The sequence below is a fragment of the Vigna umbellata genome, chromosome 5 (assembly GCF_029865625.1).
Source record: "Vigna umbellata cultivar VRB3 chromosome 5, Vumbellata_1.0, whole genome shotgun sequence".
NCBI classification, from domain to species: Eukaryota; Viridiplantae; Streptophyta; class Magnoliopsida; order Fabales; family Fabaceae; genus Vigna; species Vigna umbellata.
Window position 1 is genome coordinate 8,871,231 of NC_142169.1, and position 72,089 is coordinate 8,943,319.

Genomic DNA, 72,089 nt, shown 5'->3' on the forward strand with positions numbered 1-72,089 from the left:
ATGCTTTTTCATTGAATGATTGTTAATCTTTAAAATTATGCCAAAGTTAATTGAGGTTAAAATTAGTATATAAAAGTTAAAAATAAGTTATATATATATATATATATATATTACGCAATTAGTAAAAGTTAAACTTACTATATTTTGAAGTTTATCTCCAACACAAGAAAAAGAGAAGGAAAAGAAATTGCAATTGTCCAAGGCGTAGCAGAAAACTAGTGATGCACAATAAAAATAACACTAAGATGACAATAATTGAAAGGTGTGATATAAGTCAACAAACAGCGTGGTTGGAATTTATATACCAGAAAAATTCTTCAATGGAAAAGGTTTGATTATTCTTTGGACATTTTGATGGAACAGAAACATGTCTGATTGATAACTTGACAGACTATAGCGCGTCAATTCCTTGGACATTTCGGAGGTTTCAATTCCTTTCTTGATTGCAATGTTTTATATTCATAACTCTAACTCCTTTCAACAATGGAAAAACATGAGTAGGAATGGATTGAAACAGAATGAAATGAAAGAGTGGAATTAATTTTGTATTGTATAATTGGGATGTTATGATAAAACTCAACTTATTTATTTGATGAAGTAAAATCACTTTTGAAAGTGCAACTGTTATTTTAGTAAATCCTCCACTAAAATCAACTTTATTAATGGAAAAACTTAATATAATCACTCCTTTCAAAGTCAACTTTTATTTCAAATAATGGCAACTAAGATTCTGACAGATGTCATTCTCTCACTGGACAGACAAACAAAATCTTTCTCCTGTCACTCAAATTGGTGGGCACATGTGCCCAGTGTTGAAGTGCATGTGCTTCCGACAAGGTCATCAAGTTGCGATTATCTTAGTAAATAATAAGATTTACCTATTTATTTACTCCATTGTTTCTCATTTTAAAATAAATCCCTTGGCAAAAACAAACCTCTAATTTTTTTTTTTAATATCTACATACTTTCTTAAAACTACAACTTAATTATTAGTCCAACAAAATTTAACAACAGAATTTATTTGGTGTATGTTTTACACATTCATAGACCAAATTTAATTTTTTTTTTTCTGGAAGTGTTCTCACCAGGTATCAAAACCTAACTGCTTATGGGATCTGAACTTACACAAAACTTATACTCCTGTAGTGATTAAAACTTTAAATAAAACCTAACTGTTAATGGGATCTGAACTTACACAAAATTTATACTCCTATTGATTAAAGCTTTAAATAAAGTTAAATTTTTAAATAAAGGTTCAAGGTGTAAAATAATAAGTTTAATTTATTATTAAAATTAAATATATTTTTATTTTTCTAAACTTTGACGTGAAATAAAAGTTTATTCGTATTTTAAATTTTGATATAATTTAATTTTTAGAATTTAAAAATAAATATAGTTCTTCAACTTCAAATTTGTTATGTATCAGTAAAATGAGATAATATTTGAGTTTGTTTATATTATTCTGATAAATTCCAACTCAAGTATTAATCTAAGATATCTTTTAACAAGTTAAAAAAAAATTAACATAATTATGTCTATTATTAAAATTTGAAGAACAAAATATATAAGAGTTTAGGATATAAATAAATTTCAATTTTGCGTCAAAATTTAAAGAATAAAAATAAATTTAATTCTAATTATTGTTATTATTAGGACTGTATTTTCTAATAAGATGGTCGGTGTTACAAACCAGGAAACATCAGAAGAGTCGAGATACAGACAGTTCAGTTTTGTTCCTATAAAAACTACTTTTATAATTTTATCATATCATGCAATTGAAACATTCAACAATATACATGATCCGCTGAGAGTGACAGCATGATCCGCTGATTACTAGACATTGTTTTTCTCAAGGCCTGCAGTAGCAGCGAAGTCTATAATTTGCATTAAAACAATTCTTTAATAAATTGCCAAGAAATAAAGTAAGTATGCTTTGGTTCAATCCCATATGCAGACAAGAAGGATCTATGGACCATGACAACAACATTCAAAACTAAAACCGAGTACTGATCTGGGAAAATAAAGCCTTAAAGTCCTTTGTTGGTGAACCAGCTCCCTCAGGTTTTGATGACAAGTCAAATGCCTTGAATTTGGCCTCCTCATAATTTAGTGCCTGTTAAACCAATTGAATGAAGGGGCATCAAAATCTGAGAATTGACAAGTGATTTAAAAATGGTGGATATTTTATTTTGCACTATGTTTCTATGCAAAGTTAATGATATAATTAATAATATACCTGAATGCAGACTTCAGCAACATCAGCTCTACTTATGGTTCTGGTTTCTGTCTTGAGAAGCTCATCATCCTTCCCTACAAGCAGTTCCCTAAGCCCTCCATCTTTGTCTTGCAAGCCACCAGCCCTGACTCAGTACAGAAAGTGTGAAAAGATTGCAAAGTTAAAAAAGAGAAATAGAAAGATATTGAAGATATTCTCATTAGAAAGGTGAATAGAGAAAACAAGTTCCATCTAAATATCAAAATGATATTGAAGATAAGTAACCTTTATTAGGTTGCATATCCCTGAGACTAAAGAATTATCACATTTTGATACTTGTGTATAATTAGAGTTATAGAGTAACATTAGCATGTAATATATAACTTATATACATCTAATGCTTTGTTTATCGTCCATTAAAAGTATAAGGGTGGCTTATAGTTTCCAAAACATCTATCTTGACTTCATAGATCTTACATGGATCTCTAACTCCTAAGGTGCACTGAGTTGTATTTTTACTTCTCTTTATTCCAATTTTCTTTCCAATTATGTTCTATAGACTTCCATTGGCAAGTTTATACTTGTCTATTTTGATAATATATTGATCTATAGCAAATTTTGAGAAGTGCCTCTTTACCATCGAGAGGTAAGGTAACTTTCATAGGTTGTGTATATCTTGCAAAGGAATTAGCGTAGATCCAACTAAGGTTCGGGCTATTAAACTATGGCCTTCACTCAATTCTCTTCAAGAAGTTCAGGGTTTTCATGGCCAAAATATCTATCTAGCAGCAAAATCATATCAGTGTTTTGGACAGTTATTGCTCCTATAACCAAATGCTTTAAAGGAGAAACATTTAAGGGAACTCAGGCATATAAGTTGCAAATTCTTTAAAAGAGAAAATGATAAAAGCACCCATTAATATTGGACTTCAACAAAGTATTTTAGAACATATCAAGTTGTGAGGCTAAACATTCAGGACTTGGTAATGTTCTTTCTCGGGAAGGAAAATAATTTTCCTACTTTAGCGAGAAATCGGATGTTTCAAAGAGAAACCATTTAATCTATGACAAGGAATTCTGTCAAGTATTGACAAACTAGAGGCGTGATTTAATTTCAAAAGCTGTTCATCTTATTATTTTCAGACCATTAGGCATTAAATATGTATGAATGAACAACATAAGATCAATAAAAGTCTTGAAAAGAGAGTAGAATTCCTTCAAGCCTATTCTTTTTTTATCAACACAAGGTGTTGATAATGCTTAGTTTCATTAGTTACATTAGTGTGGGTAGTAAAAGTCAATTCGATAATGTTTAGTCAACATGGTGTGGTGAGGGTTTTCCTACACTAATATAACTACAGGAACATAAGCCCAGGGGTAAAGGGAAAGGAATATTCTCTTTTGAATCTCTTTTTCATTCTCATAGGTGGCATCAATGTTTCGATTTCAAGTTCACTAAGATAGCATTATTATAGTCAATTACTATATATGAAATATTGTCTGGTTTGGAAATCAGTGGCTCCATCATGATTTTGACCTTGAAAGGTTCATCAGTAGGTTAAATGAGGAAGGTGCATATAAATAGTCCTTGGACTAGACTCCTTAGCAATGTAAAACGTTTGGGCTACCGAAACATGGTATATCCATTAACAACATGAGATCAATAAAATTCATGAAAAGAAGCCAATTCCTTTGTGCTCAACACAAGTTGGATAATCAAAATTAATTTGATCATGACTTGTCAAAATTGGATAGGTGAGGATTGTCTCACGCTAATGTAACTACTTCTGCCATATTATTAGTTGACGAGATCTCTAACACACTCTCACTTAAGGATTAGGCATTTTGAGCACAAAATTTGCAAGACTGAATATCCATTGCCGGTCTTATAATGATAGTAGGTTATAATGACAGCAGGTGGCCTGAGAAATCACTAGAATATGTTCTAATACTATCTTAACATTTGAATTGGAGTGAAGATTTCCCTCTACATACACTACTTTAACCTTAAAATGTATATGTCAAAGTGGAATCTCCAGCAAAGTTCTCATGGAACTCTTGTAGGACGACCTATATTTTTTATGAGATTTGGAATGAATGCTCTAAGAGAACTTCCAAAGATTCCTCTTTACAAAATATGTTCCTTCTCAAAAATAATGGATTGTTTGTTCCACAACGTTCAACATGTGAAACAATAATGTAAACAACACATAATGGAGTTCTTGAGGCTACTTTGAGCTGTTTCTGTTATTCAAGCAAATCTTATTGGCCTAGGATGGATTTTGCTATTATTAGGCACAGAAAGTGATCTCTTACTCGTCACATCCAAAGGTCGTGCTCAAAATACAAATGTATACTTTATACCCACATCTAGTTTCTTTTGCCCTATGGGAAGATGCCAATAATGATTTCATGGTAGGATTGCCAAAAGCTCAAAGCAACCAAAATTCAAATATGCTATGAATTTTAGGATCTATTTTTAGCAAACTCTATGGAAGAAACCACAATTCAGTTCTTTGCATCAGCCACAAACACACAGGCAGAAGAAGATACTTCTATCGTTTGTGATTCATGAACTCTTTAAAAGCAAATGCAAGGTACAGATTGAACACTTCTCAAGAAAAGCTCGAGATCACAATTTGATGACATCGATGTTTACCATTAACACCAAAAATTTGGTGACATGGAGATCACATTTTCTTTCCTTGTCAAAAAAACTAACACCAAAAATTCAGAAGTGTTCTGCCAGACAACCAGGTATGAAGATAACATTATAGTGTTGATTTATAGTGTTTCTGATGCAGTTTGGGTTATGGGGCTAAAGGTATCAACATTTTATTTAAAATACCATTCCAAGGTAACAGTCAAGCAGTCAATAATTTTATAGATTATTCCAACTAAAAGGCACTCATATAAAGAAGAAACCTAGCTGTCATATGTCTCAATAAGGACGAGAAATAGTGTACCTTATAATTGTATATGGGATGCCAGAATCTGCCAGATACTGCTCTGCCTTCCTTTTCCAAACCTGCAATCAATGCAGGAGAAGTAAAAAATGCTATACATTTACCAAACTTGCATTTTGCATTAAGATGAATTGCAAGCTCTAATCATATAAAAGCAAGGCAAGAATGTATGGAAGAAGGTAATTCAGAAGTAAAAGAGAAAATATTACTAACCAATATATTTCCATTACCCAAGCTATTCAAAGGATTGTTAAGGTCTGTTCCACCCATAGACCCTACCAACACAATATGCTTCACTCCAGCATCCTTAGCTGTAAGTTCAATATTGTAAGCATGTAAGTTTATCACAAAACTTCAAAAAATGTTTGCATTACAATCTATGATTAATGGAAAGAACACAGGGGCTCTCACCAGCATCTATTTGATTTTTCTGCCCGATCCAGTCAACCTAACAGGTACAAATCACCAAAATATGAATAAAAAAGGAGATATATTTAAAAGTAATTGAGAGTTAGACAGAAACTGAAACAGTACCTGTTCAGGATATGCACCATCTTCAAAATAGAACTCTGGTCTTTGTCCCCTGGTTGGATCAAACCCAGGTTTGATCAGTGGCACTGCACTTGTGAGGATTATGAGAGCATCTATACTTTCAATTGCAGGAACAATGCTTCCGACATCCCTTATATCCCCAACAAAAACGTCATCTGCTGCACCAATGTTCTGTTTGCTTTCTTCTGTTCTAACCAGACCTCTTGCCACATACTGGTTTGGCCTCTCTTTCAACTTTTTGTAAACTATTTGTCCTGAAAAGTAGCATCAATCCTTAGTTATTGGTAAAAACCACAGTAACTATCCTATTTCGGCTATGCCGACAAATGCATATAGTCTGCAAATACCATAATGTTATGACTGTCCTTGTATTTGGGCTATTGAAAACAGAATTATAGTATGGTCAAAATATAAGTCATAAATTACAACTTTTTAGATACGTAGAGTGATTTCTGTTACAAGCCTAGAAAGTTGAACCTACATATCTCCATAGCGTGTCCAGTCAAGAAAAAATTTGTAATCTTACAAGTAATAACATGCCAGAAAGAATCATATATGATTTACGCAACAGGCCAACATCATCCAAGAATCTTAATCACTTGAGACTAATATAACAAAAAAATTTATATTATGTAATATGTAGATCACACACCATAGTCCATACACTATCCCTATTCAAATCAGAATCGTGCATCAAAATCAAATCCAAATACCGTAATCCTCTTTTATTTTGAAAAGAAAAACCTTTCAAAACCCATTTTAGCATAGTATCAAGTCTGAGTACTGTACACTTTGTCTACAAGGGTTTTACTATATAGTTTTTTCCACATTGTATCCCAATGTTTAATTTAATGAAATGCAGCACGAGACAAATGCCTAATAACAGAACCCATAAAACAAAACCAGCATTTTCTCAGTTAATGACAATTTTGCAACATTAATCCTAAGTAAAAAGATACTCAATCCACCTAAAGCAACGGAACTCATATTCCAGTTTTAGTTCTCTCTCCTGAGCAAGGAAAAGAAAAAGGAATCTGAACAATACAGATGAAAGCATAAAACAGACCGTTAAACTCCACATCTTTCATTTTTCATAACCCAAAAAACAGAAAAAGCAAATCCCGAAACACCATTTTCTGGTCCAAAATCCGAATTCTTTCCACGCCAAGCCAGAAAAACAACAATTCAGAGAAAACCCATCAAAACACAAACCAAAAAGGCCTTACCTGTGCGACCACCAGCTCCAGTGACAAGCACCGTACTCTTGGCACTTTCCGCCATGGCCACAACACGAAACTCTCTCGTCACCCTATTAACACCCTCTTCGTTCCTCTTCTTCGCAAGAGAAAAGAAACCCAAAGAAGAAGAAGAAGAAAGAGAGTGAGCGCGAAGCCTTAATGAGGAGGAAGAAACCGGTAGAGGAAGTGACGGTGGCAGCTCGCAGTATTTATGGCATTGATTAGGGGCGGTGGCAGCGCAGACAAAGGGAACACGTGTTGCCATACCCATCATAGTAGTTGACATAGTTGCATGGTGGCGAAGGTGAAAAGTTTAGAACTTTACAACAGGGAAGGATGATGGATGATGCAATAACGGTCACTGCAGAAACCAAACACTGTTAGGGTGGTTGTCGCGCCTCAGTATTCGTTGAGCTTTAATGTGTGTTACATTTGAAAAGTGTAGTTTCCTTCTGTTACAGATTTTCTTATCCATTTACCTTATCTCCGACTATAACGTCACCTGTGTAATTTCATTTAGCCCCTCTTCTTTTTTATGGAATTTAAGAGAATTTAAAAATAATTTTTTTTATCGTTTATTTAAGTGAATTTGGAGGTAAACGAGATTAAATTTATAAATAAAATCGTGAGAGTTAGTATAGAATTGTATTGACATGACAATTAAAAAAATTTATTTTCAAATTCACTTTCGTCTACCTCCAAATTCACTCAAATAAACAACAAAAAAATTTATCTTCAAATCCATTCCCTCAAATCCACTCAAAAGAACAAGCCTTCGTTTTTTGTACGTGTTAAGTTAAGAATAAATATTTATTTATTTTTATCACTATTCTGTTTAAGGATAACTACTTTCTTCATCTCTAATAAGTATTTAGATATTTTATTTTAATTAAATAAAATAATTAAAATCTTATAATTTCATTAACAGTAAATATGTTTAAGCATACATTCCATTTTTATTAAGTGTGATGTATTTATTAAAGAAAAAATTAACGTTAATATATGATTAATTTTAAAATAGTATTAGTTTTAAATGCATGTCTATCCGATTGGTGTTTGTTTGTTCATTTATAAAAAAGTTTAGAAATTAAAGAAAAAAATAATAAATATTTTTGAATTTATAATTAATTTTTGAATAAATCTTAAAAGTAATTTATAGGTTTAAAAGTCAATATATTTATAGAAATATAAATAATATATTTTATAAAAATACAAAGATAGAATATATGCAAAAATACAATAAATTATCTAAAAAAATATAAAGGATATGTATAAATACACAGAGTTAACATGCTAAAAATATAAATAAGTGTATGAACATACGTACTAATGTATTGTATATTGCGACTCGTCTAATCAATGTTTTGACAAACTTATTCAATATGTGTTGTTAAACTCGTCTAATCAGTATGGATATAACCGTTCAATGAGTATTAATATATTCATCTAATATGTGTATGAACACACTTGTCTAACGTATATTGTTAGACTGGTTTAACAAGTGTATAAACAAACTCGTCTAATGTGTGTTGTAAGACTAGCTTGATGAGTGTGTGGACATACTCATCTAATCAATGTATGGAATTACTTATCTAATATTTTGTGCTATATCCAATCAGTATATGGATAAACTGGTCTAATGTATATTGTTAGACTTGTGTAACATTTTTTTGCTATACTCATGTAATCACCGTATGAACAAACTCATTCAATGTGTATTTCAAGATTAATCTAATAAGTAAATGAACTACTTGTCTAATGTGTATTAATAGACTTGTCTAATTTGTGTAACATATATTGGTAAAGTCGTTTAATCATTATATAAATGACTCGTCTAATATGTATTGTTGTACTCATCTAATTTTTTTACTTTTGCTCATTTAGTCAATGTACTCCTAAACTTATGTAATAATTTATTATACTCATCTAATCAACAAATGAAATGAATTGTAATAATATTTTTTGTTATATTCGTCTAATTATTGTATGGATAGTCTCATGCAAATGTTTTGCTATATTCTTCTTATCAATGTATGGGAAGACTCTTTGATGTGTATTGCTAGACTCTTCTAATCAATATATCAACAAATTCACCTAATATGTATGGTTAGACTTGTTTAATCAATATACAAACACACTCGTATAACATGTATTATTAGACTCGTTTAATTAGTGTATATTTAAATTTGTATATGTGTATTGCAAGACTCGTCTAATTAGTGAGTAGACAAACTCATCTAATGTATATTAATAAACTCGTCTAATTTGTGTATAAACAAACTTGTCTAATGTATACTGCTAGATTTGTCTAATCAATGTATAAACATACTCATCTAGTGTTTGTTGCTAGAGTTTAATTAGTATATGGACATAGCTTTCCAATCAATGTATGTGCATACTCATTTAATGTGTATTGCAAGACTTGTTTAACCAGTGAATGGACAAACTCATCTAATGTGTATTAATAAACTTATATGATTTGCGTATAGACAAACACACTTGTGAAATTTTTATTGCTAGACTTGTCTGTTCATCATATGGACAAACTTGTCTAGTGTTTGTTGCTAGACTTGTTTAATTAATATATGGAAATACTCATCTAATGGATATTTCTAAACTTGTCTAATCAATGTATAAAATGATTCATTTAATGTTATTTTCTATACTTGTCTAGTGATTCTATAAACAAACTTATCTAATGTATTCGATTAAACTTGTCTAATTAGTGCATCTACAAATTCGTTTAATATTTTGTTTATACTCATCTAATCAGTGTATGCTTAGACTCGTCTAATATTTATATGGAATACTTATCTAATGTTTTTGTTATACTAATATAATTAATGTATGGACATACTTCTTTATCATGTATTGCTAGACTCGTCTAATAATTGTTTTTATAATCGTTTAATCAATATATGCACAAACTCATTTAATGTGTATATTGTTAGACTCATAAAATTTTTTGCTATATTTGTCTAATGTATATTGTTAGACTCATAATGTTTTTTGTTATATTTGTCTAATGTATATTGTTAATATATATTTATAGACTCAAGTAATGACAATATAAATACATTTGTGATATATTTTAAAACAATTAGTTTGTTAATTTTTTCTATTCGATTTTACAATAGTTTCAAACTATACATTTTCAAGTTAAATAAAAAGTGAATTCCAAAAATATAAAACAAAATTTATATAATTAAGATGTACGATTTTTTTATTATAAAATATCTAATTTAAACCTTTGAAATCAACTATGTATAATATTTTAATTTATTATATTATAAATATATTTATTTAAAATCTCATGTCGATTTTATGTATATATGATTAATGCCATCTTTTTTTCTTAAATAAATATCAATTTAATTTTTAAATACTAAAAATATGAAAAATATTCAGTGATAAAAATATTTATATTATAAATTAATTTAAAAAAGATAAATGTAATAATTTTAAGACAAATTATTATGTTACAATTTATTTTATATTATAATGTAAATTATTTGTATTAATTTTTAAATAATATTATTTTAAGAAATAAAAGTAAAATATTTTTTTTAATTTTATTTTATTAATGATCAAGTAATTAGAAATCACAAAAGGATAGAATTAAAAATAAAGAAAATAGTAAAAAAAAGAATTAATACTTTAAAATTACGTTATTTTTATCTAATATTTTTTTTGTTATACTCCTTTTGTGTTTATTGTTAGATTCATTTAATTAATATAAAAATAAAATTCAATAAAGTAACATTATATGTAACATCCAATTTAATAGAATAATCTACTAAACAAAATATCATATGTTTTAATATTATATGTTTGAACCTAAAATACAAATGAAGTATCTCATGAAGTTTGTATCTACTCATAAAACATGATTCAATAGTAATTTTAAGGCTCTTGAACTTAATGCATAATTTCGCTAGTTAAGGATTTAAGGAATTGAAACTTAATGAGTTATCATTAGCTCAAAGTCACTATGAATTGTGAACTGATTTTGATATGAAATATGAATTGAGATGATTGTGAATGAATAAGAATGAAGTAGATGAAATATATTATTGACAATTATAAATACTTTGTGTTATTTTTCTGTCATACACCGTCTATTTGATAAAACTATAAAAAGAAGTTTTTTAGGATTGTTGTAAACTTGTTGTTTAAATTGATTATTGAATACAAAGATTGTCATGTATTTTACAAGTTGCTTGAGAAAAACAATATGTTATTTATTACTTACTACATCTAAATTGTGAAAGATACACTTACCATTTAAGAACTTCATTATCTATAAACAAATACTAAAAAATATGCTTAAAAATAATATTAAATATGCTTTTAATAAAATATTGAGTTCTAAAAGTACCAAAATCTTACCAAAAATAATAAAGTTAGTTAATCTTAATCAAACTATCCACCTACTTTACAAAATTTATTTGAATTCTCAAAATATTTATATACCTATCCACTCTCAAAGTATATAAAACTATATCTATCAATCATCAACTAAAACATATTGATAATCTTATGAATGGTCTTTAAATTTTTATTTTATTTTATCATTTATAGTATAAATCACAACAAATCTCAAACAAAAAATTATTTATCTTGTATCCTGTTAGTAACAATTCTTCTCAAGGTCATACTGTTAAGACTCTGAGAATATAGTGATGCAATTTAAGTTTTTGTGAAAAACTGCACATTTATTCAGATAATAAAGATGGCGTTTATAAGCCTTTACAAAAGAAACTGAAAGAAAAGAAACTGACTAACAACCTACGTGAATAGTGGACGAAAGAATAGCACCCCTATACTTATTCTTCCTAAAAATCAGGGTGCAGTTATTTAGCAAATACTTAAAACATAAAATAGTTAACAATCCCTCCCTTAAGCTTTCAGCTTATTTCAGTAGCCTCCAACACTCCAAGCATACGTCTGATCTTTTCAAATTGATCTAACTTGAAAGCTTTTGTCATTATATTAGCCCTGGGCTTTGTTAGGTTTTGGAAAAAATCTAGTAGACCCTGGGCTTGAACCAAGAGATATAGTGTGAGCTTGTGTCTAGGAATGGAACATGACCCATTACTTGTCTAAAACCCTAGTGATAAAAGGATTAATGCTTAGTGAGAAAACCTAGGTTCTTTCACCTAAGGGATTAGGGCTAGAGTGTTTTAGTGGGTTGACATTAGTGTTTGATGGAGAGAAGATGATTTTGTGTGTGTAAGAGAGTGAATTCGGTGAAATCCACCCATAACAATGTCATTTCATACCAATTTTGACCTTTCCCCGCTCCTAAGTGTCTCCAAATGCCAAAGACCATCTTTATTCTTTATGCATTTATTTACTTATATTTTTTGAATCATTCTATAATCTAGATGCGTTACTGTTGTATAATTTTTTAATATTACACGAGTTTTGGAAAAACAACACCTGGTCTTACCATGGTTTTATTACTTGAACGATTTGGTATGCTTGCCAATGAGTTAGCAAGCATGTAACAAACACACACATAGAGTTAACTCCCCATACGTGGTCCGAATTCTCGCACGCTAAAACCCCTCTTGCAACCTCTTCGAGCCTCTCGATCAACCTTCCCTCTATCTTTTTCGCTCGCGATTTCTTTCCTTCCTACGCGTCCTATACTTGCCTTTCTCAGTCTCTATAAGTATCCTCTCCTCCATGGTTGCTTACAAACCCTAAAACTCCCTACAAATTTGGTCCGCTGCTCTCCATAGTTCCTCCTCTTTCACCTTGGAAGTGTAGCATGTAAAACCCCTTTTTTCCATTCTCTACTCACCCTAGGTCTTACAAAGCCACTTTTCACAAAAACATAGAGATTTTCAATGATAAGTCTATATATTTTTAATTTTAGTAATGTTTTCTTCCATGGAGGAGGAAGACCCAACAATAGCACCGAGAGAACTAACAATAGGAGCAACGTTAGGCATTTCTTGACCATCCTTAGAGTCATCAACCGGTACATCTCCTTAGGGAATAAAAACATCTCCACGAAGAATAAATCACATTTTCCTAAGAGCACTTGTGCCAATTTTGTTGGATGCAAGAGTGTGTTAAACTAGTTCTCTAGTAGTCCTCACTCCTTTGTTCGATCATTTCAGAAAGAAACAAATTTTGATCTCCTTTCTAGGTTAGAAACCTATTCTTTAATGGTTGCATACCTAGCTTCTCTTCTAAAAGCTGTGTGACCACTCCTTCTTCTAATAGGAAACTTGCTTTGTGTGGATTGTGCCATGTTTACAAAGGTTTTTTGAAACTAACTATTGTGGGAGAAATAAAGGAGATTAAAGAACAAAATGAAAATTCTTAGATATGAGAAATTAGGGTTTCAAGTGGGGGAAAATCAAAAGATGAGAAATGTTGATACAATAATTGATTTCCAAGGCTTATTTATAAAGTCCAAGCCTCTAATTGTCATATTCTCTCCAATAAATGCAAAACTAGCAGTTGACATGCCCAATTTTCAAATTTTTTTCGTTATGAAACTTACGATAAGAAATTATCATTTTGGGTAATCGATTATTATTTCTTCATAACAAGTGTCAGATTCATGAATATTTAATTATCACTTAAGATAATAAATTATTCCAAAACTAAAATTTAACATTTACAAACTTTTGTGATAATCGATTATCAGCTTTGGATAATTGATTGTTCCACAATTAAACAATTTGTTATGCTGATAATTGATTATCTCAGCAAAAATTTAGATTTTTTTTAAATTTAATAATTCTTTTAATATTTAAGATATTTCTAATATTCCTAAATCCCTTATAAGCTCATAAAATTTGTCTTTAGCTAAGGATTTAGTAAAGATGTCAACTACTTGATTCTTAGTGTGTAGTTAATTATGCAACCTCTTTTTTGGATGTGATTTCTTAGGAAGTGATACCTAATCTCAAGATGCCTAGTTCTAGAACTCATTATTCGATTTTTAGTGAGATTGATAACACTAGTATTGTCACATTTTAGTGGAATATGATTAAGAAAGATATTAAAATCTTTTATTTCTTAATTCATTCATAAAATTTGTGCACAACAATTTCCTACAACAATATTTCAACCTCTGTGGTTGACAAAGTCACACATGCCTGCTTCTATCAATTTTACATCTCTCATAATTAGCATTAGAATAACTTATTAAACCAGGAGAGACATTTGAAGGATATCATAATCCAAAAGAGACAATTCCCTTTAGATATTTAAGAATTCTCTTAACTGCTACAAGTTGTGATTCCTTAGAACCAAACTGATATCTAGCTCATACACACACACACACTTTGCATTATATCAGGTCTACTAGCAGTAAGATATAATAGTGATCCTATTATGCCCCTACACATTGTTTGGTTTATTTTCGTACTCGATTCATCTTTATCAAAGTAGCAAGAGGTTGTCATAGAACTAGTTGCCTCCTTTACTATATTCATTCCAAATTTCTTTAGGATTTTCTTACAATACACATCTTCCTTAATAAATCCATTTAGAAAAACACTCTTAACATCCATTTGATATAATTTAAAATTCATAATTAAAGCATAAGTAAGAAGTAGGAATATACCCTCTAACCTCGCAACATGATTATATGTTTCATCATATTTTATACCTTTTTATTAGCTATATCCTTTTGCAATAAGTCCAAATTTATTCTTGGTTATATTTCCATCTTCATCTAGCTTGTTTCTAAACACCCACTTTGTTTCAATGACTTGAAGTGTTTCTTATCTAGAAATTAGTTCCCAAACTTCATTCATTTCAAATTGGTTCAACTCTTCTTGCATTGTTATGCATCACTTGTCATATTAAAGAACTTCTTTTATGTTTTTCAGCTCTATCTGCGAAACAAAATCTACAATCATACAACAATTAGTTAAATTTTTCCTAGTAGTGACACCCTTTGAGATGTCTCTTATTATGTTGTCAAATGATAATCCTCTTGGTGATTGTCAACTTTTAGCGAGATCTTTAGGTTGAAAAAGAGGATTATCATTAAGATACATCTCATCATGTGCCTCCTTTATATATTCTTCATGACCTGCATTTGACTTATTTAACTCAAGAGGATTTTCCTCAAAATTCACAATTTCATCAAAAGCAACATTTACATATTCTTCAATATTTAAAGTTCTTCGATTGAAAACTGTATAAGCTTCACTTGTAAGATAATATCCCAAAAATATAGCGTCATCGACTTTGGAATAAAAATTTCCCAAATTCTCTTTTCCATTGTGTAGAACAAAACATTTACATCCAAATATTTTTAAATGATAAACATTTGGCTTTTTTTCTTAAAAAATTTCATAAGGAGCAATTTTCAAAATTGGCCTAATAAGCATCCTATTTAAAGCATATCAAGTAGTACTGAAGCATCAGCCCAAAATATTTAGGAACATTAGATTCATTTAACAAAGTTCTAGCAAGTTCTTCTAATGACCTATTTTTCCTTTCTACAACTCCATTTTTTAGGAGTTCTAGGTGCAAAAAAGTTATGAGTAATGACATGTTTTTCACAAAATTTTCAAAAGATTCATTTTGAAATTAACCTCTATGATCACTTCTTAAAATTTTAATTTTTAAATCCTTTTCATTTTGAATTCGTTTAGTGATAAGTGCCTAATTAGGTGAATTTTAAGATAAATTTGGCACTTATCTTGTTTTTTATTTTGTTTAGATTATGCTTGATTCATCCCTATTTAGTTTGTTTTGTAGTTCTTGATATCAATGGAGAGTTAAAGTGAAAAAATGAAGAAAATAGAGGAATTTTTAGCAATTTCTAACAAACTGACTTTGGCGTCGCTTCAACTAAAACTTAAGTCTTGAGCCACATGAAAAAACTCACCTTGAAGGGAAGTCCTCAAGCATTGGATCTGAGGTTGAGCCACGAAGAATCCTTCAAATAGAAGTTACTCAAGAGCTACAACACAAAAGCATGAGGCCTCAACCATAGAGAAAGCCTACCTTGGAAGGAAACTTCTCCAATTGTAGCCACGAAATCATCGTTGATGCCACACCTTGGATAGTTTATAAATACGAACCTCGGGTCCTCATTTTAGGCATTGCGTGGAGGATCAAATTGTAGTAGTAGAGTACGAATTAGTTTGTAAGGCTTGAGAGAGATGCTTTCATTATAAATCTTATTCTAGATGATGTTGGGATTGCATTGCAATATTCTATGAATACCTAAACTTTCTCGTGTCGAGGTTGGACTAATCAATTCTTACTCTCTGTAACACTTACTAACAAATTAATGGTCATCGATGATCTATTGATAAACTCAAATTACTAACGAATTGTGTTTATGGGTAATACATGTTATCTTGTTGTGGATTAACACTTGGAGATGTTATAGATGAAATTATTGAGGCTTAGGCTGAAGATGCGATGGAAGCAAGGGAAACTTATATAGACCATCTTGGTGGAGGTAGCCTTTAAGTAGAACATAGTGATCAACCTAAGACTTGACAGAGCAAATAGTTGGATGAAATTCAAAGTTAATGAAATTCAAATACCTCAACGGCTATCATTCCAAAAACTATATAAATGATGTCGAGATGATAAAAAAAGAAGACAATGAGAACAACAATACTATACATTAAAGTGAAAAGATTTATCAAGGAAATTAGAAGTGAAAATTTGAGCACATAGAGTCAAATTTATAGAGAAAGAGACTTTTAAGATAGAAATGGGTTGTGTGCTTAAACCATTGTAATATTCTTTACTTTGTGATTGTTGTAATGAAGTGTGTTGATTGATTAAACCTCTTAAGTAATATGTTTGATAGAGAACTGAATGTAACCCAAAAGTTACGGGTGAATGAGTGAGAGAGAGAGAGAGAGCTCTTAAGTAGTACACTTGAAGGAGAACTAGATGTAGTCCAAGAGTTAAGAGTGAATAAGTGTGTGGGTGTGAGAGAGAGAAAAGCTTCTTAAAATAAACCAAATTAGTATGATTAAAAAGACACAACAAATTATGGTAATGCATATTGTCTAAACTTGAGCATCCATAACACACTTGGATTAGGGTGAATGTATCAAAATATTTATGTGGAGTTCCATAAAAAAAACATAATAAATTTATGTTTCGTACAAAAACTATATCAAAGTTGAAAATTTGAAAAATTGAATATTACTAGGATGACTTAACCATTTTGAAGTTTAGAACTCTGCCATTACTCTATCTGTACCCAAACAAGGGGTACGAAGGTTGGTGGATGAAAACAAAAGCGATTTATGATATGTGATTTTATGTCCATGATAACAATAATAATTCATAACTACTCATTATGTTTGGTTTGACAATTATTCTAAATATTTCAACGTTCAATATAGCTATATATATATATATATATATATATATATATATATATATATATATATATATAAATAAATAAATAAATAAGTATATAAGATGAACTTCTTTTCTCTTTTATTTCAATCAAACCTAAGATGTAAATACTATAATATAATATATTTGTAATTTTTGTTGTTTCATCATCATAGTGGAAACAAAAATTCTGAAACTTCAAAATGTCACTACCTTTTAACTTAAATAATCTATATCTATCTATATATATCAATTTGGCACTTAAGCACCTCTTAATAAACATTTTTTTTAATTTTATTCAAAAGTTGAGATTGGTTACACTATATATAGTAGACAGGAAGCAATCAGCTGAACTAATTATAAAAAATAATGTATGATGATTTGATAATGTTGTATGCAACTTGCGTATGAACCATCTCTTTTATTGAACTACGTTATGCATTTAAAACTCTAACCTACTTAACTTAGGCATTTGTTTTTATATTAATAGCGTGCCAAGAATGTCAAATATGTTGACAATTTAATTGTCTTCTAATTATGATTGCTACGAATAATTGATAGATATTTAACTAACTGTCAGACAATTCATGTTAATGATTAGCTGTTAATTAATTCTGGGTGATGTCAATCCAAGTGATCTTCAAAAACTTATGACAAATAACTGAAACAAGTTTTATTTCAATGGATAGTTTTTCTAAGTTATGAAGCATCTCATAAGTTAATTCACGATGTCTTGTTGTAGGATGGTATTATTTTTACAACCATCAAATTAAAACCATTCATTTCACAATCCTAAATAATAATATTTTAACTATGTTAGTTTTATTTTTTTAATTTTAAATCTTAATATATATTATTATATCATTAAAGTGGGTGTAATTTTTTTCAAGAGTGTCAAAATATTCTAAGATTAGTATGTTGCCAATGAATATTCATATGATAAATTTGTATGAAATAACTTGAATCATCATTCTTGAAAATAAAATAACCCTTCGCTTTTAAAGGAAGTTTATGTTAAGATTACATCACAGCAAACCATTTCTATATATATTTTTTTCCTTTTTCATTTTGTTTCCTTCCATGTATTGCTGACAAAGCTCTTGAACATTCCACTATTTTTCTTTTCTTCGAGTTATATATGTTGTTTTATACTTAATTACTAGATGACAATTGAGTTTCTATTCACTTTACATTTTTTTCCCTTACACTTTAATGTAAAAGGAATCTTCCTCACTTGATGGAGACGAGGGAAAAAAATAATGATTCCTGATTTTATATTTATAAAATGTACGCGAGGCCCAAAGGGGGAATTTAATATTTCATATCAATTATATTATTATGTTATGAAAGCATCTACGTGAAGTGCAAATATTAATTTATTATAATATGATCAAAGCATCTACATCAGCTACAGTTCCTAGGTTCGAACTTGGGAAATTCACAAAGGGCTTCTCTGTTTTTCTTTTTTTTGGTTTGTGATTACTAAGCAGTCACAGATGTCTCCACAGCAAGGTTTCCTGGGTAAGCAACTTCTGATTTTATGTCATCTTCCCATAGTTCTGGCACAGCCTCTCTAAGGTTGTGGATGCTCTCTAATGCATAATCTGCTCCTTTAATTCTCTGAGATTTTCCAACCTGCAAGTTGTAATCAACAATTAGAGGCTGATATCAGTTTCCCACAGAAATATTCTTTCTTTTATGTTTTGGACCACTAGCATCATAAGATGTGTGATGCTTCCTGCATAAAATTGTTGGATTCCTCTTCATTATTAGTTTGGCAGTGTTCCTACTACTGAACAAAATTGCCAATGACTTACCAGCACAGTGTGAAGACCCACACGTTTTCCAGCTTGTATGTTGCGGACACTGTCCTCAAAGAACAACTGAAAGTGACATATAGGAAAAACCAAAATGTCAGAAAATAGAGTCAGCAAAACTGAGAATCCAAAGTGAAATAGGATGGTTTTTTCTTACAGTTCTTTGGGGGTTAAGGTTGGCTATCTTGAGAGCCAATTCAATGGCATGTTCTGATGGTTTGCAAATAATTGGTGTCTTAGGCAAAACTGTGTTGGGATTGGATTGAGAAAAGTGGGTAATGATGTCAAAGATTTGTGAGGTTCTAGCATCTTTTTTTGTGGTTGGATTGGTTGTGTTTGAACCCCCCACAAACTCAATGTCATCTTCATCATCGGAGACAGTGTTTTTATGGATGCGATTAAGCGTCTCAAAACAAATGATTCCTTCAAAGCAGTCCTCTAATCCAAGCCTGCTGAGTGCTTTAACTGCATGGACTTTGTCTGAGTTTGTGAAGATCTGAAAAGAAAAGACAAAAAGAGTTCTCATCAGATTATTTTCATTTTTTTCTAAGTAGAATCTTGAGCAATTTTTATTTGGGTTAAATTTAAGGAACTTACTAGTTTCCTATAGGGCAGGCTCAGCAAAAGGTTCCTCAGAACTGGGTCTGGTTTCAAGTTCTCATAAGGCAATCTTCCATGAACAAAACTGTAACAGCCAGAGTTCAAAAATCAGTATCACCACTACAAAACACGTACAGAAATCAAATGGGGTAAAAACAATCAGAAAAAAAGGTCATGTACCTGTGATATTCATCATAGTCAAAGTCATATCCAATTGCCTGCATTGACAATGAAACAAAACAAGCATAAGTTATCAAAGACTTCTGAATTCAACAGTCACTTCCAATTATGAGCAAGTAAAAGAAACTTAATCATACCCTTAAACCAGCCATAGTTGTTCCATAGTTCTTGTAGAGGAGGTTGGACAAGTCATCGATTTTGCTTTTCTCTATGCCAAGCTTTTCCACCATATAATCTAGATCAATGGTACCACTCTTTTCAACAACATCCATAAAGAGTAAACACATTACCGAGAACACTATTCGCAAAGAGACTCTCACCTTTAATATTTTGGCCACACGCTTTTGCAATACCAGTGCTTAGTGGATACAAGGTATCATCTAAATCTGCAGCACATAACAAGAGTTATAATCTAAATCAAACCCAAATGAGGTTTCAGAATTTGCAGTTAATCAATGAACTGTCTCACGAGTAAACTCACCAAAAAGAAGGCAATCATATTTTGGTCTCTGGTTCTGTCTGAAGCGGTCCTCGTACTCCATTTCAGGCAGAAAACCTTAAAGAGACAACAAAAGGAAGTGAACACTGTGTTGCATGAAAACATGAACCAACCAAAATTTATATAGGGATTCGCTGTGATTCTCAGCCTACAAATGTTGATGGGTTCTCTTATTTAAAAAAAAAATGCTCTTGTTTACTCGGATTAGCACCGATATAAGCAAAAGCAGCATAAAGGAAGACAATCATAGTGTTGATCCAATCCATTGGAGATAAAGCTTTGCTAAGATTCTGAGTGGACAATCCACAACTAAGGAAATTGGTTAATTTAAAAATAAATGTTGCAACAGTACCCATTTGGGGGCACAGAATTTAAAGAGACACGAGAGGGTTCATAAGCTTCCTTCAATTATTATAACCATAAACTATGAAAAAGAAAGAGGACCCTCAAGAAAAGAGGTCAATCATGAACAGCTCAAAGCCAAAGACCCATTATTATAATCGTTTGAACAGAGTTTCAGACACAGAAAATTTCTTTCCAAAGTGCTTAAACTTTTGGAGTCACACAATCACTCATTCATCAAACTTTCTGGATTCAACACTCAGCAACAACGTATTTTTTGTAAGCCTGGGAATAAAGGGCGAAAAAGAAAGTCAAGACGTGTCCACATATTGACATCACCAAATAAATTGGTGCGTTCAGAAAAACAGAGGTACGGTTCTGAATTCCGAACATTTGTTCATATGACAACGAAATTCGAGAATTCAAAAGGTTAAACCTCAGGCATGCACTCATGGTAATAAAGGGTCTTTGATATAACGATTAAGAAGCCATGGTTTTGAAGGAATATGGGCAATGAGTGAAGAGTGAAACAGAAAAGTTTAGTGTTCTAAGAAAACATGCATAAGAACTACTGAAGGAGTTGCTTACCAGAAAGAGAAGAATGAATAGGGTGTGGGTTAGGAAGAAGGAAAGTTCTAGATAGCAATATTGCAGTATTATGGTAATGAAGGATGCAAGGAGGAGGGGGAGGAAAAAGCAAAGGCAAAGGTCAGTATTTATAGAAGCCAAGTGCAAGGGATCATTGCCTATGGCTGTTATATTTATTCATTATTTATTATTTATGGAGAAACCTATCTAAATTGTATGTCTATTTCTAAATTTAAGTCAAATGTAAGAAATTGAGATTTGGCTTATCTCAAACGAGTGAACTTTACAAAATAAAGTTCAATAATAATAGTTAATTATAAATTTTGTAGTTTAAAACAGTGATGAAATTAATATAATTACTCGCAAATATACAAAATTAATTATTACTTTCTAAATCGTATTTCTTTAAATATTTTCTTAGCTTATCATTTTTAAATTAAACTAAATTATACATGTACTGTAACTAATTAATGAAGTCATGTTTTCTTATTTTAAAATATTTAATATATTACTTCGTTTGATTAAGATGGAATTCAACTTGCAATATCAAATCACTTTTAATATTATTTAAAATTTGTTATACTCGTATATATATAATAATGAATGCTTCAAAAGTGATTCTTTCGTCACCCTGTTTAATTTTTTTTTCTTTTCTTTACCGCCACTGATGTTCATCACACATCAGTACGATTCCTGGTGAAAAATGCTGTTTTATATGCAAAATATATATTTTTTAAATATCACTTTCGAAAACTTTAATTATTTTTATTAGGAAGAGCATGTAATGATTTTTTAATTAATCTCTCGAATAATAATCTACTATACCTATTTTTAACCAGAACCTACTAAGAGGTCTTTGTTCATGAATGTCAGGTCATTGTTTTCAAATATTCTGAACCGAACTTCCAGTTAATCAGAGAGGAAATACATCTATTAAAGACTTTTTTTATGCTTAAATCAATAAGAATGTAAATATTTATATTAGAATGGTTGAAATATTATATTTATAAATTTTTTATATCATGAATAAAAAAATTGGATTATTTGAAGATAATAAAGTATTAAATCTTAAAATATTAAATAGATTTTGAAAATATAATAATAAGTTATTATATTACAAAATATTATCTTTAAATATATTAAAATATTCAATTTAAAGATTAACATAAAATATTTATTAAATATTTTAAATTTTAAATAAAAGATTTTAAAACTTTGTTAATTGATTTTTAATTAATTATTAATTTTGAAAGGACCATGTTGCAAGAAAAACAAAAAACTAATAAGTATCACAAAATATTTTTAAAATAAAAATTGAAATACCTATTTTCGTTTTTTTTGTTTTAATTTTGGCAAATTTATTGATTATTGTACTTTTCTTCTACTTCAATATGTACATACCTGTGTACACTCTCTGGTCTTTATATTTTCTTCATTCAGTATGTACACACCAATTTAATAATATATATATATATATATATATATATATATATACACACATTCATATAAACACGTGTGAATATAAAGAAATCAACGTTGATATTATTAAAGTATTATTTACTATTTTTTCCTATAACCTTTAGGTAATAAAATAATATTAAACGGACAGGGATAGGACACGGAATGAATATGGAAGTGTAGTATATATTTCTCTCTAGATAAATAATTCTTATGTGAGTTTTTTTAATTTTATTTTAAATAATTTATTGTTTTAAAAGTTAAACAATATTGTTTATTCTACTCTGTCGGGTTTTTAATAATGATATCAAGCGAAGGATATTATATAACAAAAGAAAATTTATAATATTTAACAATTTTAAAAAAAGTTAAAGACTTGTTGATCTAATTCCGAAGTTTGTGTTTACATTTTATTTCTTTTATTTTAATAAAAGAAAATATTATATATTGATTTCATGTATGAAAAAATTATAAAAAATAAAAATAAACATATATAAAATTGATGATTAAATAAAAGTTACAGATTATATAAATTACGAAAGCTAAAATAAAAAACAGAACAAATTAACTAACACATATTTTTTATAATAGATGAAAACATGTATGTGAAAAAGTGATAAAAGAAATCCTTGAGTTTCTTGAGGACGAATTATGTATAATTTGCATGATATTATATGAGGTGCATAATAAAAGGGTTCTTTGGTTCTTTTGATCTTTTCAGCTTTTGTTTAGCTGATATGAAGCATGTACACGCAATAAAGGGTGAAAAAGATGGTAATTAATTATATGAACCACAATTTTTTTTCTACCATAGCTTTGGTGGCACCGCCATAACACATGGTCGATATTACACTCAACACATAAAAACACCACTTCAATATTCTTCATTATTCATGCAACTATCTTCTATGCCAAAACCATTTTATTTTACCATCTTAGCCATAATTATCTTTTTATTTACAATAATCTATTAACCAAAAGGGCATTCACCCTTTTGTGTTGGACTCTTTTTTACCTAATTATATTCTTCCGATATTAGGACAAACACATTTTTTATTTGCATACAGCTCAATATTAACATCAACACCTAATTAATTTGGGCTCATGGATATCCAAGAGTAGTTCATTGAAAGCAATTTTTTTTTTAACTTTGATCTGTAATTTTTTGAGAATTTTCAACATCTATAATCTGCTTTCATTCTTAATTTCAAGTATGTTTTATGATAAATTTAGAGCTGAGTCATGAGTTTAACATTAAATAAAGATGAATGAAGTGAATATAGACGAACAAAAATTCACAAATTTATTATATTAAGGTTTCAATTAAAGATAATGTTAAAAATCTATACCTTAAAAGTAAATATTGACTCTAGTATATGTTTGCTTGAATAACTCAACATATTTATTTGATATTTTTATCGATTAAATTAGATGTAATTACTAATTTAGTTTTTATTTATACATTTAATTTATTTTGATTTTGATTTTTTTTATTTGATGAGTTTTAATTTTTTTTCAAAAAACTCATTTTTTTATTTTTGTAAAAAAAAATCAATGTAACTCATTTCATTAAAATCATTTAAAAGTGTTACGTGTTAAAATTAGGATTTATCAGTGTTAAAATTTGATTATTTTCTATTTCTAAAATGTCAGTATCAAAATTAAAGAGATTCCAAGATAAAATATAATTTAGATTTTGATATACGATAGAACTAAATTTTAATTTTTAACACTTTCAAATATTGTTTAACATAAATTTAATATAAGATCACATTGAATATTTTACAAAAATAAAAACTAAATTAAGTAAAAAAAAACAAAATAGATCAAAACAAATCAAATAAATATAGAAATTAAATTATTAATTAAATCATTATTATATTATTAATATGTTAGATGTACAATTCGATTAAGAAATATAATATTAGGCTAAATTTAAAAAAAAAAATATAATCTAGGAACTAAAATTATGAAGAAAAATAAACCAAAATGGAAATAAAAGTAAAAGTGAAAGCAAGATTTAAGTTTAATGATGATTTTTTTACTATGTTTATGGCTTATGATAAATTTGTTTGAGGTGTGTTTTGTAGGAATTAAAAATAGATTTTTGGGATTTGATAAGATATTTTGTGGCATTTTGGTGAAATGTGGAAAGATGTGGTTGTTTACTTACATATGACCATTAATCTGGATTGTTCTGGATGGTTGATACACGTAAGTGAAGCTTTAAATATTAGGAAACAGCTTACAGCTAATAGAGGCACTACCTTTGTGTCCTTTATACTAAAGACAAAAGTTACGGTTTGTGTTCTGATTAATGAACAAGATCCTTTCTATATTTCTCATGCACATGACATGATCATGTACTACCATTTCTCTATTTTTTTACCCACATCTTCATTTTTAAATGTCTATGGTCGGTAAATCTTTTCAATTTCTTTAGCCACCCAATGCACAGTTATCTCATCGTGATTCATGTGTCTTAATATGTTTCTTCCACTCTTTCTTTATCTTTCTCTCAATCACACACCCACAAAATGAAATAATATATAAACATTCATGTAATTTTGGACAACGTTTTTCGTACGTTAAAGAGAATATTAATGATCAGAAGTGTTTCATCCGATCAAGAAAAGTTAAGGTTGCAATAGGAAAAATATAAGGATAATTTACTTTTTAATAAACAAAACTCTTTTTTTTTTCTCTCTAGAAAGGGTTCATAATCTCTCACATGTTTATTTGTGATAGTACCATGATTTCATCATCTCATGATAGTTGGTATGAAGAATATCTTGAAAATAATTCATTGCATATGAGTCACTGACTTGAATATCTGATATCCCTCTGATTGAATTACCCCTATGTCCTCACCTCTTAAGTTATTGCATCACTATCACCTATGACAAGTCAAGAATGAACCTAGCTAGTAAATGAAAATGAAAATATCCACTTTCTTTATGTGGAGGGAAGTTCAATCATATGAGAACTCAAGACAGCTGTTTCTCAGTTTATCTCTTCCCCTTTTAGTGTTCTATTTATATACATATATCTATAAAATATGCATATATATGGATATGAATATAAAGAGATACATCTATCTTAATAGGAGCATGAAGTTTCATTCTCTTAATCTTATAGACAGATATACCGCTTTGAAGGAAAAAAAAAAAACCATGATTATTTTACAACAAATAACTTTACATAAAAATTAGACATCGCTATTTTAGACTGAGTATAAACTTATTTATATTATTTTTTAACATTAAAAATGTTATTAATGTAATATTTAATTTAATAATATAAAACTATTAAATGAAATATTATAAAATTGTTAAACTAAAATAGATAACAAAAAACATATATATTATTAATATAATTATATAAGATAATAACCATAATAATAAAATATAAACTACATGACTTTTTTCAAAAAAAAATAATTTCTAAACAAAATAACTATAATTACCTTCAAATTCCTTTAACAATCATTAGAACACATATCCTCAACAATATCATCATTTCAATAAAACATTATAATACTCATGAACATACATAAAGTCCATTTAAATCGATCTTAACAAACAAATAGGAAAACAAATCCAACATACGAATTGACGCTTAGAGGTGGTGCTGAACATCAAACATTTCGCAAAAGGTGGCATTCAAAACTTCAAATTGAAAACTAAGGTTAATTCAATAACAATTCTCATATAAACAAAATATAAGCACATAAAATTACAAAGGGTGTGTTTGTGTTAGATTACCTAATAAAGTTTGAATATTTTAGTAATTTAAGTATGAATGGGGATGACGGCGGAGATGTGTGTATATGTATGTGTTAGATTATCTAATAAAGTATAAACATTTTAGTAATTTAAGTATGGATGGAGATGGCGGTGGGTATGTGTATTAAGATGGGTATAAGGATGCCGACGGGACAAATACGTACATACCCATCTCCATCTCCATAAGCAATTGAAAAAATTGAGTATTTCTCGTTCTCAGTCAATTTGAGGATTCCTCATTAAAACTGGGATTGGAATAATACCCACGAGTTTATTTGTCATCATTAAAATTAGTGCTTGAATGAGTTTAGACATTGCTTAATTTGTTGCACAAGAAAAATTAGTTTTTCTCTAAAGTTTAAGTAGTAGGTTTTTAGATGTTTCTAAATGCTTAATTTTTTATGTTTCACTAAATTACTATATTTTATCAATCTTTTATACTAAAATATCATTATAGTGTGATCATGGTGAATTGAAATTTGTTAGGATTATTTATATATATACTAGAATGTATGGTTTCAAATGAAGAAAATGTTTGAAATGAAAACAGATGAAGTCATAAATCTAGAATGGTATGTTAATGTTTGAGTGTGAGATATTAACTATATGGACCTATAGTACACAAATCCATTGTTTCATTAATAGTTTAAGTCATATAAACTAAAATATCATATTATGAGAAGTTGAATGAGAGTTTATTGTAACATAGAATATTTGTTAAGGTTTGAAAAGAGAACGAGAATTATGTTGATGTTTACGTACAAATATGAAATCATACGAAAAGGGGATCCGGGGAAGGATTGAATAGTGTTTTTGAAAGTCTTTCGCAATATAGTGTCTAATGATTTATGAAAGATATAATTTGTATGTTATATTTACACTCTGATTTTTATATAGTGCATAAATGGAAAACGTTTCAAAGACTAAAACGGTAAATCATGATTTTATAATAGTTCACTCAACCTGAGCTACGTCCAGTTCTCCCTTAAGAACTCTTAAGGGATTCTACTAATCTTTAAAAAGATTATACGAGTTTTACTTGTCCAATTTTACAATGAGTATTTTCACCACTCCTGGTTCACCTAGTCAACACAACTAGCCTAAGTTTAACCACTATTGGTTTACAAGTATTCTAACCACATCTAGTTTCAACCTTAGACAACACGTCTAAACTGTTTAACTCGACTAAGCTAAACGCAAGGTGTTTTAATTCTCTTCAGAATTTGTAACACAAATAGTGTTATAAGCAAACACTAATGCAGTTAAGAGAAATGACAGCGGTTATTTTTGGTCATAGACAGCGGTTCTTAAACCGAGACATATACAGGCAAGGCAAAAAGTCTACCCGTTTTTGCCTCGGTTGTGAAACCGAGACAAAAAGGGGTAGAATTTTGCCTCGGTTGACAAGTAACCGATGCAGTAGGGTATTTACTTTTTTATTTTATTTTTTTTAATGACTTTTTGCCTCGGTTCCTATTGAACCGAGGCCGTATCTCCCTAATACAAATTGAGATCATGGAATCGTTTCTACCTGCAGATCTTTCAATTCCAGCACACTCTGAAAGTTGGTTCAACATCTTCTTTCAATTCTAGGACACTCTTTAACCTCACATTCAATGAGTCACCTAATTACTAAATTATAAAATTTTAACATACTCATTTCAATCATCAATTTAAGAGTCAAAATTGAAATACGGTGTTTGCTGAAGCAAAAGATACAAAATAATAAAACTCGAAATATAGAATTGTCTAACATTTAATAAAAGCCATGTACTTAGATGATGCCGATCTTGTTTGCCAAATCCAATGCATCATAATCAGGGGTCAACCTGACATAAGCCTTCTTGGTGCCATTAAGCCTACAACATAGTTGAAATTCAGAAATTGCAACCGAAATTCCTTATATGGTGAACTAAAGCTAAATAGTTTCCCACAAAGTGCACTGCAAATGGGCATCTCAAACACATAAATAATATACAATCCTACACTCTCAATTCAGAGAATTCCCTACTTTACTGGCAATACAAATTGAACAGGTACAGATATTCCACAATCCACAAATGAAATTATTAATTCAATAATGTTGCCACTGCACCAAACTGGTAACAACGCCCAAACCTGTAATTAAAACATAAAACAGAGAACAGGAACGACACATGATGATTCCTTAAGGGAATAAAAGAGGCCTACAAACAGGACTAGGAATTATATTTGCCATAATGTATTGAAATAAAGGTGTTTTTAAAAGGATAGTAAAACAACCCAGCATGTTATATGACACTAGTTGAATAAAAAATTCACTACACTATCAAATTCATTAGCAATAGCAAATTCATTAGCAATAGCAAGTCATCAAATTATTACTATCAAAACCAATTAATCATTGCATAGATGCTTACCTGATCAAGGTGTTAACTTTCTTGGCCTGGATGTCATACATTTTCTTCATGTCAGCACGTAGGTCGATGATGAAAACCCAAAGTGTTGTTGTCCTCAATCTTCTTCATAGCAGACTCAGTAGTAAGAGGGAACTTCAGGATCTGATAATGATCAAGCTTGTTCCTTGGTGGTGCACTAATACGAGGGTACTTAGGGTTCCTGTCCTTCTTCAATGTCTTCAGCCTGTGGAAAGTTACAGAAGTTCGGATCTTCTTCGCCTTCTTCTTAAAGGTAGGTCCAGACTTAATTGCCTTAGCAGTTTTCAAGGCTTGTGCCTTTGGATCACCCTTCTTAGAACCATCTTGGATTGTCCTCCTCCATTTGAAGACCCAAAACCCCTCTTCACAAAGGCATAACCTCTGACTGTCTCCTTAACCCCTTTAGGTTTCTCCACATTCCCATCGCCCCCTTCATTGAGATCGAGGTTGTAGAACAAGCCTTGGTCTCCCTCTACTAGCATTAACACTCTCGCAACCAACGTTGGATTCGCCCTTCTTCTTGTTCCAGTCATTTGAATCAGCGTCGCCGCTCGAGCCAAATTCAATAACCTTCCTCTTTCTCTCAAACCGGCGAATCGACGCTCCGATGACACAAAAACTCTTATTCAAAACCCAGCTCTCCGATTCGTCAGCGTGCGATTGCGAATCGAAGAACATCGTGGAGAAAGCGTTGAAGTTCAGCGGTGCAGGGTGGCGGAGCAGCGACGGTGACTGGAATGGAGGCACGAACGCGACACAAAAATGCAACAATGAAGATGGCGAAACGGAGGCACCAACGTGCATGAGAGGATGCTTCGCTTAAGAGCCATGGACGAACAAAAGCTTCGCTGCAGAGAGCAATGGAGGCGCGACCAAGGAAGAAGAAAAACCAGTTTTGCGGGGAGAAGAAAAAGGAACAAATGTAAGGTAAAATGTTTTTACGCCCCTAGCAGCCTCTACTACCTCGGTTAATCAAATAAACAAGGCAATAAACCACTATTATCTTCGGTTCACCCAATAACTGATGCCAAAACGCTAAGAAAAACTTCTTATACGCCTCGGTTTACCACCCAAACGAAGCATACACAATTTTTTACACCAGCTCTTACTTAATTGATGTTGTATGGTTTGCATAGAAAGGACTGCAACGTTCCATAAATCAGATGTGTCAGTGATGGATAAGACATATTGCCTCGGGTCCCCACTTCATCAAGGCAATATGATTTATAGTGAACCGAGTCATAAAAGTTTGCCTAATTTACGAATGTGCCACCGTGTTCTAATAGGCTTCAGTTCCACTAAAAACAAGGCCTATTGTGCGATTTTAAATCCAATTTGTTTACTAGTTAAAGGTACATATTGATAATGCTCAACGAGAGGATATAAATAATACAAAGAGTTTTGTGATTTGCTAAGGTTTTCCTCTTAAAGAAAGATTATTTACTTTCAGACGATATGTGAGTAAGTAAGCTTGTTTAGCGTTCACGAGTTCACTATTTGTTTTTGTCTTCTTTTCAAACTTTCGTCTATATATAGCTTTTCTTGAAATATGGACGTTAGACAAGGAAGTTGACTTCCGAAGAGCGGGTAGCCTTAAGGTGGGAAGTCAGACTTTAGCCTACTTTGTAGAGGTACAAATATCTTTATCACATAGCCTTTAGCAAAACTAAGCTTGTACGATGTGATAAAGCATAAGGCTTCAAGGAAAAAAATTCCCAAAATGTTCTTCATCTCTCACAACGTCTTTTGTTAGGTGTAGTGTTTCCGATCATATATTTCTACTTTAGTGATCTACACAAATATCAACAACAAGCTATACAAGCATCAAAGCAATTTATTGTACATGTATTAATATTTTGAACATTGATAAGCGTTAGACCGTATTGCATGTTCAAAGCATTTTATTATTTGTCATGTCATTCATAAATGCATCGTTTAGTAAATAATACAACATGTATAATCATGAGATGATATAAAATATTATATGCTTTTTCAAAGGCTATTTAAGTGTGGTGTTTAGCGGTCATACATTAGACCATGTATTCTTAAGACACTTTGCTTGAGTTACCATTGAAAAAAACTTTCTTTTAACTTAAGTGTTATAAAAGAGATAAACTTTCTTGTTCATAAAATGCTAGATTTGTTATTAATAGTTTGTTAAAGAGAGTAATGTTTTCTTTTCTTAGACATTATTCATAAACTTAGTTTATCAGACAGTTTAATCTAGAGAATGTTTGATTTTATATAAAATAGATGTTACAAAATATTTTTCTCTTAAATACTATTTCTTGAAAACAATTTTTCATGCAAAGCGATGTTTTATTTAAAGTTTTTTTTGTTAAATTTCAAAACTGCTTACACAATCTATTATCTACAGTATCTTCACTATCTTCTCTTAGGATAATATACTTTATAATTAATTCAACTTATTAAGAATATAATTATGGACTTAAGAGGCTTATTTGGAAGACGTATGTGCATTTATGATAAGTTATACTTTACATAAAACTTCCAGAAGACGTTAATAGACACTCTTTTATGTATATTCCTTGGAGTATAGATACGTGATTATAAGGTATACTGTATATTCGTTTTTCAAAAGACGTTAATACATATTTTTTGTATTATAAATCCAAGTGTAATTTAAGTTTGATGTGTGATCGAAATTAGACTTCTGTTTATATTATATGTGTGATCGAAAATTAGATATTTGCTTATATTATAAATGTCGTAAGTAAAAGTATAACTGCTTTAGTAGACGTATACTTATATATCCATGATTAATTTATTTCGATAACTTATTTTTATTTTATAAACTTGTTGTGATTATAATCAATAAATAAATTAATATTTATGGCAAACTGGAAGTAATTAATTCGACTGATAAATGTTAAAAATAATTAGTTATTTTGGGATGAGTGTACCTCTCTTTGAAAAACTATAGAATTGTAAACACTATGTAGGGAAATTAGACGTATGCGTGTGTTTATGGTTTGTAGGATGTTACATGTAGATACATTATTAATGGAGAAGTTGCTATTAGTTTATTATATATTTATCAAGATAGACGTTTTGGATAACTATTTAATGAATGAGTTGTCTCCCCCACAACAACTTAATGCTAGTTTGGTGCAACTTAATGCTAGTTTGGTGCAAAATAAATAAATGTATAACTGCTAAAAATATCACCAAAAATACTTACTCTCTAGTATATTCATCTCTTCGAGTTTTGCTAAAATTTATTTTCTATCCTTGATAGTTTATTTGTTTCTTCTTTATTTTTCATTTCTCTCATATATTTACTTCCTATCCTTAATAATTTATTATATATTTTTCCTGTTCTTTATATTATTTCTTATTATTTAAAAATGTAAACTAATTAAGTTTATTTATTTTATCCTACAGAATGTTTTCCAATCCATTAAATCTTTTCGGTCGATTCAATTTGTATTATGGATTTATTATATATATATATATAATATAATATAATATAATATAATATAATATAATATGTAATTAAGTTGAAATTGTTTACAAACCATCATACAAAAACACCATAAAAAAAGTTTATTTGTTTTTAAGTTAAAATAATTTGCATTTTATGTTAAGATAAAGATCGTCTAAATGTTATCGGTTAAGGTAAGATTGTTTAAATATATCTAATTTTGAAGTTTAACAAAGCATAAATCATCTAAGATATTAAACGCAAACGTTAAACACTATATTAAAAATATCCTAAATGTTGTAGGTTACTCAAACCGACAACACCTAAATGATAATACACATGTTATTCTTAAACGATTATGATCGTCAAATGCCTTATTGCATGTATGTTGTAGTATATTTTTTGTCTATTGTGTTATGCTCTCTTTTTCTATGCAAATCACATCAATACAATATCTTTATTAAAGCATCTGCATAAGAATCAGAAGAACGTTTAGAGAGGTAAAAAATTCTAGGAATCTTTCTTTCATTCTTTATGTTTGTCTCCTCCATACATAGCACAATTTTCTCTACAAGACACAAAATAGCTTCTGACCTAGTGTTAAACCCCAGAAAATGGCGACGAGATCTACATTTCTAGCCGATCAATTTCTGTTTTAGAGCAAGTAAGTGTCGAATCCTTTTTCCTCTCCCGTTCGTAATTTATTTTTAGAAGAATCTTGTACTGTTGCATGTGTAATCATGTTTCTCCTACTCATTCTTGGTTCATCTAGAGTTCTAAGGACTCTGTCCATTTTCAATTTGGTGTTTCGTAGGTTCGTATAAATATTTCTTGTGTTTCAAGTAATTGGTAGAACGTTCTTTGAGTTAGGGTTGTTTTTTGTGAGGTAAGGGAAGCTAGAATTTTTGTTTTAAGTTTGTGTTTCTATCATAAATTTTGTATTGGTATGAATTATGGATGATTTTGGAGAAATTGGTATGATTGGGTGTATACTATGTATGTTTAATTGATGATTTTGATAGTATGATATGGAATATAATTGGAATGATGTGATTGTGATATTTCCACTGTTATGATTGTGTGTTTGGGAGTGTTATTGTGGTTTGAAAATGATTTTAAAGCATTTGCAGTAAGTTAGAGTTAATTACTTAGGTTTTTAAGCTTAAAAGGTGAGGTTTTATGAGTAAGTTTGAGAAATAAGTATTGGAGTGAGAAGGAAACTGGTTTAGCATTGTTATGAGGGTATTTGGGACTTGTGACAGGTGTGTTTTGATTAAGAACTTATATGTAGCACTTAAGTGGTTCCTTGTTGAGGTTTTGAAGTGTTTTTAGTGTGAAAAAGGGGGTTTGGAGTAGTGGTATTTCAGAGTAAGAAGTGTGTACTATTTTGGAAAGTTGAGAATTGATTAGGAGAACTATTATGACTTGTCTAGACTCTTGGTTAAGAGAAATATGAGGTAAAATGAATTAGTAGTTGAAATGTTGAGTTTTGTATGGTTTTAGTTTCAATTTTAGGGGTTTTAACTAGTGATATTTCAAATTTGAAGTTTTGGGTTGTAGGTGATGATTTGTAATCTGTTATTGAGTCAATTAAGATTTGTTCAAATGGTTAGGTTGCAGAAATAAGGTGTAGAAGGTGAAAATGTGAGTTTATGTTTCTTTGGAGTGTAAAAAATGATGCACTAGTCTTAAGTCTAATGATCAAATGAATACTTACTTCTACTTATAAATGTGTTTTCCCATCAATTCTAATGTTTAGAGAACCCCTTTGATCAATAGAACAAGTCTCAAGTGCATCAAAAGTCAATTTTGAAGTGTTTTGTGTGCTGTCATGGTGCTAGAGCGCCCCCTGAGCCTCCTGAGCGCCCTTGTGCACCTTTGAGCGCCACTACACCAGTTTTGGGAGGTTTCCAAGGTTTTGGATGTCCATTTTGGATATTCTTTAGGTCATTTTTGGGGTTGTGGACCCTTTTGGAACTGTTGGTGAGGGTTTAAAAGTTGTTTTCCTTACCTAAATATGAGTATCAAGATGTCATGAAGAAATTGTGTTATTGTGTTATTTCTAATGACTTGTATGAGTGTTTCTATTTCTTTGATGTATGATCAGTAGTCTTAGGTATTGGTATACTATGTGAATATGAATTGATATAAATGGTTTCAAAGGTATGGAAGAGAGTTCCAAGGAGGAACTTCTTAGTGGTGGTTTCAAGTATCATTAATATGAATGTAGGGAACTCAGTCTTGGGGGTTATCCTAACACTCTAATGGTCTTTCATTCTCAAGTAAAAAAGATTGACACATGTGGTGAGAGTAGCAGGAGGTCTTAGTCTTAGGTGCTTCTAGTATGATCCAAGGCGTGGAACAGACTAATTTTGTGAGTGTGGTAGGGTGAAATTCATTGGCAATGACTTTGCAAAGCAGTAGAATTCACCAAAAGTGCACAACCCGCTAAACTCGGCATTCATTCTAAGTCTGGACAGTCTAGTTAAAGTTTGGTCATGTTAAAGTGTTTGGTTGGTTAAATTGTGTTATATGTATCACGTGTAGAATGTTTCAAATATTTAAGTATCTTATGAAATATTTTGTATCACTAGCTTACCCTTGATTTTTGTATTTTGTCTGTCTGTGTGTTGTTTTCTCTTTTGCAATAATCACCTTAACTAGTGTGAGCTTAAGAAAGGGAGGTCTTTTCAGTTGATTCAATAGTTGGTTGAGACACTACTGGAAAAACGTGATTTACAGACGGCATATTACCGAAGGCTTTGAAGCCCTCGATATTGAGATGATTAGCGAAGGCTTGTAAGCCGTCGGTAACATTCTCTCTAATTTAAGTCTCAGATTGGAATTTTCGTTCCCCAATTTCATTTTCTTCACGCTTCGTCGTTTTCTCCAAATTTTCCAATTTCCCTCCCCTTTGTTCTCTTCTCTGAAGCTTCCCCCTTCCCTTCCCTATTCTACTCGTGCCCTCCAATGTGCCCTCCAATATTGAGCGATTCTGGGACAAGTGAGGGTTGGTTGGTTGACACTGGTTTGGGGATTCTTTGGCTGGGATTGAAGATGACGGTTTGGGGGTTCTAAGCCTAGGTTCGCTGAGGCCGGTTTGGTGGTTTTGCGGTTGGGTTAGTTGACGCCGATTTGGGGCTTTTGCGGCTGGGTTCATTGATGCAGGTTTCGGGGTTCGTGGGAGATGTCCAGAACGCGGCGGCAACGACAGTCTCACTGAAGGTTGGTAGATCTGGAGCGAATAGCATTGCGATGGTAATGGAGGTAGCAAGACGCGCTACGGCTGTTTTTGTGGTGGCTCTGCCGGTCTGCGAAGGGGATAAGATCGCGATTAGGTGACTCTCGCGATTATCATGTTTCTCGGCTCTACCGCCGATGGGGCTTTAGATCTAAACCAGCGCGTCCCTTTGTAATCACTCTTCTTCTCAAAGTCGTTCATGGAGGAGATCGGTGCTCTGCTATCATAGAAGGCCTTCCTTATATGTGAGGAGTTCTCTTTTGGAGGACTTTCGTGAAGGGTTGGTCCTCCGGTTGAGGTTTTTTGTTGAAGGCTGGTGGAAGAGTGGTTGATCGAGCAAGAGGGGAGAAGCGGCAGTGCTCTTACCATCAAAACCGTAAGAGGTTAAAGTGGTTAGCAAGCTCAAGAAAAGTCCAGGTAAGAGGAGAACAAAGTTATATCTAATGCATGATGGGTTACATAAATGAATATGAGTTTTGGGTGGATGTTTTATGGTGCTTTTTGGGTTTTCTCTCATGTTTGGAAAATTTCTATGTAATGAGAGTGACTTTGTTTATATTGATTTATGTATGAATATGCATGAGGGAATAAATGACATTGATATGATGAACTTTTATATATAAAATGTGATTCTGTGAATGAGGAGAGTATATTTATTGGGAAAGAAGCAGATAGGGGATCCACTCTCGGTCTCTTCTTGGATTCGGTAAATCCAGTGTGTGACATGTTCATAGGATCAAGAGAGAAAGGTTAGAATGCAGCATGGGAATGAGTTGAATGATGAGTGAGGAGGTTTAGAGTATAAGGGTGTATTGGTGATGAAGCAAATAGGTGAAGGAGAAAAGAAGAGTGTGAATGTTGTAAGACGTGGAAGAAGAGAGAAGAGGAAATAAAGAGGTTAGGTCTGCTGGTTTTAGAAGAATATGAGAGAGATATTGGAAAGAAAGAAAGTGGTTATTTGAGTTAAAGAAAGGAATGAATGGTTTGAGGTCTGTGCATATGTAAGGGTTGTGCAACTTTTTAGAATGTAGAAGAAATAAGAAAGTTAAGAATAGGAGTTAAGGATGGTCCTACAAGCTTTACGAGGAAGAAAGAAAAGAAAAAGAAAAAGAGAAAGAATTAGGTTAAAATAGGTTGACCATGTGGGAAGAGCATGCATGTGGAAGGATTTCTTATTTTATTTCTGTAACGTGTTGGTGATGTGTTTCAATAGGAGAGCCACGGTGTGGTGGTGATGTGAAGAAAACAGAAGAAGAATAGACAAGAGTGTGTGGTTGTGAAACTGTAGGTTTGTTATAATTAATTATGAAATAAAAATGAAATTGACTTTGCATATGTATGAGTTAAAAGTAAAAATTTGGAATTGGAGTCTGAGATTGAGATTAAGTTTGAGTTTGCACTTGAAAGAATGGGAGTTCAACAAAAGCTCATTTCTTTCTTCTTTCATTCTTCTCTTGTATTCATCATGATTCCTTCAAAATCTTCAAGTATCTATATTATATGATTGATTGAATATAATACTGTATGATGTAGTGATTCATTACATGGAGAAAATATTGAACGAATAAATGGTGCTCTTTAAGTGATTTTGTCTTGAAGCATGGTTAGAAAATGTTATAGTATTTTGTACTTTAAAATGAATAAAAACTGGGACTTGTGTGAAATTTACATACTGGTCAATATTTGATGAGTATACTGTGTGCTTTTTTAATCCATATCACACCCTTTTGAAGTTCCAAATGTAAGACCAGTAAGTAATCTTATTTACGAGATCCCAGAGTCTGTGTTTGGAATACATTTAGATAAAATTATGTGCTTCTGAATATTTTGGATGCCTTTATAAGGCTTTCTGTTGAGCTGTGAGACTTAAGCACGTTTTCATAGATTGATAAAATTTGAATAACTGTAGATATTATGATCATCGTTTGGCATTTCCTTTGCTTTTAAAACTTCATATCACGCAAGCTTGATTTTTTCAATTTCTAGTGTATCGGGTTAGGATTTGTAGTCTTGCTTTTCTATGATGGGTCTTGGTCTTGGCTGTTTGTTTATAATATCATAGCTTATGACACATTCATTGTATCTTCATAGATTGTTAATAAGGGATGTTAGTTTCTCAGTTTCCTGTTTTATATTTAAATTCTTCACAAAACTGCTGCTTTAAACAGGTTGTTGTTAATTTCAATGGACATTTGCTTCTGTTATTAACATAATTTTATTTATTATATTTCAGACCATGGCCAAATCTTTTGAGGTTACTGAGTTACCAGGTACATGAAGTTATGAATTTTATTTAATCCATTTGTTTTGTATAACTAGCTCTTGATGCATTTTCTAAAAACCACTAGAGCTCTTATGCAACATGATTTTGCAGTTAGATCAGCCAAGTTTATTGCACGCAGACAATGGGTTGTTGCCGGAGCTGATGATATGTTTATTCGTGTATATAATTATAACACGATGGATAAGGTCAAAGTATTTGAAGCACATACTGATTACAATTGTTTTCTTCTTTTTCAGATTTGGAATCTTGGCTCACCTGACCCTAATTTTACATTGGATGCGCATCAGAAAGGAGTAAATTGTGTTGATTATTTTACAGGTGGTGACAAACCATATCTAATCACTGGTTCTGATGATCACACTGCCAAGGTTTTGTTTTAATATTTGTTTTTGTTTGTTTGCTTCTTTGATTTATCAATTTATGCAATTATATACATACATATATGCATATAACATATGAAGAGGAATAACAGTTGAAACTTACAAAACAGGTATGGGATTATCAGACCAAAGGTTGTGTCTAGACCCTAGATGGTCACACACACAATGTATCTGCTGTATGCTTCCATCCTGAACTTCCTATAATCATTACTGGTTCTGAAGATGGTACAGTACGCATATGGCACTCCACAACTTATAGGTAAAGTGGAATGCACAGATTACTGAGTTATGAGGTTTAATATTATGCTTATTGCATTTGTCACTTTCCTCTAGATTTTTTTTCTTCAATAGTCATCACTTGTGTTGGAAATTGGATTATTTGTTTATGGTTGACTTTTGACCTTAGAGAATAAAACTTATATGGGTCTGCCCTTTTTGTTTATTATGTTTGTATAAGCACATAAAAAGAGTGGAAAGGTTTATTTTGGTGACTATAATGTCTAGATGTGATTTAAAATTAAGATAGCACATATTGAGATTGATAGGACATATTTATCTCCCCATTTTTCTATTTAATTTCAGGTGTCTGGTTTTAAGCTGTTGCTATATTTATTGGAAGTATATTTTCAAAATTTGTTTTATGGTTTGATCTGCTTGCAGGCTGGAAAACACATTAAACTATGGCCTTGAAAGAGTCTGGGCTATTGGATACTTGAAGGGTTCACGTCGGTGAGCTTTTTTGTGGATAATTTTTTTGCAATTTCTTAATAAATTTTTTTATGCCCTTGAACAGTGTGAGTGGGAGATTGTTGTGGCAAATTGAGCCTGTATTATGAAGTTTCCTTGCCTTTACTCTTTTTTCATAACCAAAATTATTGGGTGCGTTCAAACAGAGTTGTGATTGGCTTGAAGGAACAATTATGGTCAAACTTGGTCGAGAGGTACCTGTGGCTAGCATGGACAACAGCGGAAAAATTATTTGGGCAAGGCATAATGAAATTCAGACTGTCAATATAAAAAGTGTAGGAGCAGATGTTGAGGTGTGAACTCTATAATAAAATTTTGGCTGATTAATTTGCTAGCATGAACTGTCAAGTTCTCTTTATTTTTAGTGACATGTGCAAGTACTATGCTTCTTAGATTGCTGACGGAGAAAGGTTACCTTTAGCTGTTAAGGAGTTGGGCACATGTGATCTCTATCCCCAAGTGAGTTAATATGCTTTAGCCCTTCGGAAATTACCGAAGGCTTTTGCCCTTCGGTAATTACCGAGGGCTTTTGGCCCTCGGTAATTACCGAAGGCTTTTGGTCCTCGGTAATTACCGAAGGGCAAAAGCCCTCGGTAAATGTTAGCGACAAGGGATTTACCGAGGGCTCTTTGACCGTCGATAAGCCTTCGGTAATTACCTTTTACCGACGGTTTTGGGCTGTTTCCGAGGGCTCCTGGCCTTCGGTAATGCCCTTCTTTTTTGTAGTGAGAGAGAAGCAACATGATAGATAATTTTTTCTCTTCAAGGATAGAATTTTATGTTCGATTAGTCTCAGGTTCCTTGTAAGTTATCATGTATGTACGTTTTATTTTAGTAGTTTTACACTATTAAAATAGGATATTACACCTAGTACAAAAGGCTACATCTCTTAGTAACAAATATTTTTCAAAGAAGCCTATATAAAAAGGAATGCATGAAGAGAAGAACCAAGAATTATCTTTGCATGCTCTCTTGCCGTTGTTTTCTAAAGCTTACATTGTCTAACGCTTGTTTTTTGAAAAAGAAAAGTTCTTTACAAGTTTTCAAAATCTCTTTATATTGATTTCAAATATTCTCTACTAGAGTTACATATTTCGTTCTTGTAACCTATAAAACACTTTTGTTTTCTTTCAGAAATGAAGTAAAATACTTGTAAGTTTAACTCAGTTGAGTTAAACCTTCTAGTCAGTTAGACTATTTCTTACTAGGAGTAATTATTTGTTTTAATCATTTAGGTTAATTGTATACTAAGAGTCATTAAACTCGTTGTAATGCTTTAGTCATTAAACTCGTTGTAATGCTTTATAATTAGTGAAATCTTTAAGAGAACATAAAGAAAAACTAAGAATAGTTTAATTTGGAGCTAAACAGTATAAAAATAAATGTGCATTATTGTTTTTTAAAGATTTTTTCTAAAAATTCTTTTAAATATTTAAGTGTTTAATAATTATTGTAGACAGAGAAAATAAACAATTTTTTGAAAAATATTTAAAACTCAATTCAAAATTCCATTTTTTAAGTTTTCCTGTATTACATTTTAATCATGAAATTTTCTTCGAAAACAATATGTTAAATTTCTCAACGAAAATAAGCCGTGTATAAAAAGATATAAACATTGATCAACAATCTTTTAAAAAAAAAAAAACTATAACTTTTCTTAAGAATAACACAACAAGCTTCATTATTGCTCGGGTTTTACAATAATTTCTCTTTGAAAGATTAGAAGATCCAAATTGTCCCATATTCTTTCATTTTTATCGTTTAGGTGTGGGGTCTAGTGAGTAGAGTCAAATTATGAATTGTCTTTTCAGTTTCTGATATATATAATTATAACAAGCCAAGATCCAATGGTTTTACGTAATCTAATTTCTAATAATATAATAAAATGATTAGAATACCTTAGCATCCATGATCTATGCAGCATGCCCCACAAATGCACTGCACAAACGTACACACCAACAAAAGCCATAATAGTATAGTAACAATATACTTTTAAAAATTGCTAGTAATTATCATATGAACACATTATATTTAGTTTCGTTAATATTTCCATAATCTTGATTGCGTCATGATTCACAAAATTTTAGTTTGTGTATGATTGGGGGTTTGAGAATACATTATCATAAGTAGCATAGCCAAAGTGTTTTGAAGTTTTATATCACTCATCTCTTGGAATATTAACATATATTTATTAAACAACTTCATCTCATATATGTTATTTATTAAAATAATATCACAATTATTTTCTTCTAATTAGTGCATTTGTTAAAGGAAGTTTGACCCTATGATAAGTTTCAAAGCAAAATGCAACAAAAGATCCCTAAATTATTTTTTAACCTAAGATTGGTGGTTGAATGCATGGACCATTTGACAGATATGCGCATGTGTTGTTTATTATATATATATATATATATATATATATATATATATATATATATATATATATATATATATATATATATATATATATATATTATATCATACATAGATTATGCTATCAATAATTAAGTGAGGGAGATCGTACTAAATGTAGAACATGCCACGTTTCTTTCTCTTTCTTTTCTTTTAATTAAAAGGAGCCAATAATTGGAACACAAGATTACATCAATCTTTGGAAAATCACAACTTGAGTTGAAGTATAGAAAGAAAACAATAGAGAAATAAATATTCAATCTCTTTTTCAAATTAGATACTTATATAGTTGAAAGAGAAACGAGAGAGTGAAAAGTTTTGAAAGATAGTTTTTGAGATTAAAATAATGATGTGATAAGATAATAACGGGTATAAAAAAGGTTAAATTTCAATAAAGAAAAGAATATAATATTTTTAAATGTGAAGTATTCATCATTATAATAAATAATTTTTCATTAATTTTCATTAAGGTTCACACGTCTTTACAGATACATTACAATGATTACAATTGTCGAATAAAAACTCGGTACTAAAAAATGTCACAATATGTTATTATCATTTATTTACTCACTTAATTTTATTATTTTTTGAGATATTTCTTGGTACCTAATATGCAGTCCACTCGTGTGTATAAGAAAAAGTCTAGAGTTATCAATCCTATCTTCTCAGTCTTTGCTTATGGTTTAAAAGGTGTATAAATACATATTGATTTCACAGAAAATAATTTATCAATTTTATACTCATTTTTATATTATATATTTAATATTCTCTTTAAATTTTTATTCAATTAAGTGATTTCCTAAGTTTTCACCAACGACTTAACAATAAGTCACTCAATTTATCAAACCAACTCCCTAAAGTGTCACATTCTTCACCTTAGAAGAACCACATTCTCTTTTCTACAAGAATACATATTATTAATTATATATTGTCAAATTTTAATTAATGAATTATTTTCATTATTTTGATTCATTAAATTGTAATTACATATTAAGTTTAATTATATTTTAAGTCAAAATTATATTTCTTTTACTTGAATAAACCTTGGGAAAAGGGTGTGAAGATAGATGTTAACTCCCTCTTATATCTTGTTAAAATGAATAGGGTAAAAAAAAATAGTTTATTTAGGGGGAAGTGAGTAAGAAAAAAAAATTCGGAAAGGGTGAAATCCATTTTACTTTTTATATATTTATTTTTTATTTTTCTTCTAATATCCTATCAAACTAATGAAATTATATAATTTAAAAAAAAACTTTATTTTTATATCTTATATATTTCTTCACTATGTTCAATTTTATTTTTTATATATTTATTTTTCTCGACTTTGATACTCTTTTTTTTCTCATCATATCCAAACATGATATTTATGATTACAAACATCATTTTACAAATATGAGATTGAATTAAACTTAAAATTCACTTCTTAACCTGATACCAAAACTATGAATTAAAGTTTATCCTAACGAGTTGCTATTTGTTGGACATATTATTTCATTCATTATCAAACTGTTATCCTATCATTAATTAATGTTTATTCTCACGTAAGATATATATATATATATATATATATATATATATATATATATATATATATATATATATACTTCGATGTGTGAGATGTGTGTTGGGACTTCATGTAAGAGAGATGCATTAGAAGTCTCACATTAACTAAAAATAATACCAATTAAAAATATATAAATGAATTCAAACCTCATCTTATAAATTGATTATGTGGAATGAATTAGGCTTAAAGTTAACTTCTTAACAATGTTAATAATTGTTTTAATTATTAAATAATTAAAATATATTTTATAAATATATCTTTGTTTACAAAATTTATTATTATTGTAAGGCCTTATAAAAATATAACCAGCAAGTGTGCACACGTGACAACATACGATAGGTTGGGCAAAATTAGTAAAGTAAAAACCCACATCTAAGTTGTACTTCAGAAGAACGTTCCCCCTTTTCTTTCAAGCACTCTCTCTTTTCTTTCTTACCTTGCCACTCTCTCTATTCCAACTCCAAAATCTAATCATTTGTTTCCCGAATTGAAGCTACCTAGACCTTCAGTACTCCAAGAGCTACGTTTCTATCGATTGATTTTCCGTTTTCTCCAACCGGTAAGAAAACCCCCTTTCTCGTGTGTCCTAGGGTTGTAAGCATGCGATTGAACTTGTTGCATGCAACCCATTTCGTTTTCTTCCATAATCTAGCTTCTATTTGGTTCTAAGATTCGTTTTTCATCATCAATTGATGATTTATAAGTGATTCTAACATTTTGAGAGTGCAAGCAAGTGGTCTAGGGTTCCTACTTGAGCTTGGTTGTCTACATTAGAGGTAAGGGAAGCTGGGGTTTTTGTGCTGTTCTGTGAAATTCTTGAATTTGCATGAGTTAGATTTATTAGATATAGTGATAAAGTGCATGTAAAGTTTATGGGTTGGATTTTAATTAAGGATAATCTGAAAACTTGTGATTTTGCCTATTTGATCGTGTACTGTTGGTTGATGTTGATATGAAGTGTGAATTAGATGATTAGGAACTGGTATTGATACAATGTTGTGATAATTTTGAATGCTTAGAAGAAATGAATTCTGTTAAATAATTTATTAGGAAATAACCATGTGAATCATTGAAGTTTATAACCTATGAAGAGAACTAAGGTAGCCAAAATCTGAATTTTGTATTCCAAGCTGTTAGGATCAGTTTAGATAACTTGGGTAAGTTAATTGTGACTCATTAGGAGTGTTAAAAGTGTTAAAAATAATTTATAAGTGGTAGATTCAGAATTGAGTACCTAGGTTGATGAAATTGAGGGTTTAGAGTTTAAATCAACATTAAATCATTAGATAATAAGATTAGGAAGTATTAGAATCAGTTATACAAGTTTATTTCGTCATATAGATCAAGTTTGGAGTGTTAGAAACTCATTAAAGTGTCTAAGATGCACCAAAACCAGAAAAATCACGTTGCTGTCAAAAATTGATAAGAATAATTTATTATCTCACTTGATAATCGATTATTTTAGTCAGAGAGTTGTATCCTCTTCAAAGCTCTCGCAAATAATCGATTATCACATATGATAATCGATTATTGTCGTCGGAAAATCATTCAAGACAGTTTTGGGTGGTTTTCGAGGTTTCGGATGTCCGTTTTGGACGTTCTTTAGGTTGTTCTGGGGGGTTTTGACCCTTCCGGAGCCATTGGTGAGGGTCTCCAAGCTGTTTGAATTACTTAAGTATTAAAAATTAAAAGTCCTAAAGAAATTTGTGTTAATAAGTGATGGTTTTGTGAAAGTATGTAATGTATGAGTTGTTTTTATGACATGGTTGATGTTGTATGATGGTGTATGGGTTTGGTATGAGACAATATAGTAAGAATGCACTTGAATGACTATGAAATTTTATGTTTGATGAATCAAAGTGGTTTATAAGGTACATTATTGATCCAAGAGGAATATCATGTGATTTAAAGTGGTCGGATTGAATATGAAATTAAGATCTCTTGGTGGGATCAGTTAGTGTATTGAATGAATATGAGAGGCTTCCATATGGGGGTTTATCCCTAACACTCCAACGGTCTTTCATTCTCACTTAGAGAGGATTGACGCGTGTGGTGGGAGTAGTGGGAGGTCCTAGGATAGGCGCTATCACTGAAGGTCTATTCCGCGGTAACGGACTAGCCTTGTGTATGGTCGGGTGGAACCCCTCGGCAATGGGTTTGCAAAGCAGTAGGGGCCATCACAAGTGCACAACCCGCCCCTAGCTCTACATACATTCTATGTCCGGACGTGTCTAGGAGTCTTAACATGATAGGATGCTTGCTTTAATGAGTTTTGTGAAATAAATATTTATGTTTATAATGACTTACAAGTTTAGTGTGTATGGACGTTCTTAGAAATGCTAGATTGAATTGAAATTATTTGTATGTTTGTTTGAGACCTAGCTCACCCTTGCATTGTATGTGTTGCATGTGTTTGTCTTCTCCCTTGCGATGATCATCCAATCCTTTGGATGTGAGCAGTAGGTGATGATGTACCATTGAAGCAAGCTTTGGAGGTTGAAGAAGACCCAGCCCTAGTACTTAGGCCTTCTACTAGCTCTTAGTTGATTAGCTTGTTATTTTGAAAAACTCCTAGCTTTTATTTTATATAGTTCGACACTTTTGGAAAACATTTTAGGTCTCTTTAAAATTTCAATAGCCTTGTATTTTGGAGAACTTTGGAAACTTGTACTCAAGTTTGATTTCGTTTTAATTCCCTTTATCTTTTGGATGATTGTATACATATTTAAATACTATTATCTCTATCTCTCAACTGCTTTTACATATTATAATAACTGAATCCTATTATATTATATGTGTATATAATATTTTGGGATGTCACAATTATTTTTCATATTTTATCGCAATACTTTTATTTTTCTGGATGTTCGATCGATGGTGGAATATATAACCTCATGTTAAACACATTGTAATAAAATTTAAAAAGTAAAACCACGTCAAAGTCATGCTATTTTGTATAAAATTTAATAAAATAATGTTATTTTGATTTTACTTAAAATTATTTTGATAATATGTTCAAAACTATGAAACAAGAAAGTGAAGGACAACTTTCAAGAAATAATAATAAATGAATGATTACGTTTTTCTTGAAAAATAACTCTATTTTTCTACCACAATTTTTATTAATAGGAAAATGAATTTGTTTATATTTAAAAATATTATACATTTTTCTTTTCTTAAACACTTTGAGTATTGTATGAAAACATTTATGAGAAGATATAATATTTATCGAAATGTTGGTCCTTGTGGTGGATGTGGGCTACACTTTGCTGTGTCTCGTTGAAAGTTTCATTTCTCTTTCCTTCCCTCAATAATTCCAACCACCTTGGTTGGCTATGATTGTGACATTTAATTTGCTTTTATTTCTTAATAAAATTACTATTAATTAATCTAAAGTCTCTGCATAATACATTATTTGGTTGCACTGAAGTAGCATTGAAATGAATTATAGTTAACTAGAAAGAAACTAAATATTCAAGATAAAGAAAAGTTTTAAATGCTAAAAGGCAATATAAATTCAAAACAGTAGATTAGATATATAATTGGTGAATTATATTCCAACTTGGTCAACCTTCTATTAATTATTTTAAAAATTTCTTATAAATATGTATACACTATTTTATCAATTATTATATTTATTTATATTCAATTATAAAATTATTTTTTATTTATACAATTTATTATATATATATATATATATATATATATATATTAAGTTTTATGGAGATTTAAACTTGAATATTTTTAATATATTTAGTTTAAATCTTTAGAAGTACTTTGAATGTTTAAAATTTATAAAATAATGTATTTTTCTGTTATAAAATTCTGATATTATATTATATTTATTTATATCTTTTTATGATTATTTAATTATTACTATTATATCAATGTTACTTTGACTTAAATATCATTATATTTTGGATCAGTGTCCCCGTTATTTAATAATTATTTTAAAAGTGATGTCTAAGATGATGGAAACATGAGGTATTAATTTTAAAATAATTATTAAAAATTATTATTTGTTAACTATACAGAAATCCATGGTTAAAGTATTATAAATAAATTATTGCAGTATAACTTTACGAATATAAGCTTATATGCTATTATATTAGTTTTGATTTATATGTTTTGCTTTAAAATGTGTTTGAAAAAGTTATTATTGGTTGGAAAATGTTTAACCCTAAATTCTAAAATGGAACTTCCCTTGACTATGTGAAGTTAAGTTGACTTGGAAAGCTACAAGAAGAAGAATATAGAGTGTGTGATGTGAATCCATTTAATATAGTAACAGAAAATGCCGTAACAGAGGAATATTTTATTTTACTTTGACTTTCAGGTCTCAATGTTCTTAGATTTCAATGTTTTCACATCATGCAATGATTTAATTTTTTTAATTAAATATTCTTGAGTAGCTTATAAATTTTTTTTTTTTAAATTTGAAAGTTAAAAAGGGTTTTATATTTTTCACTTTTCCGTAAAAAATGTTCACTTATTCTGATCCTCTCTATCATTCTTTTCAACCTATTATAAAAAGAATATCATACATACTGTTATTATTATTCAATAATGGAATTATAATTATTATTAATATTGTTTTCAATTTTAAAGTTTGGTCATTTTGTTGTGAGAGTATTTAAGAAAGATGTTTATCAATTATATGAAAGATAACAAAAATAACAATTCTAATAAAAACTTAAATAAAATATTTCCTATATAAAAAATATGTAAAAATAATGAGATGCAATAAAACTGAGAAAAGAGAAATAAGTAGAAATTAATTCTTTTTAACATGGAAACATTTTGAAAAAAAAAAAACTCAGAAATCCAGTTTAATAAAAACTTTTATTAACAATAATTAATGGTTACATCACAAATTTTTTTATAACTTTCAATTATTAATTGAAAAGTAGTGTTTTAAACAATAGGAAACTCAATATAAGATGTGGTACGAAACCTCTTCTCCAATTTGATTTTCGTGTATAAACTTTGCATAGCATACACTAGTTGTTATTTTCTTCTTCTTCACTCTCTTAGTGGTTTTTTCTTTTTCTTTCTTTTGCGTTAGAGACACTCAAAATCTATGTTTTTTTTTATCTTTCTCTTGTTGCATTATTTTTAATTGCCTAATGGGTAGGAAATTCATAAAGAAAAATATCTTATTTTTTTTTTCTTAACTAAGTTGGTATGAGCCTAATAAATTGATGACCCACATGAAAAATCATTCACTCACCAATTAATTACCACCATAACTAACCAAACTGACTTTCTTCAAACATATAACAAATTGTCTTGTAGGTATGACATCATATTTGACCCATTCTCATCAATATGAATTTTCTCTAATGATAATTGCTTAATCTCTATTGCATTCTATATCAAATGATATCAAACTTCAACTCAACGTTCTCATTTTTACTCAACGTGGAACATAGATTCATTCTTGTGTAACCCAACAATTTTCTCCTCAAGTGTGAGTCTATATCTCACATTGAATAAAAATAATAAAGTTGAGCATCATATAAATGTCATGTAACATCCCATTTTAATATTATAAAAACTACTATAAAATATTACATATATGATAATATAAATTTAAGATAAAACAAACATACCACAAAGGAGAGATATACACCTGTTGAACCATCTAACTACACATCTACTTCACCCTCACCTCTTACTAGAATAACTAAAAAGACGTCTTTTTAAACTCACACCATTTAGGTGATCATTGTAAAAGAGAAGACAAACACGCAATAGACAATACAAAAGCAAGGGTAAGCTAAAACAAATCAATATATACATTAATATTTCACACATCTTAAACATGTCAAGACCTAGACTGTACTATCTGGATTTAGTATAAATGTCGAGTTATGGCGAGTCGTGCACTTGTGGTAGCCTTTACTGCTCTGCAGAGCCATTGTCAATGGGTTTCACCCTACTACACTCACAAAGTTAGTTTATACCACTTCTTAGGCCATAATAGAAGTACGTAAACTAAGACCTCATGCTACTCATGCTACTCTCATCATATGTATCACTCCTCTCTAATTAAGAATGAATGATCATTAGAGTTTCAGGATGACCCCTAAGACTGATATCCCTGCATTCATACCAACACTACAGGGCACCACCATGTAACCTCTCCACAAGGGTCATGAAATTATGTCCATAAATCATTCACATGACCAAAAACATACTCATCATCACCATGTAACCTCTCCACAAGGGTCACTTGAAACCATTCCATATACATCAATACACAAGAACCAGTCCAAGAAGAACCACTAAACAACACATCCTTTAAACTCATACTTATAGAACTGACAGCCCTAGAAATTAGTGCTCATCACTATAGACACTGGGAAGTGGCGCTCAGTCACAAAAACCTAGAACTCAGCCCCAACGACATTGGAATGAGGTGCTTAGGGGCCTAGAAAGAGGTGTTCAACGCCATATCAGTTGACAACACATTGTGTTTGTGGACTTTGATGCACTTGAGAGTTGTTCTAATGATCAAATGAATTCCTTAAACCCTATAGTTGATGTAAAATCACATTTAGAATTAAAATAGAGTACCTCTTTGATCATTAGACTCGAAATTAGGTGCATTAAGTCCTTTTGACAGCTCCAAAAGTGCCCAAACTCAAATCTACCCTTTCTAACTTAAAAATATGTAAACTAAAGGTATGAACAAGTTTGAATGGACTCAATAACATACTCCAACACCTCATTTTCATCACAAGCTCTATACTTTAAGTTTTCATTAGCTATAACCTCAAATTTGGACTATAATGTGACAAAAATGACAACTTAAGAACTCAATATCAGATCCACCACAGATTTGGCCTAACTCAACACCTAAACAAGTCCTAAATGACTTAATAGCTTACCCTAAACTATTGTTTTCTCATTTAACCATTATCTCAAAAACACAACTGTCAAAACCCCTAAATTTCACCTAGAAACAACCCAAAATATCATAAATTAGCTACTACCTATTTCTAGATCATATTTTATCTAGTTCACAACTCAAACATGTCTTAAATTGGCTTAAAACCCACTTCCAATTCCAGTTTCCCCTCCTTAATCCTTCACCTAGGATTTCATATACCAAAACCTCCTTTAAAATCAAAATGACTAACAATTCAATTCATATTTTGTTTCCTTCATGCTATATCAATTTCATACCATCAACCAAACACAAAACCATAATCATATTTAATCTTATTCATCCAACCAATTTCATTCCAATATCAAAGTTAACATACATTCAATCTTTCATATTATTAACTACCAAAGCATACTTTGCAACTTAAATTAAAAGAAAACACTAATTTCACTTACCTTTCATCGAAGCTACTAAACTCTAAGAATGCTAAAACTCTTGCTTCAGACTCAAGGAACTCTAGAAATGCCTATAAATCACCAAATCATGATCGAAGTGAGTCCTTAAGATCACAGATTGACAAAGAACCAAGAATAGAGTATAAATGACAGATGCGAAGGGGTTCCTAATCATAATCATAAATAGAGAACAAAAGGAAAAAGAATTAAAAACTTACTTGCTTTAAACCAAGAACTGATCGATTAGAAATGGAGATCACTTAGTTGTGATCTCATTGGAACTTTCTAATTGTCAAACAGATGATCAAGGAGTGAGATTTCTTAAAGAGAAGGGAGAGAGAACTAAGAGGAATAATTTTAGATGGATAGGTTATGTTTTAAGTAATGAGACGAATTTAAGAAATTTTATTTATATTAGTGAATTATTTTAATTTTAAAATATTCTGTTTCATTATTTTAAAACACCTATCAACACTAATACTCTGTTTTCTAGGTTCTCACATGTCATAAACCCATTACCTTAAGATTTTTTGTTATAAGTGGTGGTAATCCTTTATGTAGGGTGGTTTCATGTCTTATTGGTGTTGAATCTAGTTATACTCCCTTAAAAGACTCATAAGTGCCATCACTGATTGTTGGGTTATCAAGTGTGAGTTTAAATCCCACGTTGGATTGTTAGGTTATCCAAGTGTGAGTCTAAGTTTCACATTGAGTAAACATGAGAAAGTGAGCCTCATATAAGGAAGAAGACCAATAAACTCATTACTTTAATTTTTTGGGTTGAAGTGGTGTCAATCCCATATATGAGATAAACTCATGTCTCATTGGTGCTGTATCTCTTCGAAATACCCATCATTGATATTAGAGCATATGGTTAGTGTTGGTGATTCACTTAGAAAAATCTATGTATCGAAAGTCTTCTTGAAAGACGATCAAGCAAGTGTGTCCCGTTATGTGAACAATTACAACTATGGAGTACTCATGGTTAATTCGAGGAGAAAGTTCCAATGTGAAGAGACTCACATTTGAGGGAGAGATAGTTAGTTATCTAAGTATGAATTTAAGTCACACATTTAGTAAAAATGAGAAAATTAAACACCATATAAGGATAAAGATCTATCAATCTCTTATGTATGGTTAGACTCACTTCTCCTTGATGTTATATCTCTTCAATGGTCTTTTCTTGAAAAATTGATTTGTCATAATGATATATATTTTATATAGGAATGTTATTTCATGAAAGCTTTTGAGTTTTTTTTTTTGAAAGTGTAAACATAGGTTATCAAATAATGTTGTGTTGTGAATCATTTGATTTGCGAATATTTATGACCAGGTTTATTATTTGAGTTTAATTTAAGTTTGAAAGTTTTGGTTATGTTAATTTATGGGTTTAATGATAATTTAACTATATATGTGAGCAATTTAAGAATGTAGTAATGTTTTGAATTATACAAAAGTGCATAATTTTATTTGATGGGTCAAAGATTGATTGAAGTTTTGAATGGAATGTGATTGATTTGTTATATTTTTTAAGTAAAAATTTAATCTAGCCTTTGTCTTATTTTCGTTCAAGTGAAAATAATATTAAAAATAACTATTATTTTTGTAATACTTTTGATTAAGTGAAATAATTTTCACTCAAACTAAAATAATAGTACAATTAAACATTGTATTTATCATATTTTGGTTCAAATGAAATTTTTTTCACTCACAATAAGATAACTTTTGCTCAAACGAATTGTCTTCTTTTAATTTTTTTTTCTTTTTTAGTGTTGTGTATTTGTTTGTTGCTTTAATTTATTGAAGTTATACGTATAAATAAAATAACGACTATATGTATTTAAATAATTTCTTACCTAATTCTTGAATAGGTTCAATTATAAAAAGAAAAAATAACTTGGGGTTTGAATCTAAACCGAATATTAAAATTTAAAAACTTAGAATGAAAAAAACGAGAAAATATATTAAGCCCCACAATATTACTATTTTAAGGAAGGATTTCAACCTGACAAGTGAAACAATTCTGACCAGTAATTTGTATTAATTTGAAAATTTGATTTGAAATTTTAAAGTCTGAATGTGAAAACTTTTTTCATTTAACAATATGAGCTGAAACGTGGCCAAATCGAACCGGTGTAATGTGCAGATAGTGGCTATGCAAAATCCAATAATGGAGAACACAAAACAAAAAGTAAAACGAATCTATGAGCAAGGAACTTGTACATATTTTGTGTAATAGAAACCACTTTCAACGTGTTGACGTGACAGAAGAGTGACGTATTTTGATTAATCCCACATTTTATCACTTAATCATTATAATTTGACATCAATCATCTACCATCACAAATAGCATTATTATTGAATTTTGAATAATGTAGTGTTTTATTATGAGGTTCAAATTTCTTACTCATCCAATTTTTCATTATAATTTAAAATTATTTTATATAAATGAAATAATAAATGCATACAGCAGTAAAAGTCATTATTTATGATATATTCCATTACGGAGGAGATTTCTTGTTTGTTCTGAAAACTACTTTTTATTTTGTTTTTTAGTCTTCAAATTATCTACACCAAAGTTCTAACGTGCTTATGGATGAGATGTCACACATCAAATTTTTAAGAGATACTTTAGTTTATTAGAAAAAGAATCTATATCTATTTATATAAAATTTTATTTCATCTATATAACTCTAGTTATTTTACAAGTATTCAAGTTTTATATATATATATATATATATATATATATATATATATATATATAATAAGATTTAATAGAGTGTTTTAAATAATGATATTTTATTATTTTATTTCAAAAGTATTAAAAATATAAATAGAAATTTTTAATAAGGAGTTTTATTATTCAAAAAGTTTTATCTCTTTAACTTTCTTCTTTAAATTTCCTGCCTTTTTCTTAGAGATCCTGACTCTCTACTCATCTACCTGAATATTAGAGATCGTCTAAGGGATTCTTGAGGTAAGATCTTCATTTCTAGTTGATTTAATTTAGTTAAAGAATAAGCTGATTTCTACCATTTTTTTTGGATCTTTGTGTCTCTACATTTAGGAGCTTTCTACTCTTTTCGGGTTTGAGTCTTCTTTAAGACTCTCAATTGATAAGTGGTATTGAGGGTATACTCTGATCAAATTGTAGTGAATTATAAGAGAAAAATAGGGATCTCGGAACTGTAGGAGAAATTCTAGAGTTCTTAGAACCATCAGAGCATCATCCAGGTAAATGAAGCTTGTTTATTTGATTTAGATTGGTAGACATGTTATATTTGATGTTTGTATGACGATGTGGTGATTGATTTGTGAAATTTAATTGAATTGTGAAATTTGGTATGTTGAGTTGCTTGTAAAAGTGATATGTTGAATTGAGAACTTTTGAATGTTGGTATGTACTTGGTTTGCTAATGTGAAAGTTGTTTCTTGATGAAGTTGGGAATGTAGATTTGGTTAATTTGAGTTGATGAATTGTTACAGAACTTTGATTTGGAATTAGTTTAAAGAATGATGAATTTATGACATAAAATAGGGGTTTTAATGGGTCAAATTCTAAAGTCAAGGTTTTAAGAAAATTTTGTTGCTTTGGGAATTGTCTTTGGGCCATTTAGGACTTATTTAGCCTCTTATTTTGCTGAAATCTAGTAATGAGCGTCTGGTGGTAAGCGTCTTGTAGTCTGGTGGTGACCGTTTAGTGGTAAGCGTCTTGTAGTCTATTGGTGACCGTTTGGTGGTAAGCGTTTTGTAATGAGTGTTTAGTGGTGAGCATCTGGTTGTAAGCGTCTGGTAATGAGGGTTTGTTGGTGAGCATCTGGTAATGAGTGCTTAGTGGTGAGCGTCTGGTGGTAAGTATAAGACCTGAGAAAAATGTAGTAAATAGGGAATTAAGTGATTTGGGTTTTAAATGTTATTGTTGGTAAGTGGTGTGAAGTTTAGGTGTTTCTTATAATTATAATTGCTATGTTAATTATTTCATGATATTACTAATAAAGTGCAACACATGATTGATATGTTGATAATTAGGTGATTTGTGTGTGTGTGTGTATGTAAGACTATCAATGTGATGTGTTGACTTGTTAATGGAAGGGTGGTTTAGGATTGAATGTGTATGGGTTCAATTCTAGGGAGAAAGGAAGTTAAGGGAAACCTTTATGTCATTTGTATTTTTCTTAGGGTAAAAATAGTTTTTTACCTTTATTTAATTGATGTAGAAATTAAATAAGGGGGTGTAGGAAGTAAAAGAGTTTGAATTAAATAAAATAAAATAAAAGGAAAGATAACGTGAGATAAAAGAGAATTAAAGATTTAGATAGATTTGGTTTTAAAAATATATTATTATAAGTGAGAAGATACTAGAGGTAGAGTTGGGTTGATTTATAAATACTAACATATAAATATAGGGGTGCATTTTGTGTTTTAGAAACCCTAGATACTCTAAATCAAAGAGAGAAAACAGATAATGAGAGGATATTGATGTTTTTGGTGAGAAGAAGAGAGAGAGAGCAATAGAAACTCTTAGTGCAAAGAAAGATTGGTGGTGTTTCAACATTGTAGATAAAGTCCTAGTAATTGCCATGGTATGGGATAACTTACCTTTGTTTTGTTTGTTATTGTATGCTATGTAGAACATGGGGGTTTGCGTGTGATTACAATGGTCTGTAATGATGGAACGTGATTTGGGATTGAAACATGGGGGTTGTACCTTAGGTTTTTAGTCTAGGAACGTGATTATTCGCAGGAATAATCGATTATCTAGGATAGTAATTAATTATCCCTTCACGCGTGTTGAATTATGGTGATTTTCTATGTATAACCATTGAGATAATCGATTATCTTAAGTGATAATCGATTATATTAAGTGATAATCGATTATCTTAAGTGATAATCAATTATCATAGGGTATTTTGTGTACATGTGTATGATTCGGGAATAATCGATTATCACTTATGATAATCTATTATCCTAATGTTTTTCTTAGTTAAACATGAAAATTTTGATAACAATTGGACATGGATCAAGCCAGAGGAGTTGTAGAACATGATGACAATCAGAGAATGTGTTTAGGGGTTGTGTTTAGGGTCATGTTTGACTTGTGGTTGAGATTGGAACATGAATGAGTATTGGGGGTGCATATGAGTGTGTGGTTGATGAGCATAAGAGTGGGGGGATAAGCCTACTTGTTGTACCTAGTAAATCTTGGTTTTTATCTACGGATAAGTATTGGTTGTTCGTGTATTGAACCTTCCTTGTGTGGGGTGATGGTGGTTTCCTTGTCCTTATGTGGCAGGAAGGCATGTTCCTTAGCTGAATTACAGGAATACTCGAACATATCTGTAGGGGAGGCTACAAATGGGGTTGTAGGAGCAACTACGGTAGGGTACAAGAGTGTGACTAATTCTTTCTACTATGGTGTTAGGCTATTTGAGAAGGCTCATGGTGGTGATCATGATGGAGGTACACATGTTGATAATGATAGTGATGATGGAGCATCAGGGGAATACTATATTGGTAGTAATGGTATCAGGTGGTATGGTTAGCATAAGACCGGTTGAAAGGATAGACTGTTGGTCTAGGTGTGTGATGTTCATGATGACATCGAAGATCGATGATCGAGGATGGAGTATCGAGGCTCGGGAAGCGACAATCAGATATCATTAATTTGTTGTGTTTAGAGGAATAGTAATCCTATCATTATTATTTCTACGTATGAGGTGTTCAATTGTGGTTGATATAATCAGTATATATGCATCTTGTCGTGTATTTGATTATGGTTCATATAATTGTTGTTATAATTGTTTTATCGGTAACTTATCTCATACGTGTTTGTGAATAAAATTATTGGCGATGTATAATGTGTTACACGTGAGCAAATGATATTACAAATGTTCTAGAGGCATGACAGACTCGAGAGAAGATGGGGGACAAACTTGGGATTTCAATTGAAGTTTTTTTGTTTTAAAAAGTTAAGACCAAACAATTGAAGTTATTTTATTTCTTTCGTTATTTCATTATTTTGAATAATGTAATTGGTAAATTATGTTTTGAATAAATTTGGAACGATTATGTTTTGAATAAATTATGAATTTTTAAAAGTATAGGTTTTTGAAAAGTACGTGATAAATTTTGAATTTTTATCAGTTTTGCAGTAACTTGTGACATCTCAAGAGTTGGGGTGTTACAGTAAGCGTCTGGTGGAAAATGTCTGCTGGTGAGCGTCTGATAGTAAGCGCCTGATGGTAATCATCTGATGAATATAGGTTGTGTGGCAATAACTAAGTTTTCCTATACCGCTTGTAAAGTGTTCAATAAATGTCTTGTGTGAATTTGTTTACGGTGCATATGTTTTGATAATTTTTTATGCTTCTGGAATGATATAAATATGTTGTGAGATTGAAAGATATGTGTTGCGAGAAAAAGCTTAAGGAAAGATTTTATATTCAAGTAAGTTGTGGTGAATGCTTGATAGTGAGACTTTAGTAAGAAGATATCCTGATATTCTACCAACCATTCAACTCATGTAGAGATGAGTGGGATGTCAGATAGAATGAAAGATTAATCTCATGGGTAGTAGGTCGAGTTACCCTTGTTTATAACTCTACAAAATATAAATACTACCATGAGTGCTCACATTCAGTGAAGTCTATATTAGCATCCCATCCAGATAATTGAGTAGAGATCAATTGTGGTATGATTATATATTTAGGATGGGATGTTGTGAATATCAATTTATGATTTGATATATTAAGTTATGATATTCCTTTGTAAACTAACTTACCACGTTTGCTTGGTTTCTATTATCTGTGTGTTTTGCTTAAATCTTTGGCAATGATCACCATTTGGTGTGAGATAGCCTACCTTTGATGGAGTAGGAGGATATCGTCGAGTGATACGTGGAGTGTAGTATATAGATATATAGATGTGGATATACAAATGAATGTTTTTTATAACAATTTAACTATTTTAAGATACTCTATGTTTAGGAGGTTTTGTAAATTTGTTTTTATGGATATAGTTATTATTTTGGATAACTGTAATGGTAAATTACATGTTTTCTTATCTATCTAATATGTTTTATCAAAACATATGATATTTTGTTTAGTAGATTACTTTATTAAGTGATATGTTACATATATAGTTATAAAATAAAATTTATAATAGAGAAAAGAAAAAGAAAGGAGGAAGAAAGAATAAGAGAGAATAAAAACTCATATTTTGTATGTTATTTCTTAAAGAATTTTTTTCTATCTATAACCCAAATAATATAACTCAAGGGTTACAAATAACTAAATCAATCATATGAGTAATCATAGAAAATCAATCAATCAATTATATGAAGGGTTAAATATGTTTTTAGTCCCTTAAGTATCACACGATTTTGAGTTTAGACCCTACTCGAAACTTTGATTGCTTTTAGTCCTCATAGTTTTGAAACTGTTATAAATAGTCCCTAATTTTGGATGGCGTTAACTTTTGTTTGACGTGGCTAACAGCCAGCCCACGTCTGATGCCAGGTATCAGTTTATTCTCTGTCATGTTTTCTTTTCTTTTTATTCCAAATTTTCGCACAAGCCCCTAATTTCTTCAATGTTTACACTTCAGCCCCTAACCTCTTTTCAAAATTGCATAATAGCCCCTGTTTGACCAGCTAGGTGCAGGGTTGACTCAGGTGAGTCTGTCTAGTGAAACCACGCCACATGTCAGTTCACCCTTTACCCAAAATTAGGGTTTTGAATTGAGCATCAGGAAAGAAGTTGCGCCTACGCCGTCATGGCAAGATTGCTTCACCTGTGATGGCAAACCAGAACAACCATACAATCATTAAATCAATAACAGTTTTAAAAAAATTCAAAATTATAATGGCAACCCCCTCTTCCCCAACAAGAAAAAATGTATATAACCTGAGGCTCTTGAAGTCATTTAAATATCTAATTTACATGTGCAATTTTTAGAGTGTGACAATGATTGTTGTAACTTTCCTTAACAGGAGTTTCCACGCAACTCATTCCAACTGTATCAACATACTTGTGTTCCCTTTTTAAAGCAAGCTGGGATATGCGACGTACCTAAATATTTTTAAGCATCGACATCACTATTGATAGAATAAAGAACCTGAGATTAAAGATTAATTATAAAAATAAAAAAAATCTAACCTAACCTCCTTTGGTATGGTTGCAGAAAACAGTAAAGATTGCCTTTGACAGGGCAGACAATCCACAATTTTTTCTACATCCTTTCTAAATCCCAGGTCGAGTAAATGATCAGCTTCATCAAGTACAAGCATCCGCAAGCCCATTAATCGCAGAGATATTCTAGACTTATTCTCAATATGATTGAGCAACCTACCAGGTGTAGCAACAAGTATCTGCAAAAAATTGATACAAGGAATGTAAAATGCATTGTTTTTGTACTTTAAATGACGATTTTATTACACAATCAGTAACATCTCTTCTCTTCTATTTTTTCCTTTCCCCCCTACCCTTGCCCACCAAGAAAACACCTACACTAGGCCAGAAGCCAGATAATGGAGATTTTTTTGGCGGCATGGAGGCTAGGTGGTGGCGGCCTTGCGTTGAAGGTTCAACGACGATTTGGGTTTCGCCTTCTCATTGTGGTGTTCCTTCTGAACCCTAATTGCGGTGTTCCTTCTGAAGTGTAAGTTGATCAAACCTAGGCGATTTGCGTTTTCATTTCACTCTGGCGCTCATCGATCTTATCATCAAACCTAGGCGTTCTGGTAAGTTCATCAAACATATGCATTTTGATTAATTCATTTCCATCATCTTCATCCTCATTTGTTAGTCAGTGCATTCAATCAATCTTGTCATCAAACCTTGGAATTATAGTGAGTCATCAATCAATACTCGTCAGCCAATACTTACACAAAGCACGTGTTTATAATATCAAGTTTTTAAGTATGATTATTTTATCACAATTTTTTCACATATTTTTGTCATTTTTTTTGTTGGGGATATTATTTTATAAAATTTGATGATAAAACGATATTATTTTTTAGAAACTCCTAAATATATATTTTACACAATCAGCCCTGTTAATAAAACGCGTGATAAAATTTGTAAAATGATGGATAAAATATGTAATTAAATATTAAAAGCTTTAAAATTAATTTTATTGTCATATTAGTAATTTACACCTTTTTACTGAGAATATAACTTCGTCACTACTAACAATTTTATTTAAAATAATTAAAATTTGTAATAGTTAATATATATGATTTATCCCGCGAAAACAAATAAAACATGCAAGAAGATGTTACAAAGGCAAAACATTCAATTTTTCTATTTAAAAGCTAATAAATAAATAACATTTTACATATTAAACACATTTTAATACGCGAGATGCAATAATTAAATTTTTCTTAATTTAGTTGTTTCTCAAACTTGATTAAAATTAAATTAAATTCATTTTATTTCTTTACTATAAAATCAGTCTCACCTATTATTTTCTTTTTCACTAGATTTGGCAAACTTAAAAGTTACTCAAAACTAAGTTATTTGGCATGACCTTTTTCTAAGGTAATGCCTATCATATTAAACATTATCTTTTCCTAAAAAACTGAACCTAAATTTTAAGTGCTTCTCGTTGACACATATCTTATCCATAAACTGAAGCCTAAGGAAAATTGTGCATGCACTTATTATGAGTGACTCCAAATTGCAAGCAATAGCAATGAAACAATAAAGCCAAACATTTACTTTCTTTTGTCAAATTATTACGACATTGATTGGTGATGAAGCATATGCAAAGGTTCAATGAAGGCCAAAACACAAAGCCCCATCAATAATAATAATAATAATAATAATAATAATAATAATAATAATAATAATAATAATAATTATTATTATTATTATTATTATTATTATTATTATTATTATTATCTGAACCATTTTCATGAATTCACTATCTCCAGATAAAATCTAGGGTTTGGGAGAACCACCCAACTCCATAACCATCTACGTGCTTAATTTGTGTGCAAGAGAGTGTTGATGAAAACTCCAATCTTCATTAATGGCACATAGGGATTTCTCTCACACCACTAATTATAATAATTTAATTCAACCCTCAAATCAAACCAAGTGACGCAAAAGTGATTGTGAAAGCCTTGTGTGGCTTTAATTTATTCACCAAGTTTTGGAGCTCTTAGATGCACACATCACCATCAATTGTATTGCTAAGTAACATGTGAACCAAACAATACCTTGGTCCTTCAACGCAACGTCCAACCATCATTAATATTTAATCACCAAAAACAGATAATCAATATTGGAAAATGACGCTAGAGATAGGCCATGGTGACGCTAATCATATTAATTACGTTCACCAATAATGTTTTATAGTTAAATATAAAATATCTAGGGCTCAATAAATCTTTATATATCATCAACTTTCTCATACAAGAATGTGATGGATCAACGTACTCTTCCTATCAAACCCTCACAAATATTTAAATACTTTTCATCATCCCCTCACCAAGCTTCTTAATTATTTCACCTCTAAACAATTTGACGTAATTCCCAAATAGAATAAAAGAGACTCAATAATTTAATTTGAAGCTATTAACACGAATATGCCTCTTATTAAATAAAAACAATATGATTTCAGGTGTCTAAAATATCTTTCCAAGGAGAAGCCGTACTTGGATGAAGCTGAATTCACTCAAGATGTTTTAATTAATGTTTCGTATTCAGTTTCATGTATTGGAGAATGAGATTTCCATTTTGCATTTGTTGTCACTATTATAAGCTTAAAAAACTTACAAACTTAGTTGAGTTGGTAATTTTTTTTTCCGACTTGTATCGAATCAAATAAGTTTAAACTAAGCCAACTTGTAAGCTTTTGGGTTGATAAACTCTTTTAAATAATATCTATATTAGTTTATATATATTAGTTTTTAGATTTTTTATTTTTCTAAATATAAAGCTAAATATAAATCAAACCCTAAATACTTAGTGATATAAAATTAATAAATAAAAATTGAACATAAAAATTATAAATCAGGAGCTACGTAGCCACGAAAATGAGCTATATATGCCTTAAGGCCAACACGAAAATGAGCTATAGAAGAGCCAAAAAAACTCCTGGACAACATGCATTTTCACAGGCCACGTTCATTTAGCTATATATGCCTTAAGGCCAACACTGGAAAATAATAAATAAATCATTTACAAAGGAAAATGCAAGTTTTTTTTATGCTCTTTTATACTCTTGTGATCACCAATTCTTGGAACTCTTTTCATAATAAATTGAGCAAGAAAAAAGAATTAGATTTCACTCTTTTTATAATTTAGAATTAAATTTTAAAACTAATATTTACAATCACGTCTTTTTACAAACATATCAGTATTTATATTTGAGCAAAGCAAATCATTCGTATGAGAAATTTTTAAAGTCTCATATAAGGAAAACAAATCACACGTTTTTATTTTAAAACTTAAGACTCAAAATGGTATATATTGTGATATTATGAGTTTACTGATGCCTAATTTTCCTTAAAAAGATTTCAATAAGTTTAATGCATAAAATTGAGAGAATATCCAAACATATCCTACATTATTTCCATTAAATATTTGCTCTTGCAAAGTTCAAATTATTTTAATTTGACCCAACTTTATTCACATTTAAGTATGATCTTATTAGTAAGCTCCATAAAATAGAGCTTATCAATTGTAATAAAATTACATTGCTTCACAGAATACAAACAATTGAAGTGTTTATTTGGTATTTTCTTCCGTTCTGTGATGATTACCTTTCTTCCAACATTTATTATGAAATAACCTGTGTGGATTATTTACTTTATGAAGTATTTTCATGGAGGTTTATTTGCTGCACATTATACCCAACACAAGAAAATCCAACGGCTGCACATCATAAATACATCAGCATTTCTGTAAAAAAAAATAGTAATTCAAACATATAAAAAAAAATCGATTTGCACACTATTATTGTGTTTACTGTTTAAAATGAAGAATATTGACGAAAGTGGTAAAGATAGTGGCTATATAATATATTGAATATGCTTGACCAAATGCATATCATTATTCAAAGCAAAAATATTAAATAATTTTTAATATATTGTACTATCTATGCCTTCTAAGGTTTTGTAGAGTCATGTGATGAGTTTTCATGTGATGATATTGATATTGATAGCACTTTAAGGTTTAAACCTACTCCTGGTGATAATATTTTATAATAATGCGTATTATGATTTTATACATAAAAATTAATGTATATGATTAGTGACAGGTCACCATGTATTTCCTTTGTTCTAAAAGGAGGAAGACATCTTTTAGATGAGAAAGAAAAGAGGAAGGAAAAGTATTGTGTAAAGATAGAAAATGAAAAGTTGAAAAATTTGAGGTAGGTTGATTAATGCAGGAAGAGGGGTAGTTGTTGGTTTATAACCATTATTATTGCTTTTAATGCCAAAAATGTGTGGAAGAAAACACGAAGCCATGACTGTTGCAAACTGTACTCAGTGTGACAGTGTTCACATTCTTGCCTCAGCTTTGTCAAAGCCACAAAATGCTCGTGCTTCTGCACTATACTCATCACCTCTATCTTTATTAGGGATATCAGCAAAATCACATTGCTTGTCTTTTGTATCGAGTATGAATGTTTGTTTTCAAGTTCAAGTTTTGAGTTTAATTTTCTTTCTTCAAATCGATTAAGAAAAACACATTATAATGTTAAAGTTAATTTAATGTTCACAGTTTAGAAATTAATAACACAGTAATTATAAATTATCTATATCCTTGTCTGTTTATAAATTTTAAAGTAAATTTGTTGTTAAAAGTGACATAATTATGACCAATTACAAGTAATCATACTTTATCTTTTAAGTTGATAACTAGTTAATCTAATCGATAATTGATCAATTTGTTTCTTAAATGACTTGGGCTTCTAAATGAGTGGTTGGATAGTCTCAGTTCAAATTGATCATCTGATTCATAGTTGACCAAGGTATCATATACATATTTCATTTTAAAGTTAAATTAAACAAATAATTACAATTCTTTTAGCTAGAATTAATCCATTAATAATTTTTACTTTTTGAATGTATACATTTTGAACTTTAATATTTAGACTTCTCATTTTTTATTATTTTATTTTTGTATGAAGTAATAATTTTCTTAAATTTGAACATTTTGAAGAATTATGTTTTAGTTAAAACATTAAGGATTTTTTTTATAGACAAAAGTTCGTTTGGCCATAACTTATATTCGTTAAATTTCCTTTCCAAAATATTATTTCAGTCGTTATTTTTAAATTAGATTTTAATATTTTCTCGAAAAAAAATTATCAATAGCATATATAATAGTTCTTTTTTCTCTTGTTGAATTAAATATTATGATGTATATTGTAACATCCCAATATCTCACATTGGATAATTCATATTATTACATTTACGGTAACATCCCGTAATCTCACACTTAAAAATTCACAGTTGATATACATATTTTAAACTCAGATTTCAACTATAAACTCCTAAGTATAACTTGAATCCTTCTAACTTATCTTCGATCTCTTTCTTCATTGGTATTGCTTCAGACGACATTCCTTCATCTGCTCCCGTATAATATCACGCATTATACGATCATCGCATTCACATGCACACACATGTAAGGGTGAGCTAACAATTCAATACAATAAACATACCTCGATATCAAACCATACTATGCTCACTATACCAGATCAAATTACATAAACAAATATGAGTTACACACTAAACCACATTGCATGCATCAATATATATCAAACACCAAATCAGAATGCATACACCAATATGCATCATGCATACACCAATATGCATCATGCATACACCAATATGCATCATGCATACACCAATATGCATCATGCATACACCAATATGCATCATGCATACACCAATATGCATCAAACACCAAATCAGAATGCATACACCAATATGCATCACGTCCATCCATCCCAAAAGTCATACAAATTGACTATATCGCATACATTCACATACTCTCCACATAAATCACATCATTATAATTCACAATCATATTCAGATGCATAAATTCAAATCTAATAAAGTCCAATTATTTCAGAAATCATACAAACTGAATATATTCCAACAAGATATATTACACAATAATTTAACAGTACATAATCTGTTCAATAGGATTTAAGTTAAAAACTCGTCGAGTATACTTCTAGGAAAGAGAGGTGCGTCACAATGGACAACTTAAGTACCAAATCTTTCCTTAGCCAAAGCGTTCCTCAACTAGTTTTTAACAAATTTCTTATTTACAGATTTAAAACAATAGCATATAATATTAACACCGAAAGTTAATATAGATATCAAAAAATAGAAATTAAGCAATATTGAGATCCCTGAGAAGATACGAAATTAATATCTATAAATCTGTAACTCCGATTTCAAATCTGAATGGTCACAATAATTCACTATTTGTTATAAATTACATATTAAAATTTCAGGTTGATCCAACGGTTAACTAGATAGATATTGAGGTTTTACCGAGGTAACTCAGGTGCAGAATTTTAAGTGGTTTTTGGTTATACTCAAAATGCGGAACTAATTTCCCTAATCACAGACATTTAATTTCAAATCTGAACGGTCAAAATGACTTAATATGTCTTATGAATTACATACTAAATTTTGGGCTCAATCTAACGGTAAATGAAATATATATAAAATTTTTACCATGATAACTTAAGAACAGAAATATAGTGTTCATCAGATTTTTCAAAACTTAAAACTTATTTTCTCCAACCATAGACTTTCAATTAAAAATCCGATCGGTCAAAGTGTATTAATATATCTTAGGAATCATATATAAAATTTTCAAGTTGATCTAATGGTCAAATGAGTCATAATATATATTTTACCGAGGTGACTAAGTAACAGATTTACAGGGGTAATTAATTTACTCAAACATGCAGGATTTATTTCTCTAAGTACAGACTTCTAATTACAAATCCAAACGGTCAAAGTGAAGAAATAGGTCTTAGGATTCATATATTAAAATTTTAGTTAAATCCAACGGTCAAAATAATTAAAAGAAAAGTTTTACCATACTAACTCGAAAATAAGAAAATTATAATCATGAAAACTAAATTTATATAAGTGAATAGATAACTACCATTACCAAAATTTTAACATACTCATAACTCATATTCATTATCATAACATGGATAAAAATCATATACAAGAAGGATTAGCTCCCCTTACCTCTATTCCAGACTTAATCTCCTACTCCGAATTTGTTTCCCTGAAATTCTTCAGAACCTCTACTCTTCTTGCAACTAAAAATTTCTCCCTAACTCTTTCTTCTCTATTTCTCAAGCTCTCACTTGATTCCTCTTTTTTTTTGGTGCCAAATACCCTTCCCTCCTATGGCTATTTATAGGTAAAAAAAATTTACTATTCATTAATATTTTAATATTATTTATTATTTTAATATTATTTAAAAAATAATATTTTAATCATTTACTCACCAAATCTGATCTTAGTTTCTACCTACTAATTTCTTCCATGCTAAGGAATCTTAATGCTGAAAATTTATTTTTATTATTTTTTTTTTTTTACTATTTACTATTTACTATTCACTTTTTACTATTCACTATTCAATTTTTACTATTCGATTTTCTTAAAAAAAATACTAAATAAGTTATAAAAAATTTTAACTTCTCCTTATAAAATTACTATAATTTTATATCCAAAATTTACATTTTTCTATCCACTAAAATTATTATTACTAATAAAATGCTAAAATTTACTACTATATATATATATATATATATTTTTATTTTTATGGGTCTTACATTCTCTCCAACAACAAAAATTTTCGTCCTCGAAAATTGGACATAAAATAAGGTTATGATTATTTCACCTTATCTTCTAATTTCCTTGTAAATTCATTTACTCTTCTTTCCCAAACTACTTTGACTAAGTAGATGATCTTTCCTCTAAGTCATTCTATTCGATGGTTTTCTATACTTAGGGGTTGCCCTCTTAATGAGACATCTTCTTTTTTTTTTTGTAGTCGCATCTACTTCTAAAATGTGAGAAAGATCTAACACACACTTTCTTAGTTAAGTAGCATTAAAACTAAATGAATGTTGACTGATGTGCTTAAGAGAAATTTCCTCGTGTGAAGAGCTTCTCCCACACTCGTGGTTGAACTTACTAATAAGAAGATATTACTCTAACGGTTTTCTCCTAAAATCAACATACGACTTCTACCTACTGAGATTCCTAAGTCATAATTGACTTAATAATAGACCCAAAATCTCCTCCTTTTACAAAAACCTTTTAATTTAAAATCTCATCACCTAAAACAAAAATAATCAACCATTAACTTCCATACCAGATTTATGTAACCTAACCACTCATAGTAATAACTTATGCCAAATCATCACTTATAGCTCAAAACTTTCAACTTCCAACTTTTTACTCTAACCTATAATGAACTACTCTTGGTTTTAGATTAGATTTTTCCCTTAACTTCAGGATTTTGTTTTTGTCTTTAGTTGACAATTGGCAGCCCCTGAATTCTTAAAATCCCTTGGATGTATGAAAATAGGTGGGGCTCTCTCCAAATTGCTTGTCCGTTTCTTCACTTGTGCCAAGATCACTCATAAACTATAATCACAAGATTCGAGAAAACTTTTCATTCCTACTATAACTAGAAAGTGATTCTCCTTATAGATCCTTATTTAAGACTTCCATGACCATGTAAAACTCTAAGAATCGTTCTTTTTCCGTAACAATTTTCCATTATATTTTCTCAACACAGTTTCTACTCCTAGAAATTGTACGCCTCCAAAAGCCACTTATGTTTACCAAAAATTTTACTAGATTGCTCCACCTTACCCTATACTTCTATTTTCCGTAAAATTTCTAATTACTCTGATGATTACACGGAGTCCAAAACACTATTACTAAATAATTCATCCTTATGTTTTCTTTTCTATACCCACTTAACAAGAACTTGTCCAAAACTAATACCTATATTGAGTATGCTTTATAACATTCATAGGAACCCTTCCACACTTAATATCATGCATCATTTCCTTCACTCGTCCTTGATGGACTTATCTGATTCTTGGTAATATTGCCTTCACCCTTAACTACACTTAATGTTCAACAATCAACTCACAATTCTTTAAGACCATAAACTTCTAAAAACATATTGAAACATGACCAAACCATCCTTTCGATCATACTCTAGACTACAATATCTATCCTTCACTTGCATTGGTCAGATATCCCTAAAATACTTGTCCTCATCCTTTATTTAACTCACACTAAATGTTGAACCACTATTTTCTTCACCTGATAAACACTTCTGAAATACTTAACAAAACTAGAATAATCAAGCTTCTTTCATGATTATACTCCAAATTACCTCAACCTTTATTTAATTATTTTCCTAGCAACCATTACTAGCCTAAGTTAAAACATTCTTCAAGAATTAACTTATAAACTCTAAATCTTAGGAATATAAATTGTGTCCTCAAAATACCTTCCCACATCCTAACCTAATATGAATCCACAAACTTAATGTTATCCGTAACCCAGTACCTAACAACTGCGTATCTTTGATAAGACTCAACAGATCACTCAATCAACAATGTTATAATTTATGAAACCACTTATATCAATAAGGCCGAATTTAAAACTAACTAGCTTCCTTATCAGTACTGCACCTACCCATTTAAATAAACTACGTATGCCACATAAGTTAAATCCATCCTATAACATTAAAATATAGCTTAATGGTTACACTAATTAATCCTCTAATACTTGAAATAACTCCCATAGATATAAAGAATTAATGGGTCATCAAAAGATGTCATAGCACAAAACCATTGTGCCAAGTATCCCTTCCTACCACTCTATTCAAGAACTTTTTCAGGCAAGTACACCTTCCCAACCATTTAACCACCATGTTACTTCCTACCACTCGTCTATAGAGATTATCAGGCAATCAACCACAACGCAACCTCAATTATAATGTGCTCCCCGAGATCAAAACCATATCCCAAGGATATTTAGTGTTAACCAAATCTCAAATTTTTATCTTATGCGAACTAAAAGTAAGTATAAACAAGTTCACTCATACACATCACTGGATAGAGATCAAGGTGCGACATATAAATCTTTACCCATCCTTTACATCACTATTGAGGTTTGAATACTACCATATAACTATACCTGATGAAATTTCTCCAATCACAACCTACAACTTCTTAATTATTCCAAATTCCCTAATCACATTGCAACCCTCCTTTTTATCTATTTCCAAACTCTTCTTCTTCCTTATCTTGTCATGTTCATAATAATATCAATTCAACCTACACTACCTCTACTAACTTTAATATTCCAAAATCAATAAAATTTACAACCATAAATCATGACATTTTAATCCTATCATAAAAATACCAAATATTTGCATAAGTCGAAAGCCAAAATTTTCGTACCTGGATTTTCTCCACTACTCCTCATACCACAATCACATACTCTCAAATCTTATCTCTAATACATTTACTAAAAAAATCTAACCATCTCCTTTTAATCATCCATTTAGCTTAAAATCCTTCCAATAAAAGATCTCGTGTCCTCTTAACTTATAAATTTCTCCTCCTATTAAACTTTCTCTCAATCCTCTTTATTCCTTATATAACTTCTCATCTACTCTTCTTCGTCTAATATTTGATTTATTCTTAATCTACTTCAGTATTCCTATCCTTTTTTTTTTTTTTTTTAAACTTTCTCTTCAAATCTTCCACCATTTTCTTTCTTCAGATTCCAATCATCACTGATACATCAATCCATGTTACCAATCTCACACAATGTCATTCCGTTTCTCATCAACACTTCCTTCTCTTCTGACTTTTAACGTTATTGATATACTAAACCAAACTGATTTCTCAAACCTTGCTACATTCATGCTTATCCAAAGCTTCTCTAAATCTAGCCTTTGAACTCAACTCCTTTTTGTGAAACGTAAGATATCTGATCTATTAATTTTTGTTCTAGAAACTTCTAAAAATTTTACTTCTAAACACCAACATCTTCACTCATCCTTTGAAACTTAAACTCTAGTATTATATTTCCCTATCAAGGCTTTAACTAATTCTAATATCTTTCCTCAAACCCTCAGAATTAAGAAAGGAAAATCATCTATGGTAAAAGTCATGAGTAGTTAGACACAATACTCTACTACCTAGATTTGGAGGAAATGGTAAATTATACCATTTAGACTCAATTCTTCACAGAGAAGACACGGAAGACCCACAACACAGAGGTCATCCTAAGGACGAACTGCTCTGATACCATTAATGTAACATCCCAATATCTCACATTGGATAATTCATATTATTACATTTACGGTAACATCCCGTAATCTCACACTTAAAAATTCACAGTTGATATACATATTTTAAACTCAGATTTCAACTATAAACTCCTAAGTATAACTTGAATCCTTCTAACTTATCTTCGATCTCTTTCTTCATTGGTATTGCTTCAGACGACATTCCTTCATCTGCTCCCGTATAATATCACGCATTATACGATCATCGCATTCACATGCACACACATGTAAGGGTGAGCTAACAATTCAATACAATAAACATACCTCGATATCAAACCATACTATGCTCACTATACCAGATCAAATTACATAAACAAATATGAGTTACACACTAAACCACATTGCATGCATCAATATATATCAAACACCAAATCAGAATGCATACACCAATATGCATCATGCATACACCAATATGCATCATGCATACACCAATATGCATCATGCATACACCAATATGCATCATGCATACACCAATATGCATCAAACACCAAATCAGAATGCATACACCAATATGCATCACGTCCATCCATCCCAAAAGTCATACAAATTGACTATATCGCATACATTCACATACTCTCCACATAAATCACATCATTATAATTCACAATCATATTCAGATGCATAAATTCAAATCTAATAAAGTCCAATTATTTCAGAAATCATACAAACTGAATATATTCCAACAAGATATATTACACAATAATTTAACAGTACATAATCTGTTCAATAGGATTTAAGTTAAAAACTCGTCGAGTATACTTCTAGGAAAGAGAGGTGCGTCACAATGGACAACTTAAGTACCAAATCTTTCCTTAGCCAAAGCGTTCCTCAACTAGTTTTTAACAAATTTCTTATTTACAGATTTAAAACAATAGCATATAATATTAACACCGAAAGTTAATATAGATATCAAAAAATAGAAATTAAGCAATATTGAGATCCCTGAGAAGATACGAAATTAATATCTATAAATCTGTAACTCCGATTTCAAATCTGAATGGTCACAATAATTCACTATTTGTTATAAATTACATATTAAAATTTCAGGTTGATCCAACGGTTAACTAGATAGATATTGAGGTTTTACCGAGGTAACTCAGGTGCAGAATTTTAAGTGGTTTTTGGTTATACTCAAAATGCGGAACTAATTTCCCTAATCACAGACATTTAATTTCAAATCTGAACGGTCAAAATGACTTAATATGTCTTATGAATTACATACTAAATTTTGGGCTCAATCTAACGGTAAATGAAATATATATAAAATTTTTACCATGATAACTTAAGAACAGAAATATAGTGTTCATCAGATTTTTCAAAACTTAAAACTTATTTTCTCCAACCATAGACTTTCAATTAAAAATCCGATCGGTCAAAGTGTATTAATATATCTTAGGAATCATATATAAAATTTTCAAGTTGATCTAATGGTCAAATGAGTCATAATATATATTTTACCGAGGTGACTAAGTAACAGATTTACAGGGGTAATTAATTTACTCAAACATGCAGGATTTATTTCTCTAAGTACAGACTTCTAATTACAAATCCAAACGGTCAAAGTGAAGAAATAGGTCTTAGGATTCATATATTAAAATTTTAGTTAAATCCAACGGTCAAAATAATTAAAAGAAAAGTTTTACCATACTAACTCGAAAATAAGAAAATTATAATCATGAAAACTAAATTTATATAAGTGAATAGATAACTACCATTACCAAAATTTTAACATACTCATAACTCATATTCATTATCATAACATGGATAAAAATCATATACAAGAAGGATTAGCTCCCCTTACCTCTATTCCAGACTTAATCTCCTACTCCGAATTTGTTTCCCTGAAATTCTTCAGAACCTCTACTCTTCTTGCAACTAAAAATTTCTCCCTAACTCTTTCTTCTCTATTTCTCAAGCTCTCACTTGATTCCTCTTTTTTTTTGGTGCCAAATACCCTTCCCTCCTATGGCTATTTATAGGTAAAAAAAATTTACTATTCATTAATATTTTAATATTATTTATTATTTTAATATTATTTAAAAAATAATATTTTAATCATTTACTCACCAAATCTGATCTTAGTTTCTACCTACTAATTTCTTCCATGATAAGGAATCTTAATGCTGAAAATTTATTTTTATTATTTTTTTTTTTTTACTATTTACTATTTACTATTCACTTTTTACTATTCACTATTCAATTTTTACTATTCGATTTTCTTAAAAAAAATACTAAATAAGTTATAAAAAATTTTAACTTCTCCTTATAAAA

At 30.3% G+C, this 72,089-nt stretch overlaps 3 protein-coding genes and 1 pseudogene across 4 annotated transcripts; 1 reads left to right on the top strand and 3 right to left on the bottom strand.

Moving 5' to 3' along the window:
- Positions 1 to 1,862: 1,862 nt before the first annotated feature.
- LOC124826668 (uncharacterized protein At5g02240-like) lies at positions 1,863 to 7,425 on the bottom strand. The gene is made up of 7 exons (XM_047299562.2): positions 6,960 to 7,425; positions 5,716 to 5,987; positions 5,593 to 5,629; positions 5,395 to 5,492; positions 5,182 to 5,243; positions 2,237 to 2,360; positions 1,863 to 2,113 (listed from the first exon to the last, which is right to left on the bottom strand). The coding sequence occupies exons 1-7, from the start codon at positions 7,255 to 7,257 to the stop codon at positions 1,994 to 1,996; spliced, it is 1,011 nt and encodes a 336-aa protein (XP_047155518.1). The 5' UTR covers positions 7,258 to 7,425; the 3' UTR covers positions 1,863 to 1,993.
- An 11,257-nt stretch (positions 7,426 to 18,682) lies between these two features.
- On the bottom strand, positions 18,683 to 21,505 carry LOC124826669 (Haloacid dehalogenase-like hydrolase (HAD) superfamily protein). The gene is made up of 9 exons (XM_047299563.2): positions 21,351 to 21,505; positions 20,403 to 20,477; positions 20,242 to 20,307; positions 20,059 to 20,156; positions 19,922 to 19,959; positions 19,739 to 19,826; positions 19,299 to 19,637; positions 19,142 to 19,207; positions 18,683 to 18,959 (listed from the first exon to the last, which is right to left on the bottom strand). The coding sequence occupies exons 2-9, from the start codon at positions 20,461 to 20,463 to the stop codon at positions 18,807 to 18,809; spliced, it is 909 nt and encodes a 302-aa protein (XP_047155519.2). The 5' UTR covers positions 20,464 to 20,477; positions 21,351 to 21,505; the 3' UTR covers positions 18,683 to 18,806.
- Positions 21,506 to 28,367: 6,862 nt separating this feature from the next.
- On the bottom strand, positions 28,368 to 29,174 carry LOC148197642 (large ribosomal subunit protein uL23-like). The gene is made up of 2 exons (XM_088091601.1): positions 28,993 to 29,174; positions 28,368 to 28,452 (listed from the first exon to the last, which is right to left on the bottom strand). The coding sequence occupies exons 1-2, from the start codon at positions 29,040 to 29,042 to the stop codon at positions 28,368 to 28,370; spliced, it is 135 nt and encodes a 44-aa protein (XP_087947727.1). The 5' UTR covers positions 29,043 to 29,174.
- An 8,754-nt stretch (positions 29,175 to 37,928) lies between these two features.
- On the top strand, positions 37,929 to 44,749 carry LOC148197643 (putative coatomer subunit beta'-3; annotated as a pseudogene). The gene is made up of 8 exons (XR_015786749.1): positions 37,929 to 37,966; positions 38,071 to 38,171; positions 38,217 to 38,348; positions 38,471 to 38,619; positions 39,021 to 39,089; positions 39,254 to 39,400; positions 39,501 to 39,566; positions 44,690 to 44,749. The product of XR_015786749.1 is annotated as a putative coatomer subunit beta'-3 (transcript).
- The last annotated feature ends 27,340 nt before the right edge of the window (positions 44,750 to 72,089 follow it).

Bases quoted from the DNA above. Each gene is read 5' to 3' on its own strand.
- LOC124826669 (XM_047299563.2), bottom strand. From the start codon at position 20,463: ATGGAGTACGAGGACCGCTTCAGACAGAACCAGAGACCAAAATATGAT. The intron at 20,308-20,402 runs GTGAGTTTACTC...TATGTGCTGCAG, and splicing joins ATATGATTGCCTTCTTTTTG to ATTTAGATGATACCTTGTAT. The intron at 19,960-20,058 runs GTATGATTAAGT...TTGTCAATGCAG, and splicing joins CAACTATGGCTGGTTTAAGG to GCAATTGGATATGACTTTGA.
- LOC124826668 (XM_047299562.2), bottom strand. From the start codon at position 7,257: ATGTCAACTACTATGATGGGTATGGCAACACGTGTTCCCTTTGTCTGC. The intron at 5,244-5,394 runs GTTAGTAATATT...CATTGATTGCAG, and splicing joins TGGGTAATGGAAATATATTG to GTTTGGAAAAGGAAGGCAGA. The intron at 2,114-2,236 runs GTATATTATTAA...TTGGTTTAACAG, and splicing joins TTGCTGAAGTCTGCATTCAG to GCACTAAATTATGAGGAGGC.
- LOC148197642 (XM_088091601.1), bottom strand. From the start codon at position 29,042: ATGAAGAAAATGTATGACATCCAGGCCAAGAAAGTTAACACCTTGATC. The intron at 28,453-28,992 runs GTAAGCATCTAT...ACTATGTTGTAG, and splicing joins AAAGTTAACACCTTGATCAG to GCTTAATGGCACCAAGAAGG.